Source organism: Maylandia zebra, linkage group LG16 (genome assembly GCF_041146795.1).
Source record: "Maylandia zebra isolate NMK-2024a linkage group LG16, Mzebra_GT3a, whole genome shotgun sequence".
Lineage (NCBI taxonomy): Eukaryota > Metazoa > Chordata > Actinopteri > Cichliformes > Cichlidae > Maylandia > Maylandia zebra.
The window spans coordinates 2,907,219-2,966,452 of record NC_135182.1 but is presented as its reverse complement, the minus strand read 5'-3'; the positions used below and the strand labels follow the sequence as shown (position 1 = coordinate 2,966,452).

The following is a 59,234-nucleotide window of genomic DNA, read 5'->3' as shown; positions in this document are numbered from 1 at the left end:
ACTTGAGACTTTTGCACAATGTCATAGATCAGTGATCAACAAACAAAAACAAATTCCACTGGAAATGGTCAGGTACAAGGACGGTCAGGTACTGGACTGAAAACAAGTGAAAAAGCAATATCGTTGTTTTTTCAAAGTTGACCTTTACTCTAAAAGCTGCAAGGTCTGGTTGCTTGGAAACAAAAACTAAACAGAAAAGAGCAGTTTCAGAATTTTCCACAGGACTGTACATGCATAAATATCCGTCACACAGCGATACCGTCCGGTTTCTCTCCTAGCTGTTCCATACTTACCTATTAATTTCTTAATAATAAGAGGGTAAAAATGCACTCTTTGGAATTTCAATGTAGTGGTAATATCATAATAATGATCATTGCATTTACTGTGTTCATGGAAAAACAAGTGAAAAATCACCTTGACTGGTGAACTAATGCATCCACTCTATAACTGATCTTCATCACCATCGTTGAGCTCAGAAAGCCGTTCTTCCAATCCGATACCTTAGAGCGGGGCTGGCCCACCGAAGTATCCAAACTGGTCCACTGGATATCTTTGGAAAAACTGGGAATTTCAGACAAGAAGGGCATAAATATTAGACCTGTAAGTCTTCTTTCGGACAGAGTAAGTAACAGACAGATAATTCATTGACTTATGAATTATGACTGTTTTCCTCTCCTGAGTTAGTTTGCCAGAATCTCATCCAGGACGACTGCTGTGGTACCGGCCTGCTTCAAATCCACCTCCATCGTCCCGATACCCAAAAACTCCAACCCATCAAGCCTCAATGACTACCGCCCAGTAGCACTCACCCCCATCGTCACAAAGTGCTGAGAGCAGCTGGTCAACAACACCTACGCCAGAATGCTGTTTATAGACTTCAGCTCAGCGTTCAATACAATCCTCCCCTCACAACTCATCAGGAAACTGACAGGCCTGGGCATCAGTTCTCTCATCTGCAAATGGTTACTGGACTTCCTGACCAACCGGCCCCAACATGTCCGGCTGGATAACCGCTGCTCATCTACCATCACAATGAACAGTGTACCATAAGGCTGTGTGACGAGCCCTTTCCTCTACTCCCTCTTCACCCACGACTGCAGACCTGCTGATGGTTCCAACACCATCATTAAGTTTGCAGATGACACCACGGTGATTGGCCTCATCAATGACGAAGATGAGGCTTAGAAATGTGCTTAGAAATTTCCTCCTGCACCTCACCTCCATCATCAATAAAATCATCCATTTCTGAGTCATACTCATCTTCCTCATCCTCATATTTCCTCTTGTATGCAACACCGAGAAGACCAAGGAGCTCATCGTGGACTACAGGAGGAATGCTGACCCACATCCACCCATCCACATTAAGGGGACGGCTGTGGAGCGTGTGAGCAGCTTCAAGTTCCTGGGAGTCCACATCACATTTCTGTATAGTTTTCATATTTATATCCTTTTCATAGTCTGTACATAGCTTCTACACCACTACAGCCTGTACATACTTACAGTTATAGCATATTCATAACTTCCTACTGTGTACACTATTACATACCATAATAGACCCATTTCTGTAATGTATTTATATATCTATACTATTGCTAATATATATTTGTAATATATCTATATCATGGCTAAAGCACTTTTGGATAGATGCGAACTGCATTTCTTTGCCTTGTACTTGTGACACGTGCAATGACAATAAAAAATTCAAAAGCATCATAAAATTCCTCTCACACCACAATTTTGCTTTAGCAACTGATACCTAAGAGGTATCTAGTACAAATACGTCCAGTTTCCTGTGCACATCAAAGTGATGTGTAACTTTCTAATAAAAACACTTAAAACTAAGGTTTCACTGCTAAAAAGCAGCTTCAGCTCAAAGTGTGCAATATGCTGTTGAAACTTGTGCATTCTGCCTGCAGATTTGATTTTTTTAAAAGCTGCTTTCAGCTATTTGTTGTGGTTTGGCAGAGTTTTATATGAGACGCCCTTCCTACCACAACACCTGGGGCTGGAATCAAACCACTGACTCTTTGCCTGTTAGGCAAATGTGCAAACCACTACAATATGGAGTCACACGTGTGTTATTCCTGTGTTAATAACTAACCACTTTAGTAGCACTTAAAAAAATAATAATAAGGCCACTAAGTCACATCTCTGCTGCTGTAGCTGACGAGTGTTTCGTGCTGTGGAGAGGTTGAGTCCCACAGCAGACGAGTGAAAAAAGTGTCAGTTTTGCTTTTCTTGTGCGACTTGAGCCCACGTGTGAAACTGTTGGAATAAACTACTGTTGTGCTCACACATGAGATGTTGATGAAACGTTACAGAAGATCTTTTCATTTAACATCTTTTGTCACCCCTGACATGGCGCGAGCTGTGACTGTCTCCACACGATGATGAAGCAGTGTGTTTGAGTTTTCACTCACACACACTAAACACTGGGTTCATCTAGACACGCATGCTCCACCATGTTTCAGCTGAGGCGTCTTTCCAATCACTTCAGCTGAAACAGTTTAACTAAGCACACAGAGCAATGCTGTTAACAAGTCTCCTGTCTGCAATGACCTGAGTGGATTTTTTTACAATTTCTTGTAGCGCTTAGTTTATTGGCCTGTGGCTTTGAACTTTGCCCACAATGCTGGAGCTTTAAGGCAGTAACAGGACTCTGTTTGTACATCCTGCTTGTTCCCACTGTGCGGTAAGAGGAATCAGAAGTGGCTTGTTAACACATTAAGCTGTCAGTAAGTCTCTGTTGTCTTCAAACACTATGTTAGTCACCAACAGCTAAGCCAAAGGGAAGAGGACACACTTTATTTATCTGTTCTGCCCCTGCCTTTTGTTGCTTGGCCTCTGTGACTGGTTTACACAATCTCTGTGTGTTCGTGCCTGTATGACGCAAAGAGAGAGTGTGTATTTATCCTAAATATTCATGCACAGCTCTTCTCGCTGCATTTTGTATTCACAATGAAATATTCTCCCTGAGTGGACTGAAGTTGTTTACACTAAGCCCTCAGTCTGTGTGTGTGTGGGGGGGGGGGGGCTGGGGTGGGAGGGGGTAGTACGTAACACCGCTCCATGCCTACTCTCTCTTCAGATAAAGAGGAACTCTTTCAGAATGTACTGACGCGAGCAGCAGAGCAGTTTTCAAAGTAAGCAGATAGGTGAGTGCGCATGTTTCAGTCTAAATTTACTGTAAATGGTTTCTTTACACTCTGTTCTAACACCGTCTTTTATATTCCTTCTTTCAATTAGCTTGGCTTGGGGGTTTTGTAGAGCATTGTCCAGAAAACAGAAAACCTTGTATCTCCAAAACCTGAAACAGAATGATGAAAATGTCGGTTTTATAACTGCTGTGGCTTTTCTTTCATGTTCTTCACTTTGTATTAATTCAACGAGGCTATAACCCCACCTCGAGTTAACAGCAGCTGCAACTTGTTAATGTTACTGCTAGTTATCTGTTGTTGTCGTCGTATCTCTTCATCCGTATCTGCCTCTTTGAACTTTCACTTGTTCCACAGATGATTCTGCTGCTTTTGCTCTCATGTCATTTTCAAGCCAATGAAACCTTTACGCAGTGTTGTTAGTGCTGTAATTCTGCAGTAGAGCAGAGCTTTGGTGGTTTGTCAAAGTCTGAAGCTGAAATAAAGGATCTTCATGTCTGAAAATAAATTTGCTGTGAGCAGTGAATTTGCACCTGCTGTGTTTTAAGACGAGCAGAAGAATATTTAACATTATTTGACTTACTGTCACATTTTTAATACAATAACATGTTTATGTATCTATGTAGCATTCTGCATGTGCTTCCTTATGACAGATGAGGTATGAAGACGGGCACCTGAAAGAGTTAAAATACAGCGACAGGCCAAAAATGAATAAACAACGGATATGGATTAATGTGAACACGTTCACAAGAATATAAATACTCTTGCTCTTACTAAGACAAAAACTATGTGTAAACATAACTGTTCATTGATCATTAAGCTTCTCCATGAGCTCCCTCGCTCCTTTATGAACTGTCAAGCTGGAGCAGTCATGCCAAATCTTGAAGCACCTTAATCTTTGAAGATATACTTACTGTAGACATTAGAAGTAAATATATGGAGTAGAGCAGTGCAGGAATGTGCAGTTCGGTATCAGTATTTGGACCATGACACAATTATTTGTCCTCATGACACCACAGTGTAATTTCAGGTTGAAAGGGAGACTTTGTCTCAGTGAGGAGACTGTGTGGAGTGGAGAATAGGGGACACAAAAGCAAACAATACAAAGCATGGAAATAAGCTTAATATTAACTGAAAGCGAGCCGTTTTATTACAGGCTGGTTTTAACTGTACAAAACAAGAGCCGAAAGCAAAACTAAACACTACATTAAACTGGGTGAACTAAGGATAAACATAAGAAACCCTGAAAGTGAATATGAAAACATGAACCGTGAAGACTTGGCATAAGTACATGAAATCCTGGAAAACATGGCGTGAGCATAGCAGGATAGCAGACAATCAGTCAAGGAATAAATGCAGACTCAAGGACACACAGGATGTGATCAGGGCAAACACATGTGGAAACAGCTGGGTGGAATGAACATAATGATGCCACAGGGGAAGTAGAACTAAACACAATGAACATGGGACACCAGACCTCTTCAAAATAAAAGAGGAAAGATGAACACATGACACATGACAGTCTAAGACACACAGACTTAACATAACAAACTGACGAGGAATACGCACATTATAAATACACACAGAGGAAAAAGGGAACTGGAGATGAGACATAGACATAAGCACGCACAAACTGAACATGATGGGTGCGGAAACACACACATGATGGATGGAAAGGGACTTGAGGGAAAACATGTAAACAAGAGGAGAAGACGGGAGACAAGGACATAAACACAAGGGCCGAAGACACAAGAGGAATCTAATAGAAAATAAACTATAACTGGGCAAACTAGGCAAAATAGATGAGATAAAGATAACTGCATGAACTTAAACATAAATATCAAAATAGATTAAAAAGCAAAGCGCTGGGTCAAATGAGCCAGGATGGTGGCAGATTTTCACCTTTAATTAGTGACTTTTTTAGAAGCTGTTAATTGTTGATTTGATTTTGATTGTTTGGTTTAGAGTCCCAGATGGTGGCCTTTCCATTTTCATTAACAACTTCTCCATTTCCTATTTCCCACCTACTTCCATGTGTCTGCAGGGCATTCAAAATCAACAAGCTGAAGACTGAGGTCACCAACCGTCTCACAATGTTGGAAAAGAGAGTAGAGCGTAAGTTCGTTCCCACCACTCTACAGTCACATTTACTGTCTTCCGTCATCAGCTGTTAATCTTGGATATAAAAGACACATTTGAAAAAGGAATGCAGTGTTTGATTAGTCATCACTATCCTCGTGACTTATAGCCAACTCACCGAAAAGTCAATGATCATATATGTCACATAGAAAGTGACACATTATGTGTTTATAGCCCCATTTTGGATTTGGGAGACAAACCTCCAACAGGTTCTGCTGAAGGGTTCTTCCTGTTAAAAGGAAGTTGTTCCTTTTCACTGTGCTTGCTTAAAGGGGGTCATATGATTGTTTGGGCTTTCTCTCTATTATTGTTGGTTCTCTGTCTTATAATATAAAGTGTTTTGCAGCACTCTTGTCATTTGGTGCTATATAAATTCAATTGAATGGCCGAGGCACCCAGGATCTCTCTTCTGGACTATACCCCTCCCAGTCCACGAGACAGGCCAAACATCCAGTAACCTCATCACAGAGTAGGCAGGTAGTGGCCAGAGGTCACAGACGGCTGGAACAGACTGGTTTAACCCTCGATACATTGCAAGACTTACAAATGTTCATATTTCTGGGTAATTTGAGATGCATGTGATGGGATTTATGACTGACTGAAACCAGTGAAACTGGGAGACAGTTCCCTTGACTGAGTGCGGAGAGGAATGTGTTTAGCAAATAACGAGACTTTCTGACCTGGAAAACATGTTGGAACAGGAAGACAGTGATGATCGATTTGTTGTCTGTTCTGGGAGGAAGTCCTGACCAGTGTGGTTCCAGTTAATTTTCCACAGACGTCTTCAGCGACAGAGATGAAGTTAAACAAATGGGACACTGAGATCAGCTTCTTGGGATGGGAACAGAGGTAGGCTGGAGCCTATTGCAGCTACTATAGTACAAGAGGCAAGGTACACCCTGAACAGGTCACCAACCTCACACAGGGCTAACACATAGAGAGAGACACACTTTAGAATCACCAGTTAACCTAATCTCACTACCTGCATTTGGACTGTACCCAGAGAAAACAAAACGGGGAGAACATGCCAACGCCACAGAGAAAGGCCCCGGCCAGATGGTGGAGTTGAACTGAGGACCTTCTCGCCCTCTCGGCAGGTGTGGCAGGGCATCTAGCATATCACCTACTTCAGAGGGCAGACCCATGCAGAAGAACTGTCTCATGCCTTGACATCCTGGTCAGGAAACTGTCTGAACTGGGATTCCCCCCTCCCACTTGCTCTTGGTTCTTTAGCAACCTTCCAAACTCAGTCCACACCTTTCCTCTGCTGAGCACTGGCTCCCCACAAAGGTGTATGTTGAGCCTATGGCTCTACAGCCTCTACACCTCTGTCTGCAGACCTGCTTACACCAGCAAGACCATAGGGAAGTTTGCAGGTGATGATGATGACTCTGCCACAGAGACGATGTAATGAATCTGTCTGCATTATGTTGAGTAGACAGTGAACACCACAATGACACAGGAGATGATCCTGGACTTCAGAAGACACAGAGCAGACCACCTTTACCTCTACATAAATGATGACCCTGTGGAGAGACTTCAGGATTTCACATTCCTGGGCACCGTGATCTCTTCCAACCTCTCCTGGACTGTAAACACCTCCTCCATAATCAGGAAGGCACAGCAGTGTCTGCAATACTTCACAGTGCACAGAAGAAATAGCATTTGTAAGAAGACCGTCTAACGCTCCACTCATCCTGCATCTCACCTGTTCAAACTGCAGCCCTCTAGGAGATGCTGCACATTCATCCAAACCAGGACCAGCTTCTTTTGACAAGCCGTCGCGGTACTGAACACACACACACACATCACCCCAGCACAAGACGAGTGCAATACTTCAGAGCAAACCTTGGACATCTGTATAGTCTGGTAGCCCAACTCCTCCAGGATCACAGAGCAAAACAGTCACCATCTACCGGAACCAAATTCCTTGTATGTGTCTGCACATATACTTGGCCAATAAACACAACTCTGATTCTGACTCTGATTCTTTCTGATTACCAGAAGGTTTGCTGTGTCTTTCAAAGTATTTTTGTTTATGTCTGCCAGCACAGCCTCAAGCAGATATCAAAACATGCCATTATCAGAAAATTTGCTGCATCTTTCCCAGCACAGTCTCAACAGCATGGAGGGAATTCCAGGAGACAGGCAGTTACTCTAGCACAGGAATGTCAAAGTCACTTTACATCACGGGCCAAGAACATGCTTTAGGTCATGGAAGATGAAGGCCCTAACACCGCTGGCTGGCACTCACACTTGACAAACTAAATCCAGTAAAACACCTCTGAGATATTAAATCAAACCATAACTGAGCCTCCACCGTGACAAAAGGCTGTAGACACTTACTATTTTGTAAGTGTACATATTTTATATTCACTTCTTAATCCCTGTTTAAGGCTCCGTCGTTTTTTTTCTCGATGTTTCCACTCCTAAAGAATGACGTCTTCTCAGTCACTCATCCACTGAGACAGGTTCTGATAAATCTATTCATGGATCCACAGGGGCGTAATTTCCAGGGGAGTTAGGGGGGTTGTGACCCCCGCAATAATCAAACCCAACCAATATAGCCCCCCCAATAAAATTATGAATTATCTTGTATAAATAGGCTGTTGGTTTTCTTTACTCATTTCAGTTATTATCAGCAAAATAGTTGCATGTTTAATCATCTGGAAATTTACCCAGATTTATTTATTTATTTATTTAGACAGAGACCTTGACTCCCCCAGTGTTCAGCACACCGTCATGGTTCTGGGCCTTCGTCCCAGAATTTTCAATTTATGTTGTGGTCTCATGATTTGGTTTCTTTTAGGATTTGAGATGATTTATGATCTATTTCTATATCTTGTACTTTGGAGTTTTAGATTGTTCCCTAGTTTTGTTTTCTGTGCTCTTCTGAAGATGATCTTAGTTTCTGTTTTTGTGTAGTCCATCTTAGTCTTGTCTCTGTGATTGTATCCCTTTCTGTCCCCATTGTTGTGTCCCTATGTCCCTGTGCTTTGGTTAGCTAGCACCCTGTCTCTGTGCTCACTGTTTAGTTCTGTCAGGTTAGTATGTTTTAGTCCTGGTGCCAGGGATTATTACTTCCTGTTTTATTTTGATAGGTCCTCTTGTGAGCTATTGTCTCCTTGTCTCATTAGTTAGACTGAGTTCAGCTGTAGTTCCCAGTTGTCTTCACTCTGCCCTCCTCTTGTGTATTGATGACCTCCATTTGCCTCTGTTCTGTCACATCCTTCTTCTTGCTGTGTGCCTTGTGTGTTCCTCCAAGTTCCATGGTTTCCATTAAAGTGTGAAAGTTTTTGGTGTCTATGTTTTGACCTTCATTATTTTGTACTCTATTTTTAACCAGATATGGACTTCTATTTATTTAGAAGCCCACACCTGGTTTGTGGAGAGCAGATTGTTGTGTTTAATGATTATGATTTGAATCACCATTATGAGACTAAACACACAGAGAAATATCAGAACCTAATTGATATGGAGCTGGAAAAGTTGCTCATGAGGCTACACTTTTTACTGAGATTTACACCTCCATTGATGGAGTTGTCATGTCATTCTCTGTTACGAGATTATTAAAGTGTTTACTGTCCCTCTAATATGCTCAGAGAAAAAAAATAACACACAGAAGGCATCTGTAACTGAAAGAAAAAAAATAATTGGGCAAGAGAAACGAATCACAGTCCTACCCCTACATTTTGTAGGGGCAGAAAATGGTGACAGAGGCTAGCAGACAGCTGTGAGGAGGACTGGCCTGGAAAAAATGTTAAAAACAACATGGAAGAATGAAAGATGTGGAAGCTTACTCATTGTTCATGTGACACGCTTTGCATTTCCACCTCAGATACTGAACATGGCTTTAATACACTATTGTCCAAGCTCAAAAACAGGCTAGATTTCTCTTACTAACCAAGAAAAAACCCTGAAAACACATGAAGTAAATAAACTACAAGTAACATGACTATAGCATTTTCTATAAAGTAGTCTTTGAAATGTTGCAAAAATATGCTCGTTTCTCACAACTCTTTTGGCGAATGTTGATTAAATACTAATAAAATGTTGATGTTATTACTACACCTACAGTATGTCTATTTACTAAATAAATATTAAGCAGAAACGAGTTTAGCTTATTAATGCGACTCCACAGGACTTGCAGTTTCTCATCTCTCGTCTGTTTCTCAAGGGAATTTCTCCCAAGACAATTGAGCAAAGAAACAATTTGAAATTATTTATTTAGGCACTTTGTTACTGACAGCCTTTTGCAAAAACACATTATTAGCATTAGTTTAAGAGTGCATATTTATGCAACCAGGTTTTTATACGTTTTTCATTTTTATTTTCCCCCTAAAACAGGGGTGTCAAACTCAAATACACAGTGGGCCAAAATTCAAAACTGGAACAAAGTCGCGGGCTAACGTTAATATTTATTGAAATATATTTATTGAAATATATTTATTCCTCCAGATATAAGAATGAATCTTTTCTTATTGACTCAAACACGTTTTGCTGAAAAACTGAATATGGAACAAGCAAAGCTTAATACTAAACAATATATACATTAGCTGTATAATACCAGTAGGCCAGCTCTAATAGTAATTTGGTATGGCTTCGCGGGCCAAATGTAATTAGGCTGTGGGCCAAATTTGGCCCGCGGGCCAGAGTTTGACACCTATGCCCTAAAAGATTGTTTTGCAAAATGAACTGTTTTCTCAAATGTCATAGCAATTCTCTGGAATTCTGTGGCTAAAAACAGGTTTGACATGAACCTCTTTCTGTATGGAGATTTATCAGATCATGGTGTTGTGTCAAATTATGTAGTTAGATTTTCTGAAATTCAACTTTCTGCAATAGAGGTATAAAACTATAGAAAAGACTTCACCATTAGATTACTGTAATGCTCAGCCTCATTCATGCACATTAGCGTACAGGTAACCGAGCACCTTCAATGCATTTTGTCTGAAGTTGTGTTCCTCTACAGTTAATGATACTGTGATTAGATAAGTTGATGCCCCACTGTGTGTGTGGTCTGCTAACCCACCTTGGGAGGCAGTTAACTTTGTGAGATCATTAGAGTCTATTGAACATTGACCTGTTCAGAGTATAAAAGTGTGTGCTGTCATTTTATACTTACACAACATCCAATGTAAGGTCATGCACCAATGCCATTTCCTCTAGCAAGCTTCTACCATTTTATTAAGTGCAAGCGGGAACTTTGCACTTCTGAGGCTGCCGAATTGTTCACCGTGCTGCTAGACTTAGTTTGACCAGCTTGTCTGATGGCGTCTTGGCAGGCAATACAAAGTTATGCAATATGATCAATGAATGTTGTGATCGTCTTACTTTTCTTATTCTTTTATCTTTTATAATATAGGAGTTTATTGTTAAAGTAATTACCAGCAGGAACATTTATTCTGTCGTTGTTTAGCAATGATTGCAGTGATTCAAGCAAGGCTATAATTATAGGCTATAATCTCCCGATAACAAACGTGCATTTTGTGTTTATTTGTGCTATCTTTGATATTTACATTTGTTTGATAATCTAAACATTTAAGTGCAACAAACATACAAAATAGTAGTAAATCAGGAAATGTAGTTATCACACCTGTTTTATTAACTGTGTGTTAACACTTTATATTAAGGTACCACCATAAAGTTCCACATGACTTATTAGCATAGCATGCAAAAAACACCAAAGAAAAAACCCATAAAAGCATAACTAGAACAGGGTTCAAGATTGCGTGATCCAGTAAGCTTGTAAGCTTTTCAAAAAAAGTACATTTGAAACTTAAAAAGTAAAGTTTAAAAGTAAAGACTGTGTCTGTTTTCTGAATCCAAGATGATCAAAGTGGTAGAAACACATTTTTTCTGTTGTATTGCAAATAAAGCTAAAGTAGTTATTCAGAGCAGCTAATGAAGCTCACTAACTCTGTGATGCATGATTTCTGCACTGTGAGGGCATCTTAGTGATGTAATCACGTGTTCAGAACAAAGTGAAGGTTTTTGTCAGTTTTTGATGCAACAGCAGCAGAACAACTCAGCAGGGCATCAAGAGCACACCATGAATTATGGCTTTAAACACAGCTGTTCAAACCTCATTAAATCCTGACTGTGATGACCTCTCAACATCACACTTTGGCAAAACACAACTCAAGATTTCTCCATGAAAGATATGAGAGTGCATCCTCTGCAAGTGCTCTGTCTCTATTCAATTCAATTCAATTCAATTTTATTTATGTTGTGATTTAGCGCTATATAAGTCGCCTCAAGGCGCTTCATAGAAAAACCCAACAATCACATGACCCCCTATGAGCAAGCACTTTGGCGACAGTGGGAAGGAAAAACTCCCTTTTAACAGGAAGAAACCTCCGGCAGAACCAGGCTCAGGGAGGGGCGGGGCCATCTGCTGTGATTGGTTGGGGTGAGAGAAGGAAGACAGGATAAAGACATGCTGTGGAAGAGAGACAGAGGTTAATAACAGATATGATTCAATGCAGAGAGGTCTGTTAATACATAGTGAGTGAGAAAGGTGACTGGAAAGGAAAAACTCAATGCATCATGGGAATCCCCCGGCAGCCTACACCTATTGCAGCATAACTAAGGGAGGATTCAGGGTCACCTGGTCCAGCCCTAACTATATGCTTTAGCAAAAAGGAAAGTTTGAAGCCTAATCTTAAAAGTAGAGATAGTGTCTGTCTCCTGAATCCAAACTGGAAGCTGGTTCCACAGAAGAGGGGCCTGAAAACTGAAGGCTCTGCCTCCCATTCTACTTTTAAATACTCTAGGAACAACAAGTAGGCCTGCAGAGCGAGAGCGAAGTGCTCTAATAGGCTGATATGGTACTACAAGGTCATTGAGATAAGATGGGGCCTGATTATTTAAGACCTTGTATGTGAGGAGCAGGATTTTGAATTCTGGATTTAACAGGAAGCCAAAACAGGAGAAATCTGCTCTCTCTTTCTAGTCCCTGTCAGGACTCTTGCTGCAGCATTTTGGATTAGCTGAAGGCTTTTCAGGGAGTTTTTAGGACTTCCTGATAATAATGAATTACAGTAGTCCAGCCTGGAAGTAATAAATGCATGAACTAGTTTTTCAGCGTCACTCTGAGACAGGATATTTCTAATTTTAGAGATGTTGCGCAAATGGAAGAAAGCAGTCTTACATATTTGTTTAATATGTGCGTTGAAGGACATGTCCTGGTCAAAAATGACTCCAAGGTTCCTCACAGTGTTACTGGAGGCCAAGGTAATGCCATCCAGAGGAAGAATCTGGTTAGATACCATATTTCTAAGATTTTCAGGGCCGAGTACAATAACCTCAGTTTGTTATAAAGAGAGCGATACAGTTATTTCAGAAATGCTCTTCCTTTGCTCGTGCTCCCTCATATGAATAAAGGTCAGTGTAAACTATAGCATAGACTGAGCATGTTGCTGCAATCCTTCATAGCAAGAATGGTCACTGAAGTTAAGTGTTGTACACAATACCTTGCAAATGCTAACTTTACAGGTCTGGCATGGTTTTAACGAATAACTCTGTCTGCAGTGGAGGGGATGAAGGTGATGGAGATTGAGAAGTGTCGCAATGACATCAAGAAGCTCCGTGAGGAGATCGCATCCAGAAACAACAGGTAACAGCAACACAATGAATTCTCTGCTCCTTTGAGATGACACATTAGTATTAGTGTGCTAAGCCCAGTGATGGTGATAGTTAATGCACTATTGGAACAATTAAAAAAAATTAATCAGTCATTATAAAATCAGTCAACTACTATTTGTAATTTGTTTGGCTAATTTAACCTTAATAGTAGTACATGTAGCAGCAACAGTTCTTCTTTTAGCTGCTTTCTTCAGAGGTCAACACAGTGGATCATTTTCCTTCTCCCTACCCGATCCCTGGCATCCTCCATGGTCACACCAATCATCTGCATGTCCTCCTTCAGGACAAACCATCCAAACTTGCCTCTTTTGCTTAATATCCAATTTGCTCAACCTGAGCTTGTCATGGTCGGCTGTGTGGCAGGCAGGAGTGGTGGACCCAAAATGCAGGATTCTTAGGAAACGAGGTTTCAACTGAAAATGCAGCTTTATTGCTGGAACAAAACATCAAGATAAAAAAACTCACAAAAGCAAACAAAACTCTAAACTGAGATGCAGGAGGACTGGAAATCATGAACACAGAGCAAGTGAAGGTGAACAGACATTAACGACGCAACGCTGACACAAAGACACACTGGGCTTAAATACACTGAGGGAGTCATCAAGGAATTAGAGACAGAAGGGGGACAGAGCTGGGAGAAATAAGACCTAACGAGACAGGGAGAGCAAAGCCGGAACACTGACATCAGACAGGAACAAGAACCTTCAAAGTAAAACAGGAAACAAAACACACTTTACTAAGACACGGACTAGACGGAGAGAGACAGACTTGACACTGACCAAAGCCTACTAAATAATCATCATAATCAAAACAGTATCACTGATAAATCAAATCATAAATCATAATCTAGAAAAACACCAAAGCATGAAAAACAGAAAGCTGGGTCAACATGACCCAGAACCGTGACAGAGCTGTCCCTCTGACTTAATGTCATGGAGCAGCAACACTAACAGAAATAATTAGGAGTTCATGTAAATGATGAAGGTTATGCTAATAAAATGGTCTTTTGTATTATGATTAATATTACAGACATAAACTGTTGTGATGTTTTTTTTCCTTTTCAGTAATTTTTTGGATGACAACAAGAAGCGGAGTCCTTGCATTCCCTCTGACCCCAAAGTAAGGCTTTTACTCCATTTTATGTCCGTCACACCTCCACAGTGCTCAAATCACAAATCCACAAATGGAGATGAAATTTGTCAAGACAAAATTTAATGTGTCTAATTTTCAGAGATTGGCCACCTTTATTAACACTGATCAGGATAGAGTCGCTGTCTCTTAGTTTGAATGTGTAAAGAGTATAATGAGTGTGGATCGTATTTATGATCCATGCTTACTTACTATGCACCCCAAGCCAGATAGATGTAAACAGGGTTAACTGCAAATCAGCTGCCTGCAGTGCATGCTGTCACAGCAGACCTGTGGAGGCAGTGAACCCACATCACCCACAATATGTGTCTCTCCTCTCTTCTTCTCTTTGTGACTCCTGTGTGTCCTGTTGTCCTTTGTGTGTGTGTCAAGTGCCATCTGTCTAAGGAGACAATGGACGCTCTTACATTGCCTACGTTTGATGCTTGGCAGTGGGAGCCCAATGAGGTGAGATTAATACATTGATTATTTTATTTATCAATGACGGGTGATTAGCCAGTGAATGTGATTTTAACAGTTTTCTGACTGTTAACTAGTTAGCACTTGTTTTTGAGTCATGGCTTAAAGTAAGAAAGTAGACGGACATTATCACTTAAAGAGAAGTCCACAGAGTTATCACCACCTGACTAGAACTGTGCCTTACTTGGGATGAGCAGTTTAATAAATCTTTCTTGTTCCCATTTTGATTGTGATGTTCCCTATGTTTCCAACAATGTAACCTGCTTTACAGAAGTTTAGTCAGTTATGCTAGGACAGTAAACATCCCTGGATCAGGTCCAAAGCAGAAGATTTTATGGTAAAACTTGAGATCAAAATTCTTTCCTATGCCTGAAAACATAATAATAATAATAATAATAATAATAATAATAATAATAATAATAATAATAATAATAATATATCCAAAACATAAACAAATGCACTTCATTTAAAAAAAATAATAATAATAATATAAATGACTATATAATTATACATAATTATATATTTATACTTAGTTTTATGTTAAAATTGTTAAAGGACAGTAACATCTGTTGAATTTTAAGAATAAGCCAAAAATAACATCCTATACTCTGCACTAACAAACTCCTTTGCTGTCCAGATGCTGAGCTGTCTGGAACATATGTACCATGACCTGGGCTTGGTCAGAGACTTTAATATAAATCCCATCACACTGAAAAGATGGCTGGTGAGACCTTGACCCCGTACAGTTGGCTCTACCTTTTTTCTATAAAATAAACCTTACCTGAACAGAAAATAAAGAAATAATTTCCAAAAGCTAATATTTATGTTTAGGGAATTTCTGTGATGAAACTGCTGCTTTCTCTCTCACTGTAGCTGTGTATCCATGACAACTACAGGAATAACCCCTACCACAACTTCCGCCACTGTTTCTGTGTCACCCAGATGATGTACAGCATGATCTGCCTCTGCAGCCTTCAGGTAATGTGATTCTCAGAGACTTTACCACGAGTTTTCTTCCGCTGTACCCGTCATGGCCCTTGGGTCGTTGACCCAGGATTTAGAGTTTGGGGATATTTAGGGGTTCTCTGATTTTGTTTATATTTGTTTTATAGCTTTGTATTCTGAAATCTCGACATGTTGTCTTTTTGTTATGGTATTATGGTTATATTGCAGTTATCTAATTCAGTTAAGTTCAGTTGCATTTTATTTTTATAGCGCCAAATCACAGCAACAGTTGCCCCAACAATCATATGAGCCCCTATGAGTAAGTGCTTTGGTGACGGGGGAAGGAAAAACTTCCTTTTAACAGGAAGAAACCTCTGGCAGAACCAGGCTCAGGGAGGCTGTGGAAGCCTATATATATATATATATATATATATATATATATATATATATATATATATATATATATATATATATATATATATATATATATATATATATATATATATATATATATATATATATGTGTGTGTGTGTCAGCCCTCCCTTGCCCTTAAGAATTTTATTTTTGGATTATGTACACCTTTTTCCCCAGTAATAAAGCTTTTTGGTGTTTTACTTTTTTAAAAAAAATAAAACCAATGTTTATATTATGTTTTAGGAGAAGTTTACTCAGATGGAGATTCTGGCTCTCATGACAGCTGCTGTGTGTCATGACCTCGATCATCCTGGATTCAACAACATGTAAGAAAAGACACAGAAATGCAGCAATAGATGGTGCTTCTCTGTGTCATCTGTCTTCTTTTTTGCCCGTTCTATTCTTGATCACATGGAGCAAATACATGCAGACACTGGAGTCATGCCGGTTACACAAACAACAGATCAATTCAATAGGACAAACAGAGGTGCAGTATTAAACTGAGAGGATAAGTCAAAGGGATAGAAATATTAAAAAAAAAAAAAAACTACATCAAAATAGCACAAATAATTGTAGTAACAGGATAGAGGATGAAAAAAAGAATAACAGGTATGTGTACAAACAATTTGTAAAAGACAAGTCTACACACTGATAGAGAGCTGAGAAGGGAATGAGACATCCCATATGGAAAAGAAATAGTAAAAACATATATGATTAACTCATGAAAGTGGCCACTTTCTCATTACTTTCATATATTTTTTTGTAAGTATCCAAAACATACAAGTTTCATTATATAATTTTTCAAGGGATCTTATATGTGTTTTCACTCTTGTATGCTTTTCATACAAGTTTCATACAAGACAGATAAAAACTTTATAAGATTTATATATATCTTTTTCATATGGGATAGGCTGTGTCCCAATTCAGGGTCTGCACGCTTGAAGTACGCGCACTACGTGTACTACGTACGGTGCGTACTATAAGTACGCACCTTAGGGTCCTAAGGCTAGACCCCCTATGCTAAGCAAGCCTACCGCAGACATGAGCGAGACAGATAAATATGAAGGCATGCCGGCTCGGACGTCGCCCGGATCAACAAGGTCCGCATCAGGTGTTGAGGAACCAGGGCACCCTGGCGAAAAGTGGGCTACTGGAACAAGAAGGCATCGGTGGGCAAGAGACGAAAACAGGGCGTTGTTGGAATGCAACTACGCAAGTAACCCCGGCGGAAGGGGCTACATGAATAGGATGCGGGACCTATGGATTCTTTGATACCCAACATCCACAATGACGGCGAAACAACCAAGGGCTCAGAGAAGAGCTCGAGAGGATGTGGAGGGTGAAGGTGACGGTGGTCCCCGTGGTAATCGGAGCACTAGGTGCGGTGACTCCCAAGCTAGGCGAGTGGCTCCAGCAGATCCCAGGAACAACATCGGAGATCTCTGTCCAGAAGAGCGCAGTCCTGGGAACAGCTAAGATACTGCAGGACCCTCAAGCTCCCAGGCCTCTGGTAGAGGACCCGAGTTTGAAAGATAAAACCGCCCGCAGGGGCGAGCTGGGTGTTTTCTTTTTTTTTTTTTTTTATATAAATATGTGTGTGTGTGTGTGTGTACAGTTAATGCTGAAAGTACAAACATCACTAATGTCACATAACTTTGCCGACATGTGGCCAACAGCAATGTTTTAATGTTCTTCGTTATTAAACATTCGCACATAAATAAGTGACATCATATTCAGTACTTACTTTTGACAGTTCACTCTTCAGCCGCTCCCGTCTGCCGTATTTTGCGGCAAAATTATCCACACCCACCGCCGCGCTATGAATTGTGGGATATATGGGACCACGAAGCGTGCACCGGACCACGCTTGATATTTGGGGAAATCGACGGCGCATTTGGAGTATGCATTTGAAGTACACTTCGAATTGGGACAGCCGTCGTCGCGTGGCGGTGACGTAATCACACTTAAAATGCGTACTTCAAGCGTGCAGACCCTGAATTGGGACACAGCCATAGAACATGAGACAATTACCTTTCAAACTAAAACAGGAAGTTCTTTGTGTTTTCAATTTTCTATTAACTCAGTCTTCAGTCTCTCTCCTCCTGTCACGTTTGTCCCTGTGCCTCTCACTCCTCTTATTGATCCTCTTTGTCATAATTCCCTCCGCAGGTATCAGATCAACGCTAGAACGGAGATGGCCCTTCGCTACAATGATATTTCTCCTCTGGAGAACCACCACTGTGCTGTGGCCTTCCAGATTTTCTCCCAGCCTGATTGCAACATATTCTTCAACTTTGACCCTGAGGCCTTTAAACAGATACGACAGGTACTTATGTGCAGCTGCAGAAACAGAAGTATTGTTTGGGTTAATACATGCACTACAATGGCAAAAATAATTATATTATTATTTGATGAGACCCTGCACAAAATATTTAACAGGTGCTTCAGGACTCTTTCTGCTTGGGACAGTGATGTACAAGGCCTTCATCTTTGTTCGATCTGGGTTTTATCCCTGCTTCTCTGACCTCATGTCTCTTGAGTCTCTGAAAGTCAAGATAACCTGATATTCTTTCCACTCAACCTTTCAGTGAGAGGGGTAGTTGTAGTTCTCTAGATCTAGATTCCCAGCCACCTGCTAAGGTACTTGTTGATCTTTTACTTCATTCCTTTCAGTACAGTAAATGGGACAGCATGCACTGTCATGGGCTACATTAACCTGGGGAACAGGCCATGTTGGCCTTAAACTCCCATGTAATCCACATCTATCAGTGTTCTTCAGCCATCCTTCTACTTGCTTCTCAGTGCTATGGACATTGTGGCTGTCCCTAGTGGCTGGGGTGACTGTAGCTCAGGGGGTAGTGCAGGTTACTGTATGTGCTAATAAGAAGGGCGGTGGTTTAAATCCTGGCTGCTCCAGTCTGCATGCTAAATATTCTTGAGCAAAATAGTAACCCCAAGTTGTCCTCTGATGCATCTATGAATATGTGTGAATGTTAGATTGTGGTAATATGACATTTACAATTTGCATTTTGTTTTAATTCACATTTTACATCCAACTGTTTCAAAATTAGATTTAAATGACTAATTAAGACTATTTCACACCATGCTCTTTATCTTAAACTACATCTACAGAAAATAGCATAAGACACTGAGTTCTCCGTGTCTATACTGATGATTTATTTCCTTTGTCTTGTTTATCAGGAAACTATCACATTGATCCTGGCCACAGACATGGCACGCCACAGTGAGATCCTAAAAACCTTCAAGCAGAAAGTTGACAACTTTGACTACACAAATAAGGAGCATGTTGCCTGCGTAAGGACACATTTATAAATAAATCTTGGTGCTGTCACCTACAGTTAGGATCAGCTAATCTCAACCAACAAATACATGAATTATAACACATGAATTAAAGATTAATGTGGAAAACTCAGTAACTGGACAGTTAGTAAATAAAGTATCAGTCTTGCAAGGACAGACAGTAAAATGAAAATAATGTGATTGGTAACTCCTGCTTCACTCTGCTGAGCAAACTGGAAGAGAGAGAGAAGATTAGTTCGTTCCCCAGCCTGTCCAATGGAAAAGATTACTGAAAAATATGCAAATGTACTTAGCTACATCAGCATTCATGGTAGCCTTGATCCTCTGACCCTGTGTTGTTTGCAGCTGAAGATGGTACTTATCAAATGTTGTGACATCTCCAATGAAGTGCGGCCCATGGAGGTGGCTGAGCCTTGGGTCGATTGCCTGCTGGAGGAGTACTTCATGCAGGTAGGTATAGCAGTCAAGGAGCATTTGAATACAAGCAGGCAGCATTCCAAAGTCTGTTTCATTTGTACACAGAAAGTTCTGGTTAGCTGTGATGCTACACAAGGTTAATAAATAACAATGAGACACCTGCAGTCACTTGAAGTCTAGCCTCATTTACTTTAGTAGGAGGACAAAAAAAGTGAGCTGCTTATGGAAAATATGTGTTTGTGCTGCTCAGAGTGACAGGGAGAAGGCTGAGGGACTTCCTGTGGCTCCGTTCATGGACAGAGAAAAGGTCACCAAGTCAACAGCCCAGACTGGCTTCATCAAATTCGTCCTCCTCCCCATGTTTGAGACTGTGATGAAGGTGAGTGGACGGTGACAGTCAAGGACAGACAAAATAAGAGAGGTGTAAGATAAGAGTGGGTCCTTGCTCTCCTTTATAATTCTTCAAATTGGGTAAAGGGTTCAAACTGAAAGGAAACTAGCTGCTGCTTTAGGCTAACTGCTTTCCTATTACACCTGAAGCGAGACGGCTATCTACTTTGAATTCCTGAATTTTCAGTATTACCCTGCTAATTTTAAGAATGTAGCAAACAGAGATACAACAAATATATGTGAAGGTCTACCGTGTTTATTCCTCTGCATATTATTAGAGCTTTTTTATAATTTCATGTTTTGCATTACAATACCACAGAGACACAACAACTGACATATTTAAACTGTACAGTCTGAGGCAGAAATATTTCAGTAGCTAACACATTTATTCAAACTGCATGTCACTGCTGTTGTACATTAAAATCATTTGTGGAAATAGTGTCCTGGACTTTTACAAACAATTCTACAAGTTTAGCAGGTTCATTTGAGAGTGATGATGATAGACCTGAAAAGACTCAGCTTAATGATTCCTCTGCAGAAATGAAGCTCTTGTTCCTGCTGGAAAATGTTAACTGCTAAAAGGAAGATGTTTCAGATGAATCGAAGCAATATGTCCCAGGGGTGTTCTGTTGGATTTTGGTCAGGGGTCCAGTCAATGGTATCAAATCTTTGATCTTTACTGGCCTACCACCAAACCAGTCATGCAGACCGTGTCACCACTGTCACATATGCCCGGGTGAACCTGCCAGTGGCTGACCTGCCAATTCTGGTATTCTATGGCAAAGTGCTGCGCAGTGAGCGCGGAGCCCAGTAGAGGATATCGGACCTTACCTTATGAATTCTGTTTGTGATCGTTTGGTCAGAGACATTCACAGCACTGGCAACGCTAAGCCTGTTCTTCCTTCCACAAGCAAATCCTGTTTAGGCACTAGGGACCTTGTGTTGCCCTGCCCAGCTTTCAGAGAGTAACTACCTGTGCCCTCAATTATTATTATTATTACTGTATGTGAAATCCAACAGGAGTTGGACTACCTCCTGTCCAGCTTTGTGGAGTCTTTTATAAACTGTTTACGATCAGTCTGGAGAGGGTCCCAGTGCTGTGGAAGCTGTTATTGCTTGTTCCTGTACCAAAGATGCCACGCAGCAGGTTTACAGATCTGTGGCGTTAATTTAAGACATCATGCAGACCCTGGATAGGCTGATCCTCGATCAGCTCTGACCTATGGTCAGGCCACATCTGCTTACCAACCCCACCTCGGAGTTCAGAACTCCATTACTTGCTCAATCATGTCTATGCCACTTGGAACAGCAGGTGAGCACTGTGAAGGTCATTTTTTCTTTTGTACTTTTCCAGTGCATTCAACATCATCAGACCAGTCCTCCTGAGTGATAAACTAACAGCCATGCCTGTCTCATGCGCTGGATTATAGATTACCTGGCAGAAAGACCACACTATGTGTCTGACAAGTTGATCAACAACACCGGGGCACCACAAGGGGCCGTCCTCCCCCGTTACCCTATCCCCTGTTCACCCTCTACACCAGGGGTGTCGAACTCCAGGCCTCGAGGGCCGGTGTCCTGCAGGTTTTAGATCTCACCCTGGGTCAGCACACCTGAATCAAATGATTAGTTCATTATCAGGCCTCTGGAGAACTTCAAGACACTTGAGGAGGTAGTTTAGCCATTTAAATCAGCCGTGTTGGATCAAGGACACATCTAAAACCTGCAGGACACCGGCCCTCGAGGACTGGCGTTCAAGACCCCTGCTCTACACCTTGGACTTCAGCCACTGTACAGAGACCTGCCATCTACAAAGATTTTCTGATGTGGTGGATGGATGCATTAGTGGGTTTGGTGAGATGATGCACCAACCTGTGGTGGACTCCTTTGTCATGTGGAGTGAGTGGAATCACTTGCAGTAACAAAGAACAAGGAAATGACTGTGGACTTTAGGAGGATCAGGAAACCAGTGACCCATATTTCAGTTCAGCGGGTCAACACGGTGTGACAGACGTTCCTGCGGTGGAGTGGGTGCTGGGGGCTGCTGCTTTTGGGGGAGGCACAGATGGGGGCTCTGAGCCTAGCGCTAGTCAGGGGAGCTTTGCAGATACCTCCAGGGATGTCTTGGACTGGGCAGGCCTCTCACCAGAAGAACATTGCCAGTGGTTCAGGAGAAGCCAGATGGCAGTGGAAGATTGGCCTTTGGGATGGGGCTACACGACAGCGGAGGCCACACGACTCAGGGGCAAGGTGGCTACGACCTGAGCGACCAAGAGAGAAGCGCAGGTGTTAGGGCAGGTGGTCCTTGAGCAGTTCGTGGAAGGGCTCCCCTGGGAGACAGCACGGTGGCTTTGCTGCCACCAGCCGGAAGAGGAGGACCACCTGGCCATGCAGCCAGAGGAGGCAGAGGGTCACTGGAACTGGTCTCGTCCCACTGGCCGGCTGGCTCCCCAGCCCTGCCCTGGCAGAACCGCCACTGCAGCTACAGCCCACTAACCCCTTTCTCCCCGATCTGCCTCCCCAGGACCTGGCAGCGACAAACACCACGCAGGGCGGCACCGATGCCAAGGCAGGGGTGTTGGGGTTATGGGCGGCAGGGACACCTGTGGTGGGAGTGTGCCCACTGATAGACATGGAGCAGGTGTTCACCGTCGCAGGGGCTCCAACACCCTCCTCCGGTCCAGGAGGGCCACACAGTGTTCCGGTAAGGTGCCCAGGGGATATATGCCAAGCTTTGGTGGAAATGGGCTTCACAGGCATTGTTGGACGCAGAGTGGGTGGAGGTCAGGTGTGTGCATGGAGACATTCACAAATATCCCCTAGTGGCGCTGGCTGCAGATAAAGTTTCAGGGCAAAACACATAGAGTAAAGGCTTCAGTTCTGGGGACAGATTGGCCGGGGTTTAAGAATCTATTGGGTCAGTGTGTGGGGATGCATCTACAACCTGTCTCGCACACTAAAAGAACTGTACAAATTAACTGGCATTAAATCTGTTCGGACCAGTGTCTACCACCCTAGATCGACGGTTTAGTGGAGCGACTGAATAGGACTTTAAGGTCCATGATTCGTAAGTTCATTCACAAGAATGAACACAACTGGGATCACTGGATAGAGCCTCTGTTGTTTTCAGTGCGAGAGGTTCACCAGGCATCCATGGGATTTTCTCCCTTTGAGTTACTGTTCGGCAGGAAGCCAGCAGATCCAAGCCCAGCTAAGAATGAAATTCAATTTTGGACCTGAGAGCAAAGCTGCACACTTTGGGGAGGTTATCATGAGAAAAGGTGTGGATATGAACCGAGTCTCACAGGCGGTTTGATACATCAGCATTTATGGTAGCCTCGACCCTCTGACCCTGTGTTGTGTGCAGCTGAAGATGGTACTTATCAAATGTTGTGACATCTCCAATGAAGTGAGGGCCATGGAGGTGGCTGAGCCTTGGGTCGATTGCCTGCTGGCAATAATACAAAGAAAACTGAGAAAACCCTAACAATGATATGATCTCCTGTGAGCAAGTGAATTGGCAACATCATGGCAAGATTCGTCCAGATGCTTGGCTACAAGATGAACAGCCACAAGAAGCAGTATCCTCCATGGAGAAGGAGACTAGAGGCCACACAGAGGGAATGCTGGAGATGGAGATAGAGCAATATTGGAAGAGCACAAGGAAGGAGGCCAGACTTAAAGCCAATTGCACAAGTTGCCATCAAGTGTGGGATTTACCAAAAGAGATGCTTTTTCCCCACTTCTGTTCTGCATAAGTCTGAATCCACTCATTCAAATAGAATGGCTACAGATACCAACTACAGAATGGGATCTGTAGTTGGTATCTGGGATCCTCTTTATATATATAAAAGAGATGGCCGCAACCACCAAATACCTGCAGAGGGTCAGCCAAGTCCTGAAGAGCAGCTGAATGGGAAAAACAAGATCTGGGCAATCAACACCTATGCCCTGCCGGTGATTAGATACCCTGCTGGGATATATACCCTGCTGGGATATATACCCAGCTGGGATAATAAGCTGGCCAAAGAAGGAGATAGACGGCAATGTATGCTAAGCGAAAGGAAGGAGGCCAACCACCGATGAAACAACGAACATCCATAAGTACATCGGGAAGATGGAAACAACTGACATGTGCTTAGTGAATACCTCAAGCAGCAGAAACCCAAGAAAGAGGAGGAACAAGGAGAGGAACCATCATGGAAGGACAGTATGACCACTGACAGAAGCGACTGACATTGAGAGATCTTACCAAAGCTGGACTGAAAGACAGCACAGATAGCACGGGCACTAACCGCGGCAGCACAGGAACAAACTCTGAGCACAAGATTGTGTCTAAAATTTTGAAGTGACCTAACATGAAAAATGTGGACTAAATGAAGCGCTGTGAATACTTCCCAGGTGTTCTGTATGTGCTGTATGTTCTTCCTCAGATGTTACACTAAATTTCTTAGATAAAGTGAGTGTTTTCTGACCAAGCGTCTTGTTCAAACAACAAACAACATTTCCCTCAGATACGATAATGTCTTTTATTTAAACTGATGTTTGGTCTCTGAATTGTAAGTGGAGACCCAACTCCAATAACACTAATCAGAGAAGTGTTTTGATGCATGCTAAATCATCCCAAAACATTGATTCTGTTCATCTAGAATCAACGTTTTCAGTGGGAGAAACATTTCATCACTCATCCAAGTGACTTCTTAAGTCAAAGTTGGTTAAAGTTGGAAACTAGAACCACTGGTGAGGTCAGTTTCTTGATCATAAATATGCAAATTGTCATGACCACTGATCAGTGACCATTGATCAATAACAAACACATTTTCCCTAAACACGGTGTCTCTGTGGCTTTCAAACGCCAAATCACACTGCGCCAGAATCGAGGAATTGTTCACCAGTGGTGCTAGTTTCAGTCATCATGTAAATGTATCCTTTATACCCTTTATAGTCAGAGAAGTTAACACTTGCTCTCTGTGTAAGTGTGCAAGAATGGGAGAACAGGAAGTGGTGCAGAGGTCCAGTAGCAGATGGCCTTAAAGGGAGATTAGCCAAAATAGATTTTTTTTTGGTGATGGTGCAGAACTTTTTGATCACCTATAAGAATGAGTATATAAAGCAGTTTAAACTAGTTCCACCTCAAGCACCTGTTACCGTAAATGTGTGCTTTAGCAGTGACACATCAGCAATAATGATAAAATGGAGGATAATGCATAAACTGTCAAAGCAATAATTATAAATTCCAACCAGGAAGTTCCTGCTAAAATTCCAAAGTGTTACATTTTACAAGTGTAAACCTGTCTGTGCTAAGGATCTAAATGGACTGCTTATTGTTATACACTGTTACACTGTCTCTTGACTTCACACATTTTGACTCTTAGAGTTACATAAACACAAAATAATGAGGCGTTTGCAGCTTTAATACTGACTGCATGTGTGTGTGTGCATCTGTTAGCTGTTCCCACAGATTGAGGAGGTGATGGTAAAGCCACTCAGAGAGTCAAGAGACCGGTACGAAGAGCTCAAACAGACTGATGATGCCGTGAACGAGGTTGGATGATTTTTACAAGTGTGTGTGTTTTTAAATGCGGCTGCATTTAATTTATCCGATTGGTCCTGAGTGTACTTTGTAACTGAGAAAGTGTGTTTCCTTCAGGTGCAGAAAAAGAAAAGTGAGAATTTAACAATGGATGGTGAGAAGTGAAAAGTTCTGAAAAGGTAGGAACCAAACACAAGTGTTTGCTGCAATATTTCAGTCAGACTATGCATGAACCACTTTCTTTGTGATCCGTGTGTTTCAGGACCAGTGAGCACAGAGCACAAGTACAGTGGAATAATGAGATGTGTTGTTCCACTGGGAGCTGTAAGACCTTCCATCACCCTGTCCACTCCTCACATGGAGCAGCATGAAGGGTGTTGTCGTTTCCAGTGTGCCACAGGAAGATGATGGCCGATGTTTAAGAGCAGCTTCTTAAGCTGCTACAGGACTTGAGGACCAGAGGGACTCTGAATTGAGTGGTTTTAGCTGAATGCTAGCATTCGAATACCACAGACTACTTCAGTGAACAATATTTAGATATAATTTGTGTATTGTGTTTGTTTTTACATATTTTTATTGGCTTTTGTTATTTTATACAAAAATTAAAAGTATAATCTTAATAGCAAAGTTCTGTCTAGACTGTTTCTTTTATTTTCACACAAAATAGCCAATTATTCGTCATGGAAAGGCAGCAAAAGAGAAGAGGAAAAAAGGAGGGCAAAGATAGACAAGGACAAAATACAAGAGAGGGAGAAGCCAAAAGTTAACGAAATGCAGTGAAATGAAATGCTTCCTAATTCTTCTTGTGATTGCTCCCTCTCACTGGATCATCTGCATCCATCTTACCCTATCCTCCTCTGTCACACCCTCTGCATATCCTCCTTAACTTCATGGGTCATTGTGGCGCCAGTGTGTATGGCATGCCATCTGCTGCATCTTTTGCTCTCCACTTTGTTTTTGTTGTTGTGTGTCAAGCAAAATGTCAAGTGTCTACCGATGTATGATCACCAGACAGTTCTAAAGCTTTTTTCTACCAACCTCCGTGCTCACCTCACTGGAAGCGGCACAGACGTCAGGGTAAGTGAGGTGGGCGGTTAGCTAAAACGCCTGTTTGGCCTGCTGTCCCAAACTTTTCCTGGCCCAAAAGGAATCGGCTCCTCACCTCTTTGCTTTGTTGCGCTCGTTGGATCGGGGCCCTGTTTCAGGAAGCCGGTTTAGTGGAAAAACTGAGTAAGTATACCCTGAGTTAACGAAAACTCTGGGTTTTCGGTTTCACAAAGCGAGTTCAGCTGAAGCCTGAGTGAGTCACTATGACGACACACGCCGTGAAGCTAACCTGCCCCCTAGCAGGTTTACTACAACTAACCCTGACTGTCTCCGCCCCTTTGTCGGAAACCTGACAGTAGGAAGTGTCAGACATGGCGTGTCCCTTCCTTGAAGAGCCAGTAGATCGTGAAGCCCAAATTCTCCGCAGAGCTCTCCGCCGGGAGAGAGTGATTAGAGCGCGTTTGGACATTTTATCATTTCCTGATGATTTTCTGTGTGAACGTTACCGTTTCTCAGCACAATCTATAATTTATTTGGATAACATCCTCAGGCCATATATTACGCATGTGACACATCGTGGACATGCTCTCAGTTCATTGCATATTATTTGTATTGCACTTCGGTTTTTTGCAAACGGGAGCTTTCTGTATAATATTGGTGACGCTGAGCACGTTTCCAAGGCTACCGTCTGTCGGGCAGTCAGGAATGTTACAGTTGCACTGAAACGTCTCCTGTACTCGTTTGTGGTGTTCCCCGGTCACAGACCCACAAGATTTATCAAAGAGGGATGCCACAAAGTTGTAGGTATCAGGATGACCAAAACTTAATTTATGATGTGGTGATACTTGAACTACTACTTAAATATTACATTTATTTTCAGGGTTCCCAGGCGTGATTGGCTATACAGATGGCACTCACATTCCAATCATTGCTCCTTCAGTAAATGAAGGAGACTATGTGAACAGGAAGTCTTTCCACAGCATTAATGTACAGGTACATAGTTCCCTGTAGCATGTCAAACTAACAAATTATTTCATCATAGTAATGGATGCTAATTTGTGTTCTCTGCACTGTGAAGATCATATGTGATGCTGCCAACATTATCACAAATGTGGAAGCCAAGTGGCCAGACTCTGTCCATGACTCACAAATATTCCGTGAATGTACACTGAGCACAAAATTTGGACATGGTGAGTTGAGAATACTTTAAAATATATAAAGACCAATTGCTTCAGGGACATTTGAACTGAAGTGTACCCTTCTGTCTTAGGAGAGTTCACTGGCTACTTGCTTGGTGATAGGGGGTATCCATGTTTACCCTATTTGCTTACCCCTTACTCTGACCCTGAACCGGGCCCACAGCAGCGATATAATCTGGCTAATTGCAGGACAAGAGCCAGAATTGAAATGACTATCGGAATGCTTAAGGCCCGGTTCCAGTGCCTGCAAAGACTCAGGGTCACCCCAGAAAGGGCATGTGACATTATTGTGGCATGTGTGATTCTTCACAACATTGCCACAATTAGAGGAGAACACTGTCCTTCTGAACCAAACATCAGCAGTGATCCAAACCATGAACATCCTGACCCTCCCACGGACATACAAGATGGAAGAGCAGTCAGAGACACCATATGTCACAATCATTTCTTTTGACCCATCACCTCAACATGTTGAAAGAAGAATAAACAGATTTTTTGTTCAACTGGCTTTATTGGTCGCCTGTGTTTCCTGTACACAAAGTATTAAAAGATGTAAACCTCATAAAGTGTCTCTGTTGCTTCCTCCTCTGTAACAGCTGTCAATGTTTCTTCATTATTTTCCTGTAGTAAATAAATAGACAACATTGCTGTTCTACTGTAAACTCATATAATCTGTGGAGTATTACTCACAACTGCATGTTGGTCTGGCTCAACAGGAGGCTGCACCAGATGCAGTACACCACCACCATCAACTGATAGAATATGAGGTTTATACAGGTCACTTATGACTTACAAGGGACCAAATGGCAATTAACAAACATACCAATCACCTTACACTTCATTGTCATTATGCTCTCAAAGACAACCAAGACTGAGGGAAGGCAAAATCAGTCGGAAAATAACTTCACTACAAAATAATCCATTATGGTAAAGAGTTTATCAAATGAATGAGCAGCACTGCAAAGGTGACTGTGAAGAAAGGATGTATGCACATCATGTATTATTTTGAATTCACCCCCTATGTAGGCACTTGTGTCTTGCGGGGTTATTGACTCAGAGGATGTCCCCGCAGAGATGCCTTCGGCCACAGGGCGCCCACTGTTTTGGCTGAGGGCCAACTGCTCAGCCTCTGTGAGTGGTGGTGGTGGAGGACCCCCACCTGTTTTTCGGGCCTCCGCTTTTTTTCTGTTGGCTATAACGGGTCACATTTGAGCATACAGAGTAAGCAAATATGTACTTGTAATGTGCTCAGATAATTTCAATAAGTGCTTACAGAAAGGAAATTAATGTAGCCTCTAACTGCAATTGATTTACATGGGACAAACAGACCAAGCACTATGGCTCATAATACAATTACACCTTACCTGTTTGGACTATATTTTTATATTTCATTTTTACTTGCTGCCAGGAACGTTTGGGGCCTGTTGGGTTGCACCTGCGCTCACATCACGTCACAAAATAAAATGTATAAAATAACAAATAAAATAACATATGATAAAATAACGTGTTAAATGGGTGGAAATCCCTCGATCAATGTTTATATTAACACTCACGCATTGACTCTGTCGGCTATGTTTTGCCATGCATGCTCACTTTCTTTTGCAGCTGTGGCTAACTTTACTTTTTTCCGCGGAATTTGCATGTTATCGGCATATGCTGCCATCAGAATTTCGGCCTCAAGCGCTGTAAGATACATTGACCGCGCCTTCTTTCCCTCCGTCTCCATGGTGACTCGCTTAATCTGTGCTCCGCTTATCAGGGCTTTATGTACCCTCGTCCGCGCGCTTCACTTGGGGTTAAAGCAGTTGACTGAACTAATTGTTATCAGCCTTTCTGAAACCGAATATTCCGAGTTGGACAGTTCGGGGTTACTCAACCCTGCGTATCGTTTTTCACTCTGAGTTTTCTAAACCGGCTTCCTGAAACAGGGCCCAGGTCTATCACATCGATCATATCTTGTGTTGTACAATGTGTGGTACAACACAAGTCTGTGGGGGGTGTGGTGACAGTGTGGGTACCTTTGATGGTGTGATGAAGCCCTGGGAATGTGACGAATCTTTCTGACCAACTGTGAAGTACTGACATCAGCTCATTTGATTTACAGCAGCCCTGCTGTGATAATACATGTGGGCTACGTACCAGTGGATATGTAAACGTAATGATGTATCAATAGCAGAATACCCATATGAGGTCCCGTATAATCTAAATATATACACACACACACATAACTAACCATCCACTCTGAGTTGATTTAAGTCTTATGTACATGTACATGAAGTACACGGACACACTGCACAGGTGGTTTCATGTCTGCGCAGCTGCTTTATACGTGTGCTGTGGGGAGTGGGCAGGCTAGGCAGAGTGTCTTAAAGAAGTATCTACACATCCAACCAATGGGGATCATTCCCTGTACATATGGAATATGTAACGGAGTGGAGAGAGAGTCTCGATGTGATAGAGAATAAATTATTTGACCAAAAAAAACCCAAAACACACACAGCACAAGAGCAAAAAGCATCTCAGCAGCTGTCTGCACTGTGGTGCACAGGTAATGATGTGAGCTTCTTTTCTCGCCGCCTGACCTGGGAAAGGTGGTGTTGCAGTAACTCAAACTCCAGGCCTCAACCCTACAGTGTCAGGACAGCTATGCATAAACCATGTAAAACAGAAGAGGCCCAATTTCCTTCACAATTATATGAAACAGTCATTGAGAAAATGATTACTTCAATTTATTGCTGAGAGGCTGTGAAGCCCAGAGTGTTTAATTAAATCCTAGTCTCATATTCTTTTTAAGCTGTGGAACACATTTTCCTGTTTCATTCATTCTCATAACTCACTCAGCTTTTCCTACACGTCAGAATCCTGCTCTGGAAAAACTCTGAGGAAGTTTAGTAGTCACTTCCTCAGCTGCTGCTAACACACACTGCAATCGCATGCAATCAGAAATGTGAACAGAGAGCAACTCTAACCCGAAGACAGTGTGAGTGCATATGGTTCCGTGAACAGCATGTTTCCTTCACTGGTGATGGTGGAAACATAGGGCAGACTTTAATGATAATGTTTCTACAACATTCTTCTTTAAAAATAAGAGAAATTTGAGTCAAACATAAGAACCCCTCATCGGGCCTGTGTGGTGAAGCTCACACATTTTATCAATGCATCAAAACAAGGAAATAAATGTTCTTCAAGTGTCTTCAGGCAAATGGCTGAGTCACCGACTCAGTTTCCTTCTTGACCCTCTTGTTGCCCTTTGCTCTTTGACCCCCGCTCCTCTTCAGGTGCTGCTCCTCCAGCCTTTGTTGTTTCCTCTGGAGGTACACCGCCACATTGTCAAAGGTCACCTTGTGCAGCTGCTCAAACCGGTTATTAGTCCTTAAGGAGGCTGGTATTTAAGAGAAGGTACAGTAAGTATATGTCTGCGTCAGTATATGAAAAATATAATAATACAGACAGATGTCCTGATGCAGGCTCAATCATCCAGGTAAGGAAATCCCAAAAGGTTGATTCTGTTCAACCCAACGTAGCGTTTTCAGCAGGAGAAACATATTGTCACTCATCCAGGTGACGTCTTCAGTCTCAGCTGACTGAAGGTTTCCAACTTTATAAACAGTACATTTGCACAATGACTGGAACCGGCCCACTGAATGAACAATGGGCTGGGAGGTCAGTTTCTTCATCAATAATTTGCAAATTTTAGGCAATTTGCAAATTGCCTAAAAATCTTAGAAATATGGTACCAGCCAGATGTTTACTCTGGGTTGTTTTGCCTTTGAGGAACCTTGGAGTCCTTTTTGACCAGGACATGTCCTTCAACGCACATATTAAACAAATATGTAAGACTGCGTTCTTCCATTTGTGCAACATCTCTAAAGTTAGAAATATCCTGTCTCAGAGTGACGCTGAAAAACTAGTTCATGCATTTATTACTTCCAGGCTGGACGACTGTAATTCATTATTATCAGGAAGTCCTAAAAACTCCCTGAAAAGCCTTCAGCTAATCCAAAATGCTGCAGCAAGAGTCCTGACAGGGACTAGAAAGAGAGAGCAGATTTCTCCTGTTTTGGCTTCCTGTTAAATCCAGAATTCAAAATCCTGCTCCTCACATACAAGGTCTTAAATAATCAGGCCCCATCTTATCTTAATGACCTTGTAGTACCATATCACTCTATTAGAGCACTTCGCTCTCGCTCTGCAGGCCTACTTGTTGTTCCTAGAGTATTTAAAAGTAGAATGGGAGGCAGAGCCTTCAGTTTTCAGGCCCCTCTTCTGTGGAACCAGCTTCCAGTTTGGATTCAGGAGACAGACACTATCTCTACTTTTAAGATTAGGCTTCAAACTTTCCTTTTTGCTAAAGCATATAGTTAGGGCTGGACCAGGTGACCCTGAATCCTCTCTTAGTTATGCTGCGACAGGTGTAGGCTGCCGGGGGATGATGCACTGAATGTTTCTTCACTCACCACGTGTGTTCATACACCTCTCTGCATGTAATCATTAGCTATTATTAAACTGTGGCTCTCCTGCACTGCGTGTCTTTTTGTCTTCCGCCCTTCACCCTAAAATGGTCGCAGCAGATGGACCCGCCCCTCCCTGACCCAGGGTCTGCCGGAGGTTTCTTCCTGCTAAAAGGGAGTTTTTCCTTCCTACCGTCGCCAAATCGTTTGCTCAGTCTGACTGTTGGGGTTTCTTTCTATTACTGTAGGGTCTTTAACAATATAAAGCACCTTCAGGCGATTTGTGTTGTGATTTGGCGCTAAATAAATAAAACTGAATTAAACTCACCTTCAAGTGTCTCCCAGTGTGGCCTGAAGGCTTTAGTCACTCTGTTAAGTTCAGGTACATGAACAACACACTAGAGAGACCCAGAGAGCAGACACGTCAGCCAGAGTCAACACACCCATACACATTTATGGGAGAGAATTAAACAGGGAATTAAACGATAGCAGCAGACTATATTTATGACTATATACACTGAAACACTGGCCAACATCCCTGGAAGAGAGAACAATACCATGGCAACCATAAAGGTACAGCTGTACTGCCCCATGTCATAGGATCTGATTCGCTGAGCCTGTGTTTCATCAGAGTTAGTGTATCACAAAGAACAAACTCGTTTTCAATACTTAAAACTATTGTCATATATCCAATATGGACCCTGGATGTGTCCAGTCTCCAATCTTGTGTATCCAGTGTATGAATGTAACCAATACAGAGACTCCAATCATCTGAAAATATCTGAGTGCAGTTTCTTCTCTACATATATTCATTATGAATTATGGCATTGTACCTCCCAGGAGCTGTGTGTCAGTGAGTAGATTTGAAGTGGTGCATCACTAGAGTCCATCAGCACCCACAGTCGTCCTTCGGGGTCAAAGTTCACGTCCAGGGGACAGCAGGGCAGGGAGATCCTGCTGTGTGGCACAAGCTTCTCCTTGCCCTTCTGAGTCAGTGTGAAAAGCTGGAGTATGGGCACGCTGAGAACACACGGGGCGCAAGCAAATCATCAGTGGGACCCCTCCGTAAGACTCTAGCTTTAATTCTGAAACTGGATTAACTACTACAGAGACTTGGCTTAGTCTCTGTAGACCACATTTTTTCCTGACAAAAGCCAGATGCTAACTAAATAAAAAGTAAAGCACAAGGATAGAAACTGTGATGAAATATACTGACACTTTTTGTCAATGTTTAGAAACGAGATCGAATCAGAACTAATGTGTAGCTGTGTAGAAAGGCGGCCATTCTTATATTTTGCTTGTTTTTATGTTATTGTATTTTTGCACACGTCTGTTGCTTGTGAAGCTCGCACAAGAATTTCACTCACATGTACTGTACCAGTGTACCTGCACATGTGATGTGACAATCAAAGTGATTTGATTTGAAGTGCTTGGTGTTGGCTCTGCAGTAACATTTCCTGTTACAAAGCACAGCAGTGTTTTATGTAGCTTACGTGTGTAGCCCATTTAATTAAACACTTTTACATAACGTCTTATTTGATAGTGCAATTCACATTGGTGCCCTGCGCGAATGCACAGGATGGGTTTAAAGTTGCTGTAGGTGGGAGCTGGCAGCTAAACATAGACAGTGGGTCCCAGGACTGTCAGCAGGATGGAGAGTGCAACTGATTCTGATAACAAAACTAAAGGTGAAGAATGTTTGATCTAATGTTTGGAGAAATCGTTATAAACAAAGAAAGTAAAGGTAAAGAGCTGGACTTTGCTGCACTTCTCACAACACACAAAGTGCTTGTGTTTAGTTTTCAGTCTTGTGACTGACCCTGGTGGGCAAAACATTACTCCATTGTGACCACAGTACCACAGTCGGTGGTACTGCAGGACAAAATGTTTTGTTATTTCCTCATCTGTCTTGAGCCCAGACTACTTGGATTATCTATCAATGGAGGAAAAAACGAACACATGCATAGAAACTACGACTTTTGGGGAAGTGTGATCCATATTCTTCCCCAGCAGCTTTATTTAAATCCCTGAAAATGGCATCTCTCACAGAGTGACATATACAGCCATGATAGCAGCCTTCAAAGTAAGGACAGCAACATGTAATTTTGATCTGGATGGTTAAATAGTGCCATCATGTAGGAGGTGAAGAAGAAATGTTTCATCGTTAAAGCAAAGGTAAGCCTTACATAACTAGCTTAAACCAACTACCACACATAAGCTAGCTACTCCTCAGCCTCTTCCTCGGAAGCCTAAACAGAATCGCTCAGTGCACCACTCCACACGTCCATCTGGCCTTTACTTGGAGTTTCTATCAGATTTCTCAGGTTTTTTTTAAATCCGATTTAGTGCTTAGATTAAATTAAAGAATTATTGTGGGTGATTTTAAAATCCATCTCAACACAGCATTTAATCTATTAAAATATAAGAAATAGCTGTAATATATACAAATAGCTTAATTATAAATATCAAGACTATAACGGAGGTGAAAGAGATTTTACTCCAACCTGTAAAACTTCATTTGTTATTTTACTGTAGAGCAAAAGGGTAAAACTGCTGCACTGTGTATTATATAGAAGAGTTGTACAGAGAGACACAGGCAGGAATCATTTCCTGTGTCGCTCAGTGGTGCATTATGGGTAATCTGTCTCACTGAATGTGCTCCTGTGACTGGCCAGCACGTCACAGAGTGGGTGGGAGGTATAGTCCACCGCCTGCCACTGAGCATGATGATAAATGTATTTGTTGTTCCATTACTCATTTTTCCTTTAATTTGGCGCTCATCTGGTTAAATTTGTAAAGTTGTATATAGTGCACAGTCCAACAACAACAGAGTCACACACGGGGACTCACCTGTCACACTGCACAGCTACATACTGACCGTCACTCGAGCTGGTAATTCGGCACACTGTTGTATCCTGAGCATTGAAATGAAAAAAACAAACAAACATACGTTGGATTGGTTCACTCTGACTACTTGGCCTTTTAACAAAGCGACTTGTTTCGACAGTCCCAGGATTTCTAATATGAAAATGTTTGGTTGGTGAGATAAATCCACAGGTCTTTTTCAGCAGTTTCCCCAACGCCTCGTGACAACTGTCATGATGATCCATGGATTTAACTGTAAAAACGTTCAGATGCCTCCTAAAGCTGTACAGCAGCAAACAGACAACTGTCAAGAAGTAAGAAATGTTTCAGACTTGGATGTCTCTGAACAGGTTTCAGTGATGTGCTACACTGACACCTGTGTCTGAAACGGAGAGAAAAGTGCTACAAATGTCTACCGTATGATCCATCAGCAAAAACTAGGAAGTGTGCAATGATTTGTGTGTAATGTCTAAGGACTCACAAGCGTGTGCTTTAATCTGCATGCAAATACTAACCAATTTGAGCACACACAAACCAATTTTACAAATGCGTGTACCCAAAGTGATCACAGTTCAAGTTCAGCTTCATAAATCGGATCATTTTTCTCTGAAAAAGCCGTCTGTGCGTGCACATGTGTAAAACTACACACACTTCCCTTTCGCTCACAACATCTTAAATGCAAGTGGACGAATCGCCTCACACGCACAGATCACTTTGCACGCCCATGTAGGGTTGTGAGACACACTGCCAGCTTCGCACAGATCCACACAAATGTGTTCAAGTCCCAGTGTGAAGCTCGGCCTTCTGCTTTCTTTTTCCAAAAAAGTGGACATTTCTTTCTCTAAATAAACAAAAAAGCTCTACTAGAAAACAGATTTGCCAATTACAGACACTACACCAGGGGTAGGCAACTCCAGGCCTCGAGTGCCGGTGTCCTGCAGGTTTTAGATGTGTCCATGACCCATCACAGCTGATTTAAAGGGCTAAATCACTCCTCAGCATTTCTGAAGTTCTCCAGAGGCCTGGTAATGAACTAATCATTTGATTCAGGTGTGTTAACCCAGGGTGCAATCTAAAACCTGCAGGACACCGGCACCCGAGGCCTGGAGTTGCCTACCCCTGCACTACACAGTTCAAAGATTAACAAATGGCTCAGCTGCTTCTACATGCTGGGCGTTTTTCTGCAGGGAAAAGTGCACAGCTGCAGAGGGAACATCATATCTATACAGAACATCACTGTGGCTCAACTGGAAGAGTACGTGTATATTTTCAATATAGATATAATCCAGGTAATGTGTGATAGCACTTTGAAATTAGGTTACCATTTTCTGATAAAAGCAGGCTAACATTGATATTAGCTTAATATAAATCCCAAACACTTCAGGATGTAGCAGCAGGTTATTCAAACCATATATTAATCTTTAAAGTTTACTGTCTACAGTCTGTAATATGTAAACCTATGCTTTCTAGTAGAAGGATCATTATAGGCCACTTTATGGCCATATACAAAATACAGGTATGAGTGGAAGCCCAGATGTCCCAGTTTTACACCGGGACTTGAACGCAGGTTACATTTATGTGCACAGGAAGCTTTTTGAAAGAAAATGATGATTCATGAAGCTGAACTTAATAAATCCTGTGTAAATCATCACCAACAGAACTGAAACACATGCAGTCCTCAGATGTCACACACATCACTGCACACTTTAGTTTATATGCTATGCATTTTTAACACTTCTGAGGCAATTTCTCTCCATCCAGCTACATCGTGCAGCTTTAGAGAAGCCACACAGGTTAGGTTAGGCTGAACCTGTGTTGTAGCCTCAGTGTTACAGGATGAAACACACTGGATACCTTGTCTTTGTCAGCCTCAGAGCTTGTGGTCTCGTCAAGCTGTCTGAGGTCCAAACTCTGCAGCTCAGAACCAGATTCATAGTCCCACAGCTTCAACGTCCCATCCTGGTGAAGAAGCACACTGACACTCAAACTGCACAGTCAAAGTACTTCAATAAAATCCAACCCCAGCAAATGTGCATTTTTGCTGTTTTGACTTGTTATTTTTTCCAATCTCATTCACATGATTTGTTCATCAGTAGAGTACAGCGTGTCAAAAGACACAAAACAAGACATTGTTTCAATAAAACACATTTATGACCCTTCTATTCTATGACCACTCTTTTTTTTAATGTTGATGTAGAGTGAAGCTCATGGAGAACTGCCCATGACAGGTAACAATGGCCTGACATGCTTTACAACAGTGGGACAAACTGTGAGAAAACTCATACATAGGGGTGGGCGATAGAAACGATATACGATAGAAACGATATAAATTTGGCCAACGATAGAGATTTTAACTATACCGCTCTATCACCATAGCGCATGTTGATGATGTCATCAAGCTGCGCCTGTTTTGGTCGAAAGCATCGCAGCGGCTACAACCATCATCATCTGCAAATTATGCCGACAGTCACAGCAAAGAGATGAAGCACTTTTGAAATATGGGGAAAGCCAAAAACTGCGCTTCCTCCACTTCCGTAACATTGATTCATTAATGTTGAATTCTCTTGCAGCTACTCTGTTCCCATGTTGCTGCAGTATATTAATAACTAACCTCGTATTGTGGATGAATAATCTTAGTTGTCCAGACTGAAGTTTGGCCCGTGTACAGCATCCTGCTATGCGACTGCATTTGTCCCTGACCACCAGAATCCCTCACGTTAACTTTTATCAGTGGAAAAAAAGTTGGCGTTCAGCCTCCAGCTTCACTGTGCTAATGTTATGCTAACATAGCTGTGTCGCTAGCAATCAGGTAGCACATCATTATATAGCAGGTAGTCCAACTTCAGTAACCCTGCAAACGCCACTGCTGTTTAGTTTTCTGTCTTCATTTATGTTGGAAGTGGTAGCAGAGCTGTACGTTTGAATTAGTTTCAGAAATCTCTCAGTCAGAACATGCTATGTCATGTTTAGGTGTAAACTAGCGAGCTAACTTCCTGTTAACTTCTACAGTTAACAGGAAGTGAAAACAGAAATTTAATAAATTCTGTTTTCATGGATGCCTGGATGTTAAACTTAATTGTTACACCCGATAAAGCAGCAACGCTGATGATTTTATTAAAGATGAAAGAATTTAGACCATTTTTAACTCTCAGTGTTTGTTTGACTTTGGGACCTGAATCGGACGGAGTTTTGGACCCAGCTTACTCCACGAAGCTCCTCACTACGGCAGCCGTAATGCTCTGACAATCCATCAAGCAGTGCGGCTTACCAAAGTTGTACTAAAACATTTTTTAACAGATTTCTGCAGCCAAAATCTGTTCAAGGTCAGTAAGCACAACCGGAATTCATACATAAGGAACACTCTTGATTTTTGAGAAAATTAAAGGATTTTAAGTCCTTACAGTGTGGAAAATACGTTATACAGAAGAAGAGAATATATCGCGTTACATATCGTTACTGCACATGCTTCAAATTATATCACGATATGAATTTTAGGCCATATCGCCCAGCCCTACTCATACATATACTGGGAGAACACGCAGACTTCATGTTAGATGTCACGTACCCCTGATCCAGACAGAAGCCAGTGTGGATGTGCTGACAGGATCTGCAGGGCGCTGACAAACCTGAGAGAACACATAAAAAACACTGAAGCAAACCTCACCTACACGCTGCTACAGTGAAACCGTGCACAGACAGTGTTCTCCCTTTCTGTTAACACACTCACTGACGATGTCCCAGGCAGAAGGACTGGATGTTGTATGGAGACCTGAGATGGCTCACTCTGATCTTCTCATCACGGTCAGCTGTGATGATGTACTTGTCATCCAGCGCCACTGTCTGAAAGACGGCACAAGAGCATCTTTAGCAGACATTCTGATAAAAAATACACTGATGACTACCCAACGGCAGATTTCAGTGCAGTATGTTGTCAGACAGCTGCCACTAAAGGCAAGAGCAACATGCTATAAATGACTGATGGAAACGCATACATAAAACACACATACTGCTAACATGTTTGTTTATCCACCGTGAGGAATCAGCAGCCAAAACACTTCTTTTGATAGACTTATTTATAAGGCACTGAATGATAGTGGTGTTTCTTACTAGAGCTAGCAGCATAGATAGGTGGCCCATCTTCAGCTCGCCTTCTTTCTGTGGCTCAACCACCGAGAACACGTACACATCTCCTGATTTGTCCGCCACCAGCAGCTCCTCCTCAGCCTGGGTGAACACCAGGGACGTGCACCTCCTCACCACCCACCTGTTAGACACACAGCGCCGTTCTGAACACTTCCGTGCAGTAGATGAAGCTACTGAAACTGAGTGACAGAGGTGAAGTCATACCTGATGCTGATGTAGTGCCATGAAGGCTCACAGCGAAACAGAACTAGTCTCTTGTTGTCATCAGTCAGTGCCAGGAGCTTTCCAGATGGAGATACAGCAAAGGCGAGGACTTTATCACTTCCTGTTTCTTCTGAGGAACCACCATCACTGATGAACAGAGCAGATACGTTATAGCTATATCCTAAAGCCTGACGGAAACTTCTGTGAGATTTCCCACAGCAGTCTAAATGCTGCATAAATCTGCTTCTACTCTGCGTCTATTTTTCTCTTGTTCATATTCTTATTTTCATTTGCACAATACAAACACATTACCAGCCCATTTATACCTGTTCTTCTCATCCTTTGTATTCTTAGGCTTCTTCTCAGCAGTGCTGCAGTCAAACACAAATGGATCTCTGTGATCAAGGAGAGTAAATCAGTTACAATTCCATCTGAAATTTTACTGCCCGTTATCCACTCAACAATCATATATTTCAGCAGCAATAAAGTAACAGGACAGCTGGCAGATGACTTGTTTCTGTGTTCTTATTATTTAAAAGTGTCACATTTGGATTTAGTTCATGTTAATTTGTCCCAACACAAGTTGCTGATGCAAATGAAATAATACTTTCATTAGGCTGGTAAAGAAAAAAAAGCTTATAGGAGAGCAAACACCTAAACATCCATCCATCCATCTTCATCCGCTTTGTCCGGGGCCGGGTCGCGGGGGCAGCAGCCTAAGCAAAGAGGCCCAGACCTCCCTCTCCCCAGCCACCTCCTCCAGCTTATCCGGGGGAATACCAAGGCGTTCCCAGGCCAGCCGAGAGATATAATCTCTGTAGCGTGTCCTGGGTCTGCCCCGGGGCCTCCTCCCGGTGGGACATGCCTGGAACACCTCACCCAGGAGGCGCCCAGGGGGCATCCTCGCCAGATGCCCGAACCACCTCAGCTGGCTCCTTTCGATGTGGAGCAGCTGCTCTACTCTGAGCCCCTCCCGGATGGTCGAACTTCTCACCCTATCTCTAAGGGAGAGGCCAGCCACCCTTCGGAGGAAGCTCATTTCTGCCGCTTGTATCCGCGATCTCGTTCTTTCGGTCACTACCAACAGCTCGTGGCCATAGGTGAGGGTAGGGACGTAGATCGACCGGTAAATTGAGAGCTTCGCTTTTACACTCAGCTCCCTCTTCACCACGACGGACCGGTGCAGCGTCTGCATTACTGCAGCTGCAGCCCCAATCAGTCTGTCGATCTCCGGCTCCCTTCTCCCATCACTCGCGAACAAGACCCCGAGATACTTGAACTCCTCCACTTGTGGCAGGAACTCATCCCCGACCCGGAGTGGGCACTCCACCCTTTTCCGGCTGAGAACCATGGCCTCAGATTTGGAGGTGCTGATCCTCATTCCCGCTGCTTCACACTCGGCTGCGAACCGTTCCAGTGCGGGCAGTGGCTGAAGCAAAAACTTGGGTGTGGGAGGAGTTCGGAGAGGCCATGGAAAAAGACTTTCGGACTGCCTCGAAGAGATTCTGGCAAACCGTCAGGCGTCTCAGGAGGGGAAAGCGGTGCTCTACCTGCACTGTGTATAGTGCTGGCGGAGCGCTGCTGACGTCGACTGAGAAAATTGTCAGGCGGTGGAAGGAATACTTCGAGGACCTCCTTAATCCCACTGACACGTCTTCCGAGGAGGAAGCAGAGTCTGGGGATGAGGGGAATGACCCGCCAATTTCCGGGGGCGAGGTCACTGAGGCAGTTAAACAACTCCTTGGTGGCAGAGCTCCTGGTGTTGATGAGGTCCGCCCCGAGTTCCTGAAGGCTCTGGATGTTGTAGGGCTGTCCTGGTTGACACGCCTCTGCAATGTTGCGTGGAGATCAGGGGCAGTACCTGTGGACTGGAAGACCGGGGTGGTGGTCCCCATCTTTAAGAAAGGGGACCGGAGGGTGTGTTCCAACTACAGGGGGATCACACTCCTCAGCCTCCCTGGGAAAGTCTATGCCAGGGTGCTGGAAAGGAGAGTTCGTCCGTTAGTCGAACCTCGGATACAGGAGGAACACCTAAACATGTACCAACAATTTGTTACTTTTTAGCATGTTATCTGTAGATAGCAACACTTAAAGAGGAGCAGAAAGAAATCACAGGCTGCCAGATACCAAGCAAACCTAGGCCTCTGTAACAAGAGCTCAGTGTTTCATATACAGACAGCTCAACCAGGAGAGCTACAGCAGTATTTTCCAGATGTCCAAAGTCAAAAGATGCCATCATGAATGTACTCAGAGGTTTGAAGCAGCTGAAGGTGGTGGCAGGCGGCAGAGCATCTCAGAGGAGGAAACTATTCGCTAATGTTCATCGGTTCCAGACTTCAAGCAGTCTTTGACGCAGAGGATGTTAATCTAATGTTCAAATAACCCTCATAACTTTGCCGGCTCAGTTTCTGTTGAGCCTGTGGAAATGGAGGAACCCCTTTAATTAAAGCTGAGAGCTTTCAGCTTGTTTTACATCACTTCCCCTGTTGGTGTTTGCAGGAGCAACACTGCAAAAATGTGATCCCCGTACACGTTTTTGTGGAACCAAGTGTAATTCGTAAGTGGCGGTTTTTATCATTTGAAACCATCGTTGTGTCATGATTTATATATCTCTACACAATAAACAAGAGTTACCCCATATTCACAGATTTTCTTGTATGATTATCCACAAGTATAGATTGAGCAAGGAGAGCGCTTGGTTGGGTGGGGTGTAAGGGTAACAGCACTTTCTTTAAACAGTATAATTAAGTATGACCTCCTATTTTAGAAAGCCCTAAAAGCAAGCTAACCATACGTCCATGTCCCAGTGTATTCGCTCTAACGTGAAGAGCTGCGAGCATTTCTAACACGGAGCCAATGAAAGAGATTTAAAGTCAAACCTGGTTTCCTTTGTATGCACTGCAAACAGTTTTTTGTCGCAGGTGATAATAATCCAGTTTCCACAAAAACCTACAGCACTCATGATGCTTAACGCGACTGGGCACCCATGTGTGCGACGGGAAACTGCCGTATTTTGTCGCGTACGAAATACGTCACGGAACGCCCCTTGAGTACGGGACGCACATAAGAAGCGCGGCCGTGTCCACAGGAGAAGAAGTACGAGTAAAAATAACTTTAAAATCGGAGCAAAACCTTGAAAATTAAGATTTAAAGACTGCTCATACTTCCAGCACAGGTAGCGCTTAGCTTGAAAGGCGGGGAAGTTTATTATTGAGGTATTTTAACATTGCTGTGATGCTGCTGTTCAGGTTTAGGGTCTGTTGTTTTAGTGAATGGCTCATTGTGCCCAGCGCACGCAGGCTGTACAGAAATATGTACAACAGCTCGAGCACTGGGGCCTGGCAGCATGGCAGCCCCACCCTGTCAACATGGCATCTGTTGTTACAGTTTTGCTCATATCCATCATACCCACGGGGATACCCACAGTGAATACTTTTTTAAACGGCATTTGTGGGAAACTTGCACCATGTCACTGAGATGGCATCCAGCCACAGGGAGGGATACACGGGGCAACGCAAGCAAGCTCTAAATGAAACAGTTTCCCTTGTGAAATAGAGCAAGATGCTGGTGAAAATTCTCCATAAGACCCAGTGACAGAGAAGCCTCATAAGAAACTGGGTCTGTTGTCAGCTGTGGCTGTGGCTCAAATAGTAAAGCAAGCTGGAAGGTTGGTGGATGAATCCCTTGCCCCTCCTGTCCTGTGTCAAAGTATCTTTGAGCAAGATGCTGAACCCTGAGTTGCCCCCAGTATGTCCAAAAGAGTATATGTATGTGAATGTTAGGGTATGAGTGACTGTGTTACTCCCTCTCCATGGCAACCAAGGGACCCGGGGGATTGCATCCAAAGCTGGTACAGCTCCACCCTCGCTGGGAGACAGACTGACCTGTACTTTGATTTTTCCCCCTTTTTTGAACATACTGCACCCTTTTATTTATGTCTGTGACAGCGTTGTTCTGCACCTCTTTGTGCAGGATGGCTTGACACATCGGCGCAGTTGGCAACAACTGAGGCAAAACACTTTTTATCGTAATGTCTCTGTGGACCCTGTTGGTGGGACACCTGGTCCTCAGATGCCTGGAAAGGAGGACCCTTAAAGCCTACATTAGCTTTTTCTCAATTCAGGAGCTGCATCCTTCGGGGGACCCGGCCTTCACAGTCTACGTGGGCCAAGTCCTCCGAAGACTGAGAATGCTGGAAGTGAGTGGCTGTGAAAGGGGACGGTCTAGCCTTCAGATTTGTGTCACCAGCTGTCTCAGTGGAGTTTAATAGACTCAGCCGTCTGCTCCTTGTTACTTAAAATATAACAGGACACTGGAGTAAATTCTCTACCAACTCCAAAAGTAGAAAAGTTGTAACACTGTGTAAAATATAAATAAAAACAGAATACAGTAATTCATGATTATAATTTCTCATTTTGAATTTGATGGCAGCGTCAGCTCTTCGAAGTTGGGGTGGGGAGAACAAAAAGCTGGAAAAGTAAGTGACATCAAAAGAAATATCTTTTGCCACTGATTATGTTAACTGGCCAGGTCAGTGACATGATTGGGTATAAAAAGAGCAGCTAATGCATAATTTATGGTCCCAGAAACACGTCTGTCTACATACATGTTCTAACAGCAAGAGCAAGCTGTTCACCCACTTCAGATGTGCTCCCATGAAAGCCTTTAAGATCCTAATTGTACATCGCTGGGAGCAGATGTAAAACTAAATACAGCAAGAAAAGCATAGACAGCATCTGTCGTGGACATTTTTTCATTACAATTAACAGTCAGTTTCACTTCAGCTCTCCAGGTACTTTCGTATATCTTCCCTCTTCACCGCCCTGGCTGCTTACTTTGTACAGCACAAGCAACAGTGGCCCACAGACTATTCATACAAATTGTCATATACAGATAACATTGTAGCAACATTTAGTCCTATTGAAATTCTTAGACGCGTGTCCCCCAACTTTACATGAACATATATAAAGTAAACAGGTATATTAAAGAAAAAATAATAATACTAAAATTAAAACTGTAATAAAAATACTAAAAGTGTTAAAAATTATGGAGAATTTAAAACAAATAGTTTAGCATTTACAGTTTGTGCAAAACTGTGCAGTGAGCATTCAAAGTGGCATTGTTTAAAGTGACAGTGTGTAGAGTCCAGTAACTGTAGTGAGTGTGTACAACACAGTAAAGCACTGTGTTGTACGGATACACAGTGGCTGTGGTGCTCATGCTCAGATTTAGGTTTTATCAAGTCTGGCAGAGATGAATTTGTATTTAAGCTGATGATGCTTAGATTAATTCACTGAACTCCAGCTGTACACTGTCAAGTGTAAAGACAGTATAAACTGTATAGTGTCAGTGTGGGGGATGAAACTGCTGACATCTTGTTAAATTCAGTTGTTTAAGGACACAGAGAGCAGCAGGTCAGCAGATTACAGCATGTGCATAAAGAAAATCTACAGAAGCCCACAATAGAAATTGCTGGGAGTCGATCCTTCTCCCTATGTGGAGCCATTACAGCCAGTGTTAGGGTTTTCTGACCTGCTGAATCCTACTTGGAAATGCAGCTGGAAACCTGTGTGCTTATTGCAGCAAACACAGCAGTCTCCTCTCTGTGTGTTTTACTTTATAAACTGATTTATTGTAAAGAGCAGCACGATTGTTAACAGAGGGAGAATCCATTACAGTCACAGCTTGTTGTCTTTAACAGTCTCAATATTTTTGTTTGTTGTTTGTGTGGATTTCTCCGAAATTTGTGTTGAGTTATTCACAGTCACAGTATAATAAGCAGTTGTGACCACAGCCAAATTGGCCAGCAGGTGTCACTGTGGAGATGGGTTTCATCTCCACGGGGATAGATGGAGGCAGGTGATCCGCTGTGGCGCCGCCACAAGAGTGAGTCTCGCTTATTTACACGAGGAGAAGCCTCCAAATGTCTGTACTGACACAACCTAAATCACTATATAGTAAAAGTAAAAAGAAGGCCTATCGAATCACGTCGCTTTTAAATCCTTTAAAATCAAAACATTGTTTTTCAAAGTTCCATTGGTATCACGGAACTCTTGTATTTAAGCCCAGTTTCCGACCGGAGAATAATATTGGGAACACGAAATGGCGACTTTCTTGTTTCGCATAGGACGATTGGGTCCTCTCAAGGTAACAAGAACTGTACTAGCTCTCAGTGTTTTACTGTATCGGTGTCGTGTTTAGTTGTACTAGTACAGATACAACACTTGGACTCAGTCACATCAACGCTGGCGTCTGTAGTACAGACCAGACGGCAACTGTCGGAACAGGACAGGCCAACCGCAGCACCGACACATGACCCTGAAACTGTCACAGTTACAGGTCACATCGTTTGTTCCTGTTGTTATTGGAAAGAGGCGAACCACTTTGAAAAAGGGGAAATAAATGATCTCTGTGCTCTGATAGTTTAAGCCGGTTTTTATCACGGTTAGGACTGATTTTTTTCTTAGGGGGGATGGATTGCACAGCATACAGGCACAAAACTGAATTGTTGGTGGCTGATGGCTCCTGTCAGATGATGATGATGATGGTCCTCACGTACTTTTTGTCCCTTGGTCCAAAATGTGAACATCGGCATCCTTTATGTGCAGGTGTACAACTGAGTCTTACGCTGTGGTGGCTCTTCCATGTTGTGGGATGGCTGTTTGGTTTCTCCTTTGTAGAGGTCCCAGCATTCCCTGCTGCACTTGACTGTATACATGTTTTATACATGTTTTTAGCTTGTGTTTGGGAGTGTTGGCCTTGGGACCGACTTTTAGAACCCTTCCCAGGCGTGTCAGCCCCAACTCACACCTTTCCTCGGTGACTTGATAAAATAGGTGATAAACGAACATAATAAAGCTAAAATGTCTTCACAGTCTGATTTTATGAATAGATGAATTTACTCATCAGGCATAACATTATGATCATTGACATGTGAAGTAAAATTTTGATTTGCTGACCTGATTTGGAATATATTTGGGAGTAAGTGGACATTTTCTCCCCAAGGATCATGTGTTAGAAGCAGGAAGAAACGGGGAAGCATGAGGATTTGACTGTTTGATAAGGGCCAAAGTGGGATGGCTAGACGACGGGGTCAGAGCATCTCCTAGTGTGACGGCAATGTGATGCTTTGGGTAAAGTTCTGCTGGGAAAACGTGAATCTTTGTGGGTATTCTCTGATGGCCGAGGTAATGCATGCTGCCACGGAGCAAAAAGGTTCAGAAATGGTTCATGGTTCACAACAATGATTTTGAGGCGCTCACTTGGCCTCCAAATCCCAAGATCTCAGTTCAGTCGAGCATCTGTGAGACGTGTAGGACAAAAAAGTCAGATCTATGGAGGTCCCAGCTCGCAGCTTACAGGACCTGAAGGATCTGACATGTTGGTGCCAGATTCCACTGCGCACCATCAGGAGTCTGGTGTAGTCCATGCCTCGGCCTGAAGTCAGGGTTGTTTTGGCAGCTGAAGGAGGACCAACACTATGTTAGGAAGATGATTATAATGTTACAGTTGATCAGTCTAAATAAGAGCGCTCAAAACGAGCAGTGTGTACAGTTTAGGTCAGAAGTTTATATACGCTCATCACTGGGCATGAATGTCACGCTAATTTGACTTGTTCTTTTTTCCAGGGTGGAATGATTGTACAGCATATATCTTTAATGGCTTTAAAGTTTGAATTTATTTTGGATTTTCCATACACAGTCAAAAATATACATACTGGCTTGAATATATGCAAACACTGACACCTCAACCAGATGCTTTTGGTAGTCACCAGTAAACCTCTGGCATAATTCTGGCTGGTTATATGACCAATCTTTCTGGTACAATTGGTAGAGTTTATTTAAATTGGTTGGATTCCTGGGATGGATCCAACTTTTAAGTGTAGTCCACAAATTTTCAATAAGGTTGAAGTTGGGATCTTTGGGAAGGACATTCAGTAAGGCTGCGTTCACACTGCAGGCGAAAGCGCATCAAATCCGATTTTTTTTTTTTTTTTTTTTTTTTTTTGTGACCCTATTCGACCCATCTATCCGATCATGGTGTGACAGTGTGAACGGCACAAATCCGATCTGGGTCACTTTCGTATGTGGTCCTGAATCCGATACATATCTGATGTTTTAGAAAGCGACTGCTGTTTGATGGTCATGTCGCATTAAATCCGTCTTTTACGTCACTGACACAAGACAGACACTAATTATCAGCTCCGGAGAAGACATCACGAACGCTTCCTGGCCATCCAGCGTAGATGTCAGTGAAACTGTTGGGAAGACAGCGTTGGAGAAACGTGAACATTTTATTTGTACTGTATAATCTGCAGATTCTGACAGAAATCTGCAGCTATCCTTTGAAGCAGCGCTCCTCTAAAACAGCAATAAGGATCATTATTAGGTTATTTACATTATTATGTCAATAACAAAATAACTTAAAGCAAAAATTGGAAAACGTAAAGTCTGAAGTCTTTACATTAAGGCCATCAGTCAAACATGCTGTTGTTCTGGGTCTAAACAGAGCGCGTTGTGTGTGACGTCTTCTTTTGCGCATGCGGCCGCTTTGAGCGTTCACACTAGAGCGCGTTTGCTGTCGCATTTTATTTGTAGTGTGAACGAGCAGACAAAAAAATCGGATTTGGTCAAAAAATCTGAATTGAGCATTAAGACCTGCAGAGTGAACGTAGCCTCAGTGTGATGTTAGCCTGCTCTATCCATTCTAAAAACACTTTTGATGTGTGTTAAGGATCATAGTTTATTCAGATGTGTTGCAGCAGGGACACATTTAAACGTTTCAGGACTCCGGCCCTCGAGGGCTGCAGTTTGACACCCGTGCCCTAGTGTGTCCAAGTTTCAGGTGGTTTGAGGTGAAGTCGGAGAATTTGGAGGTAGACCAGAGGTTTCTTAATAGGTCAGCACCCTCTCAGACCATGACAATGTAAAACTCACTTCACGGTGGACAGTGTTGATGGTGTTCAGGCAGTTTCCTCTTCGTGGCAGACTTTAAAATTGGTCAGATAAATAAATGCTTAGTGGTGGTGGATGCAAAAATGGTGCAGATAGACTTAAAGTGACTATAAAGAAGTTAATGTGTGTCAGGTCTTTTCAGACAGGATTAAGAAAATAGGACACTGCGAGAACCAGTGAAATGATCACAAAAACGAGCCTGAATGTGTGGTTCTGTACTCTCACTGGACAATGTTTTGTTCTCTTCTGCAGCGTCTCCAGTTGGAGAACTTGGGAATCCTGAGGACTTCTCCAGCTGCTTCGTTCTGCACCAAGACTGAAAAACCAGCAAAACCTGGGAAGAAGACCAAGAGTGCAGGCAAGAAAAAGACCTTTGGGTTCTGTTAACTGCTTTACGCTGTGGCTTTTTAAGTTGTGCTGGGTGGTTGCTTTTGTTCATTCATACAATAATGCATATGTGCATGATGAGTATATGTGTACTTTCAGTTATGATGCCTTTAAAGCGTAACATGCACCTCTTTCCACAGTGAAGCTAATGTGCCATATGGTCAAAGGAGCTTGCAAAGAAAAGCGTCTGGACTTCTTTAAGTTGCTTGAAGACGTTTCACCTCTCATCCGAGAAGCTTCTTCAGTTCTAAGGTCAAATGGTGGAGAGTCCCAGATATAAACCTAGTGGGAGTTTCCCCCCACAGAGGGACAAAAGGACCCCCTGATGATCCTCTAATCGCCTGAGCCAAGGTGTGAAACTGGGTGTGGGTCCCAATCAGCCAGAGTTTCGGGTGAAGAAGCTTCTCGGATGAGAGGTGAAACGTCTTCAAGTAACTCAAAGAGGTCCAGACTAGGGCTGCCACAAACGATTATTTTGATAGTCGACTAGTCACCGATTATTTTTGCGATTAGTCGACTAATCAGATCATCATCCATTGGACGTAAAACTACAGCTTATTGCACCAGCAGCATCTGCTCTTATATAACTATCATTAGCTTACAGCTTTAAGTGTTTAAGGTCTGTGCTAACTAAAAATAAAGACAAGATGATAGTTTATTAAATTTTAATGAAATTTGCAGATTGTTTCGGTGAAGTTTAATAAACTCCTTGCTATCTAAAATATACCCCAGAATATGCTCCAGAATATACCCCAGTGTCCTGGGGTATATTCTGGAGCATCTCACACTTCTGATAATCAGTTGTCTGCTTGACGTTTATTCAGCTGTGTAAAAACTATAACTTTAATCTCAGACAAACTGATTTACTCAGGAACAAATAAAATACTAAAAAAAGCCAAACAATAACATTTTAAGTTATCTAAGTGACTCATATATATTTAACCTGAGTAGCGAAAGACGGCGGTGGGTTTGAAAACGATTTGCGGGGAGTCCGGTGTTCTCGCGGCGCTAGTGAGCCTAGCCCCCGGCTCGCTAACGAGCTAGTGGGTAACAGATGTCTCCGAAAACGTCGGAGCGCTTTTGAAAATATGTGGTGTCCTGATAAACTGAGCAGATATTTGAGGTTTACACAGCTACATTCTCGCCTGAAAATATGTTAAACGTTTATTTTGTGACCCAGAAAGAATAATAAGAGTAAAGTTAAAACTAACTAGCTGCCGCCATTGTTGGAAACTGCGCTGGGCCGCGCTATGAATTCTGGGACACAGCTGTTTCTTCTTCTTCTTCTTCGGGGTTTAACGGCAGCTGGCATCCTTGTATATGCAATGCTGCCATCTTCTGTTTCAGTCCGTTATTACACTCTTAAATCCTGCCACTTATTCCTGCGTCTTTTGTGATCTTACAAAGCTTCAAACGACGCGTCGACTATTAAATCAGTCGTCGACGATTTTGATAGTCGACGTAATCGTGACTAGTCGACAAATCGTGGCAGCCCTAGTCCAGACGCTTTTCTTTGCAAGCTCCTTTGACTACGATGACCTGGATGACTGAGAACCTTCACAGACAATGTGCCATATGATTTTTACATTTTAGAGCATGTGGTACATTTGAATCATTTTAATTGAATTCACTAGAAGTCTGTAAGGGAGAAAGCTGCTGCTGTTTTACTCTGTGACATGTTGTTAGTTTTGTGGTCCTTCTGTCTAATAGCCAATTTTCTAAATTTGTACGACGCTATTCTGAATGATCTTAAACATGTTATTTCTTGATAATCAAAATTCCCCATCTCCTATTTTAGTGTAGAGATGCAGACTTTGGGTCGTCCCTCTTCTCTTCAGTGTTCATGCCCGTTTTAATGTTGTGGAGCTTGAAGCCCTAAAAATCCAGTATTTGTTTGCAGCACGTACCTGCTTAGAGATTCTCTTAATTCTGATTCTTTTGATGATACCATGAACTGACGCGATTTCAAAGTCTCCATAATTTTACGTTATACTGAAATCGTTCCACAGTTTGCAGAGGCAGTTTTTAGAAGTTGGTGATCATCTGTTCATCTTTGCTTCTTTAGAAATTCGACCTCATTAAGATGCTCTCTTCAATCATGTCACTGACCTGTTGCCTGTTAAACTAATCGGTTACAAAATATTTTCCCTGCCATTTCTTTTTTTAGTAACACTTTTCAAAAAAGCTTATATTGTTCATAAAATTGTAAGATGTGTCAGAAAACATCAAATGTTTAAACGATGTTCTGTTACGTATACAATAGGTTTGTGAGGTAACAGTTCCAGATTCTGGGATTGGGGAAGTACATTTGATTCGAAGTGGGATTTAAAAGTATCTAAGAGGAGTTGTGAATGCACACCCACAAATCAAATTGAATATATTATTTTATTATTTAACTGTTCATGTTATATTTACCATTTTCTTCAGCAACAGAGGCTCCAGATGAGAGAGCAAACCTGTTAGCCTACAAGACAGCAGTTGCCTTCCCAGTTAGACTTTCAGGGCCTGGATGTTTCCCAGCACAGTCTGTGGATGGAACGGGACCAGCGGTTGTCTCCACTGCAGAAAGCATTGTAGCTGCACAAGCCATCACTCCTGTTACTGCTGCCAGTGAGCAAGTAGCTGCTGAACCAGCAGCCGACTCCGATTCAGACTCTACCGACTCCGATTCAGACTCTACCGACTCCGATTCGGACTCTGACTCTGAGGATGAGAAGAAGAAAGAAATCAAGGGCTTTGCACCAGAGGCAGAACCCCAGAGGATCACAGTCACAGGAGTAAAGGCAGGCACTATCGAAGCTCAGAATGAATATGGGGCTCCTATCACACCTGGTGTAGAAACACCAGCACCCTTAGGAGCAGCTCAAGCTACAGTGACTGTACCCAGTGTTGGTTTTGAGAAGCTGGTGAAGTCAGGCCCAGAAATCATCACTCGAGAGGTGACTGGGTCTGACGTTTCAGCCAAAACTGCTGCAGGAGTGACAAAAGATGCTGCATTTCCTGTTGATGCTCAAATAGAAGCCATTGGTGAGGCTCTAAAAGACCCAAGGTCTTCCTCTGCTGAAGCTGCTCCTGTGGCTGGAGGCGAAGCTGCTGAAGCTGGAGCAGAAGATGCCCGTCCTGCTGAAGCTGTTGACGCTGAAGCTGGAGCAGAAGACGCCCGTCCTGCTGAAGCTGTTGACGCTGCTGCTGAAGCTGGAGCAGAAGACGCCCGTCCTGCTGAAGCTGTTGACGCTGCTGCTGAAGCTGGAGCAGAAGACGCCCGTCCTGCTGAAGTTGCTGCTGCGGCTGAAGCTTCAGTCTGTGCAGGGAGCACCGAGGAGCAGATGGACCTTGCTCCTATTGTAACTGAAACTGCAGGAGAGGAACTGCAGACAGAGGCCACAGCTGAACACTCTAAGGGTACACACTACACTACCCTGACCCTTAAATCTTTACCTCCCTCTCTTTTTATTTATGGCTCTTCTAGAAATGACCATTGTTTTTCTGCCTGTGCCTCCAAACACAGTCTGAGTGCTGTTGCTCTGTTAACCAGGCGGCAGCTTCCCTCACATGTAACAGTTCATGTTGTATTTTAAAAGTATCGTCCGTGTTTTCTATTTAATGGCCTCCTTTAAGCGTCTCTAGGTGTTGGTTTTATTATCAGAATGCTACTATGTTTAGCACCGTTTGTCCAAGACAAATTTCCCATGTGGGACAAGAGGATAAGAATAAACATTATTAACTTAGAAGTTACAGCAACTAAAGCAATATCTCTGATCCCAACATAAATAAGGGAGATGCAGTAGTTTAAACTTGTCTGTAATATTAGAGAGTACTTTGGGATATGCAACTTGTTTTTCTCTGACAAACCCCAAAACACTGGCAACAATGATGTTCAGGTTAAAGACAAACGTCGGAGGTTTGTTGTTCCTGACATTAGAATATGCCAACTTTACACTGATGTTGATTGTTTTAAGTTCCCTGAAAGTTCTGCTCATCCACATAAGAGAACTGAAAAAGTAAACGGGATGAAAACCTCTATGGAGGTCATCTTTGCAGATTGAACTGCTTGCCAATTTAGTGCTGGCAAACAATAACGGGACTAGAAAGTAGACTGAAATCATCTCAGGAACATACTGTAGGCACATGAAAACTGGCACAATATCATGTTTGTGACAGAAACAAGCTTCATTGAGTTTTCTTCGTTCTTTCTGGGATCGATTATATTGGAGTGCATGATGTCAGATAGTGTTTTCTGCAGCTCCTGACCCCTCCCACACCCTCTAGTCACAGAATGGCTAAAATGCTTATTTCCTGCTAATAACATTGAAGCGATCATATAGTGGACATATAGGGAACACAGGTTGAGCTGATTTCAGTTGTGCTACAGTGGTTACTGTACTCTAATGTGGAACACTTCTTTTTTTCTTTTTTTAATATACACTGCCGGTCAAACGTTTTAGAGCACCACAGTTCTTCCAGTTGTTTGTTGCAGTTCAAGTCATTCAGGTCCAATGAACAGCTTGAAAATGTACAAAGGTAAGTGGTGAACTGCCAGAGGTTTACAAAAAAAAAGTTACCCAAAACTGTAAAATAATGTACAGAATTATACACAAAGGCCTTTTTCAGGGAACACAACATAGGTTAACAATTTAAGGCTGTTGTGCAGCAAAGGAGGTTGATCAAGCCTTGAAAGCTGCTGCTACTAATTCCTACAGGTGTTCCAACCTTTCTGGATTACTTCCCCCTCTGCCTGCATAAAAGCAGTGTTGGAACACACTGTGGTACCATACCCTCGTGAGCATCAGTTGAACTGTATTGTACTGCTGAAAGTAGAGTGTTGCTACAAAAATAGCGAGAAACAGGCAGTTAAAAATGGAAGATACACTGATGACTACCCAACGGCAGATTTCAGTGCAGTATGTTGTCAGACAGCTGCCACTAAAGGCAAGAGCAACATGCTATAAATGACTGATGGAAACGCATACATAAAACACACATACTGCTAACATGTTTGTTTATCCACCGTGAGGAATCAGCAGCCAAAACACTTCTTTTGATAGACTTATTTATAAGGCACTGAATGATAGTGGTGTTTCTTACTAGAGCTAGCAGCATAGATAGGTGGCCCATCTTCAGCTCGCCTTCTTTCTGTGGCTCAACCACCGAGAACACGTACACATCTCCTGATTTGTCCGCCACCAGCAGCTCCTCCTCAGCCTGGGTGAACACCAGGGACGTGCACCTCCTCACCACCCACCTGTTAGACACACAGCGCCGTTCTGAACACTTCCGTGCAGTAGATGAAGCTACTGAAACTGAGTGACAGAGGTGAAGTCATACCTGATGCTGATGTAGTGCCATGAAGGCTCACAGCGAAACAGAACTAGTCTCTTGTTGTCATCAGTCAGTGCCAGGAGCTTTCCAGATGGAGATACAGCAAAGGCGAGGACTTTATCACTTCCTGTTTCTTCTGAGGAACCACCATCACTGATGAACAGAGCAGATACGTTATAGCTATATCCTAAAGCCTGACGGAAACTTCTGTGAGATTTCCCACAGCAGTCTAAATGCTGCATAAATCTGCTTCTACTCTGCGTCTATTTTTCTCTTGTTCATATTCTTATTTTCATTTGCACAATACAAACACATTACCAGCCCATTTATACCTGTTCTTCTCATCCTTTGTATTCTTAGGCTTCTTCTCAGCAGTGCTGCAGTCAAACACAAATGGATCTCTGTGATCAAGGAGAGTAAATCAGTTACAATTCCATCTGAAATTTTACTGCCCGTTATCCACTCAACAATCATATATTTCAGCAGCAATAAAGTAACAGGACAGCTGGCAGATGACTTGTTTCTGTGTTCTTATTATTTAAAAGTGTCACATTTGGATTTAGTTCATGTTAATTTGTCCCAACACAAGTTGCTGATGCAAATGAAATAATACTTTCATTAGGCTGGTAAAGAAAAAAAAGCTTATAGGAGAGCAAACACCTAAACATCCATCCATCCATCTTCATCCGCTTTGTCCGGGGCCGGGTCGCGGGGGCAGCAGCCTAAGCAAAGAGGCCCAGACCTCCCTCTCCCCAGCCACCTCCTCCAGCTTATCCGGGGGAATACCAAGGCGTTCCCAGGCCAGCCGAGAGATATAATCTCTGTAGCGTGTCCTGGGTCTGCCCCGGGGCCTCCTCCCGGTGGGACATGCCTGGAACACCTCACCCAGGAGGCGCCCAGGGGGCATCCTCGCCAGATGCCCGAACCACCTCAGCTGGCTCCTTTCGATGTGGAGCAGCTGCTCTACTCTGAGCCCCTCCCGGATGGTCGAACTTCTCACCCTATCTCTAAGGGAGAGGCCAGCCACCCTTCGGAGGAAGCTCATTTCTGCCGCTTGTATCCGCGATCTCGTTCTTTCGGTCACTACCAACAGCTCGTGGCCATAGGTGAGGGTAGGGACGTAGATCGACCGGTAAATTGAGAGCTTCGCTTTTACACTCAGCTCCCTCTTCACCACGACGGACCGGTGCAGCGTCTGCATTACTGCAGCTGCAGCCCCAATCAGTCTGTCGATCTCCGGCTCCCTTCTCCCATCACTCGCGAACAAGACCCCGAGATACTTGAACTCCTCCACTTGTGGCAGGAACTCATCCCCGACCCGGAGTGGGCACTCCACCCTTTTCCGGCTGAGAACCATGGCCTCAGATTTGGAGGTGCTGATCCTCATTCCCGCTGCTTCACACTCGGCTGCGAACCGTTCCAGTGCGGGCAGTGGCTGAAGCAAAAACTTGGGTGTGGGAGGAGTTCGGAGAGGCCATGGAAAAAGACTTTCGGACTGCCTCGAAGAGATTCTGGCAAACCGTCAGGCGTCTCAGGAGGGGAAAGCGGTGCTCTACCTGCACTGTGTATAGTGCTGGCGGAGCGCTGCTGACGTCGACTGAGAAAATTGTCAGGCGGTGGAAGGAATACTTCGAGGACCTCCTTAATCCCACTGACACGTCTTCCGAGGAGGAAGCAGAGTCTGGGGATGAGGGGAATGACCCGCCAATTTCCGGGGGCGAGGTCACTGAGGCAGTTAAACAACTCCTTGGTGGCAGAGCTCCTGGTGTTGATGAGGTCCGCCCCGAGTTCCTGAAGGCTCTGGATGTTGTAGGGCTGTCCTGGTTGACACGCCTCTGCAATGTTGCGTGGAGATCAGGGGCAGTACCTGTGGACTGGAAGACCGGGGTGGTGGTCCCCATCTTTAAGAAAGGGGACCGGAGGGTGTGTTCCAACTACAGGGGGATCACACTCCTCAGCCTCCCTGGGAAAGTCTATGCCAGGGTGCTGGAAAGGAGAGTTCGTCCGTTAGTCGAACCTCGGATACAGGAGGAACACCTAAACATGTACCAACAATTTGTTACTTTTTAGCATGTTATCTGTAGATAGCAACACTTAAAGAGGAGCAGAAAGAAATCACAGGCTGCCAGATACCAAGCAAACCTAGGCCTCTGTAACAAGAGCTCAGTGTTTCATATACAGACAGCTCAACCAGGAGAGCTACAGCAGTATTTTCCAGATGTCCAAAGTCAAAAGATGCCATCATGAATGTACTCAGAGGTTTGAAGCAGCTGAAGGTGGTGGCAGGCGGCAGAGCATCTCAGAGGAGGAAACTATTCGCTAATGTTCATCGGTTCCAGACTTCAAGCAGTCTTTGACGCAGAGGATGTTAATCTAATGTTCAAATAACCCTCATAACTTTGCCGGCTCAGTTTCTGTTGAGCCTGTGGAAATGGAGGAACCCCTTTAATTAAAGCTGAGAGCTTTCAGCTTGTTTTACATCACTTCCCCTGTTGGTGTTTGCAGGAGCAACACTGCAAAAATGTGATCCCCGTACACGTTTTTGTGGAACCAAGTGTAATTCGTAAGTGGCGGTTTTTATCATTTGAAACCATCGTTGTGTCATGATTTATATATCTCTACACAATAAACAAGAGTTACCCCATATTCACAGATTTTCTTGTATGATTATCCACAAGTATAGATTGAGCAAGGAGAGCGCTTGGTTGGGTGGGGTGTAAGGGTAACAGCACTTTCTTTAAACAGTATAATTAAGTATGACCTCCTATTTTAGAAAGCCCTAAAAGCAAGCTAACCATACGTCCATGTCCCAGTGTATTCGCTCTAACGTGAAGAGCTGCGAGCATTTCTAACACGGAGCCAATGAAAGAGATTTAAAGTCAAACCTGGTTTCCTTTGTATGCACTGCAAACAGTTTTTTGTCGCAGGTGATAATAATCCAGTTTCCACAAAAACCTACAGCACTCATGATGCTTAACGCGACTGGGCACCCATGTGTGCGACGGGAAACTGCCGTATTTTGTCGCGTACGAAATACGTCACGGAACGCCCCTTGAGTACGGGACGCACATAAGAAGCGCGGCCGTGTCCACAGGAGAAGAAGTACGAGTAAAAATAACTTTAAAATCGGAGCAAAACCTTGAAAATTAAGATTTAAAGACTGCTCATACTTCCAGCACAGGTAGCGCTTAGCTTGAAAGGCGGGGAAGTTTATTATTGAGGTATTTTAACATTGCTGTGATGCTGCTGTTCAGGTTTAGGGTCTGTTGTTTTAGTGAATGGCTCATTGTGCCCAGCGCACGCAGGCTGTACAGAAATATGTACAACAGCTCGAGCACTGGGGCCTGGCAGCATGGCAGCCCCACCCTGTCAACATGGCATCTGTTGTTACAGTTTTGCTCATATCCATCATACCCACGGGGATACCCACAGTGAATACTTTTTTAAACGGCATTTGTGGGAAACTTGCACCATGTCACTGAGATGGCATCCAGCCACAGGGAGGGATACACGGGGCAACGCAAGCAAGCTCTAAATGAAACAGTTTCCCTTGTGAAATAGAGCAAGATGCTGGTGAAAATTCTCCATAAGACCCAGTGACAGAGAAGCCTCATAAGAAACTGGGTCTGTTGTCAGCTGTGGCTGTGGCTCAAATAGTAAAGCAAGCTGGAAGGTTGGTGGATGAATCCCTTGCCCCTCCTGTCCTGTGTCAAAGTATCTTTGAGCAAGATGCTGAACCCTGAGTTGCCCCCAGTATGTCCAAAAGAGTATATGTATGTGAATGTTAGGGTATGAGTGACTGTGTTACTCCCTCTCCATGGCAACCAAGGGACCCGGGGGATTGCATCCAAAGCTGGTACAGCTCCACCCTCGCTGGGAGACAGACTGACCTGTACTTTGATTTTTCCCCCTTTTTTGAACATACTGCACCCTTTTATTTATGTCTGTGACAGCGTTGTTCTGCACCTCTTTGTGCAGGATGGCTTGACACATCGGCGCAGTTGGCAACAACTGAGGCAAAACACTTTTTATCGTAATGTCTCTGTGGACCCTGTTGGTGGGACACCTGGTCCTCAGATGCCTGGAAAGGAGGACCCTTAAAGCCTACATTAGCTTTTTCTCAATTCAGGAGCTGCATCCTTCGGGGGACCCGGCCTTCACAGTCTACGTGGGCCAAGTCCTCCGAAGACTGAGAATGCTGGAAGTGAGTGGCTGTGAAAGGGGACGGTCTAGCCTTCAGATTTGTGTCACCAGCTGTCTCAGTGGAGTTTAATAGACTCAGCCGTCTGCTCCTTGTTACTTAAAATATAACAGGACACTGGAGTAAATTCTCTACCAACTCCAAAAGTAGAAAAGTTGTAACACTGTGTAAAATATAAATAAAAACAGAATACAGTAATTCATGATTATAATTTCTCATTTTGAATTTGATGGCAGCGTCAGCTCTTCGAAGTTGGGGTGGGGAGAACAAAAAGCTGGAAAAGTAAGTGACATCAAAAGAAATATCTTTTGCCACTGATTATGTTAACTGGCCAGGTCAGTGACATGATTGGGTATAAAAAGAGCAGCTAATGCATAATTTATGGTCCCAGAAACACGTCTGTCTACATACATGTTCTAACAGCAAGAGCAAGCTGTTCACCCACTTCAGATGTGCTCCCATGAAAGCCTTTAAGATCCTAATTGTACATCGCTGGGAGCAGATGTAAAACTAAATACAGCAAGAAAAGCATAGACAGCATCTGTCGTGGACATTTTTTCATTACAATTAACAGTCAGTTTCACTTCAGCTCTCCAGGTACTTTCGTATATCTTCCCTCTTCACCGCCCTGGCTGCTTACTTTGTACAGCACAAGCAACAGTGGCCCACAGACTATTCATACAAATTGTCATATACAGATAACATTGTAGCAACATTTAGTCCTATTGAAATTCTTAGACGCGTGTCCCCCAACTTTACATGAACATATATAAAGTAAACAGGTATATTAAAGAAAAAATAATAATACTAAAATTAAAACTGTAATAAAAATACTAAAAGTGTTAAAAATTATGGAGAATTTAAAACAAATAGTTTAGCATTTACAGTTTGTGC

At 43.0% G+C, this 59,234-nt stretch overlaps 4 protein-coding genes across 5 annotated transcripts; 2 read left to right on the top strand and 2 right to left on the bottom strand.

The window, feature by feature from the left end:
* The first annotated feature begins 3,053 nt into the window (after positions 1-3,053).
* pde9aa (phosphodiesterase 9aa) lies at positions 3,054-26,199 on the top strand. Of its 2 annotated transcripts, none has more exons than XM_014411654.4 (15): positions 3,054-3,143; positions 5,200-5,270; positions 12,828-12,912; positions 14,006-14,060; positions 14,463-14,537; positions 15,187-15,273; positions 15,423-15,527; positions 16,153-16,235; positions 18,079-18,235; positions 19,111-19,224; positions 19,576-19,680; positions 19,898-20,026; positions 25,487-25,582; positions 25,688-25,749; positions 25,833-26,199. In XM_014411654.4, the coding sequence occupies exons 1-14, from the start codon at positions 3,070-3,072 to the stop codon at positions 25,733-25,735; spliced, it is 1,284 nt and encodes a 427-aa protein (XP_014267140.4). In that variant the 5' UTR covers positions 3,054-3,069; the 3' UTR covers positions 25,736-25,749; positions 25,833-26,199. The 2 variants fall into 2 exon arrangements, with proteins under 2 accessions (XP_014267140.4, XP_023010039.3); XM_023154271.3 differs by having other exon boundaries at positions 3,061-3,155; positions 25,833-26,196.
* Positions 26,200-30,523: 4,324 nt separating this feature from the next.
* wdr4 (WD repeat domain 4) lies at positions 30,524-42,518 on the bottom strand. The gene is made up of 11 exons (XM_004571966.5): positions 42,359-42,518; positions 39,806-39,874; positions 39,480-39,626; positions 39,240-39,396; positions 38,860-38,972; positions 38,698-38,758; positions 36,987-37,091; positions 35,118-35,182; positions 33,101-33,287; positions 32,596-32,665; positions 30,524-31,198 (listed from the first exon to the last, which is right to left on the bottom strand). The coding sequence occupies exons 1-11, from the start codon at positions 42,439-42,441 to the stop codon at positions 31,011-31,013; spliced, it is 1,245 nt and encodes a 414-aa protein (XP_004572023.1). The 5' UTR covers positions 42,442-42,518; the 3' UTR covers positions 30,524-31,010.
* A 2,853-nt stretch (positions 42,519-45,371) lies between these two features.
* LOC143412308 (uncharacterized) lies at positions 45,372-53,694 on the top strand. The gene is made up of 3 exons (XM_076874826.1): positions 45,372-45,626; positions 48,686-48,791; positions 51,248-53,694. The coding sequence occupies exons 1-3, from the start codon at positions 45,582-45,584 to the stop codon at positions 52,396-52,398; spliced, it is 1,302 nt and encodes a 433-aa protein (XP_076730941.1). The 5' UTR covers positions 45,372-45,581; the 3' UTR covers positions 52,399-53,694.
* Positions 53,607-57,184, bottom strand: LOC143413102 (tRNA (guanine-N(7)-)-methyltransferase non-catalytic subunit wdr4-like). The gene is made up of 5 exons (XM_076875389.1): positions 57,025-57,184; positions 54,472-54,540; positions 54,146-54,292; positions 53,906-54,062; positions 53,607-53,645 (listed from the first exon to the last, which is right to left on the bottom strand). Exons 1-5 carry the CDS (start codon positions 57,105-57,107, stop codon positions 53,607-53,609), a joined length of 495 nt encoding a protein of 164 aa, XP_076731504.1. The 5' UTR covers positions 57,108-57,184.
* Between the last annotated feature and the right edge of the window lie 2,050 nt (positions 57,185-59,234).

What these genes read in the sequence shown, in the direction of transcription:
- pde9aa (XM_014411654.4), top strand. Translation starts at nt 3,070, where the DNA reads ATGCCTACTCTCTCTTCAGATAAAGAGGAACTCTTTCAGAATGTACTG. An exon ending in GTTGGAAAAGAGAGTAGAGC is followed by an intron (nt 5,271 to 12,827) that starts GTAAGTTCGTTC and finishes CTCTGTCTGCAG; the next exon opens with TGGAGGGGATGAAGGTGATG. An exon ending in TCTGCCTCTGCAGCCTTCAG is followed by an intron (nt 15,528 to 16,152) that starts GTAATGTGATTC and finishes ATTATGTTTTAG; the next exon opens with GAGAAGTTTACTCAGATGGA.
- wdr4 (XM_004571966.5), bottom strand. Translation starts at nt 42,441, where the DNA reads ATGAGTGCTGTAGGTTTTTGTGGAAACTGGATTATTATCACCTGCGAC. An exon ending in TATCTATGCTGCTAGCTCTA is followed by an intron (nt 38,973 to 39,239) that starts GTAAGAAACACC and finishes GCCGTCTTTCAG; the next exon opens with ACAGTGGCGCTGGATGACAA. An exon ending in CTGAGGCTGACAAAGACAAG is followed by an intron (nt 35,183 to 36,986) that starts GTATCCAGTGTG and finishes TTCAATGCTCAG; the next exon opens with GATACAACAGTGTGCCGAAT.
- LOC143412308 (XM_076874826.1), top strand. Translation starts at nt 45,582, where the DNA reads ATGGCGACTTTCTTGTTTCGCATAGGACGATTGGGTCCTCTCAAG. An exon ending in GACGATTGGGTCCTCTCAAG is followed by an intron (nt 45,627 to 48,685) that starts GTAACAAGAACT and finishes TCTCTTCTGCAG; the next exon opens with CGTCTCCAGTTGGAGAACTT. An exon ending in GAAGAAGACCAAGAGTGCAG is followed by an intron (nt 48,792 to 51,247) that starts GCAAGAAAAAGA and finishes CATTTTCTTCAG; the next exon opens with CAACAGAGGCTCCAGATGAG.
- LOC143413102 (XM_076875389.1), bottom strand. Translation starts at nt 57,107, where the DNA reads ATGAGTGCTGTAGGTTTTTGTGGAAACTGGATTATTATCACCTGCGAC. An exon ending in TGGCACTACATCAGCATCAG is followed by an intron (nt 54,063 to 54,145) that starts GTATGACTTCAC and finishes TGTGTCTAACAG; the next exon opens with GTGGGTGGTGAGGAGGTGCA. An exon ending in TATCTATGCTGCTAGCTCTA is followed by an intron (nt 53,646 to 53,905) that starts GTAAGAAACACC and finishes CTATTTTTGTAG; the next exon opens with CAACACTCTACTTTCAGCAG.